At 37.8% G+C, this 56918-nt stretch overlaps 2 protein-coding genes across 7 annotated transcripts; both read left to right on the forward strand.

Moving 5' to 3' along the window:
* The first annotated feature begins 4469 nt into the window (after positions 1-4469).
* On the forward strand, positions 4470-6454 carry LOC148864405 (bidirectional sugar transporter SWEET4-like). 2 transcript variants are annotated; one of them, XM_088979090.1, is made up of 5 exons: positions 4470-4680; positions 4842-4878; positions 4987-5365; positions 5573-5692; positions 5781-6454. In XM_088979090.1, exons 1-5 carry the CDS (start codon positions 4638-4640, stop codon positions 5997-5999), a joined length of 798 nt encoding a protein of 265 aa, XP_088835216.1. In that variant the 5' UTR covers positions 4470-4637; the 3' UTR covers positions 6000-6454. The 2 variants fall into 2 exon arrangements, with proteins under 2 accessions (XP_088835216.1, XP_088835215.1); XM_088979089.1 differs by having other exon boundaries at positions 4513-4680; positions 5563-5692.
* Positions 6455-27147: 20693 nt separating this feature from the next.
* On the forward strand, positions 27148-54736 carry LOC148864406 (signal recognition particle 19 kDa protein, putative / SRP19). Of its 5 annotated transcripts, XM_088978800.1 has the most exons (6): positions 27162-27349; positions 27454-27515; positions 29802-29979; positions 30072-30250; positions 30467-30566; positions 54336-54736. In XM_088978800.1, the coding sequence occupies exons 4-6, from the start codon at positions 30074-30076 to the stop codon at positions 54461-54463; spliced, it is 405 nt and encodes a 134-aa protein (XP_088834926.1). In that variant the 5' UTR covers positions 27162-27349; positions 27454-27515; positions 29802-29979; positions 30072-30073; the 3' UTR covers positions 54464-54736. The 5 variants fall into 5 exon arrangements, with proteins under 5 accessions (XP_088834925.1, XP_088834926.1, XP_088834924.1 ...); XM_088978798.1 differs by lacking the exon at positions 29802-29979; XM_088978802.1 differs by lacking the exon at positions 27454-27515 and having other exon boundaries at positions 27177-27227.
* The last annotated feature ends 2182 nt before the right edge of the window (positions 54737-56918 follow it).

Below are 56918 nucleotides of genomic sequence, written 5' to 3' on the forward strand. Positions count from 1 at the left end.
GGTCGGTGCCTAGGCCAGGTTGTTAGGGCGGCACCTGCGTCAGTCGGCAGGTCGGTGTCTGGGCTAGGTTGTCAGGTCGGCGCTTGTGTCAGTCGGCGGATTAGTGTCAATTGAAAGTAAGGTTGGTAGAGCTACTTAGTCTGTTAGCTCCCTGCATAGTCTTTTGAGTTCATAAAAGATGTAAACTATACAGCGATAGCTTCGATTTCTAAAAAAGTGAGGCTTTAGCTTTCTGGGAGAAGAGGACTTAGCTTTTGTAAGATGAGAACTTAGCTTTTTGTAGCGTGTTCTCATAGATGGCGCCAATTGATGTAACCGTTTCTGGCCACGTACCAATATTTTGTGATGTAAAATTTTTTTGGCTAAGCACCTCGTTATTTGACCCGGTGGTGACGTGCCTTAGTGATGTTGGTGGCGAACTGCCTCGTGGCGAACTGCCTGGTGGATAAATACTTGGGGGCGAACTACCTGGTGGCAAACTACCTGGTGGCAAACTGTCTGGTGGCGAACTGCCTGGTGGCGAGCTCCCTAGTGGTGAACTGCCTGGTGGCGAGCTCCCTGGTGGTGAACTGCTTGGTGGAGAGCTACCTGGTGGCGAGCTCCCTACTAGGCAGTTTGTGACTTAGAGAATGGTGGAGCTCCCTGGTGGCGAACTGTCTGGTGGCGAATTGCCTAGTGGCGTGCTTCCTAGTGGCGAGCTCCCTGGTGGCGAACTGCCTGGTGGTGAGCTCCCTGGTGGCGAACTACCTGGTGGAGAGCTACCTGGTGGCGAACTCCCTACTAAGCGGCTTGTGACTTAGAGAATGGTGGAGCTCCCTGGTGCAGCGCAACCCGACTGCCCTCAGCATGAGGTGGTCTTCTTTCCTTTGTAGGCAGTGGGAGCTGAGGGACCTGCGAGAACTCCATCTTTTCCTCCTCTTTGTGGGTGGCGGGAGCAGAGGGACCTGCGAGAACTCCATCTTTTCCTCCTATTTGTAGGCGGCAGGAGTTGAGAGACCTGTGAGAACTGAATCAGAGGACCCGGAGGTATTTTCCCGATGGGGGCTCTCCGACACTTAAGTTAGCACTCTAATTGTAGAGAGCTTTGAAGATAATATTGGAGAAACGAGAGAGCTAGAGAGTAGTGATTACCTCCATTTTTTCCATCCCCCTCCCCTTTGGAGGGTGAGGTCTTTATATACCGGAGTCCTCGCGGGTTAGGTGGGTGAAAAGCCTCCAAACTGTAAGACTCGTCACATCCCATTAGAACCTAGGTACGGTGGTGAACCCCTCGAGGTCGTCAGGCTGGCGCTTGTGTCAGGCGGCCAAGTCGGCGCCTGGGCCAGGTTGTTAGGGCAGCGCCGCGTCAGTCGGCGGGTCGATGTCTAGGCCAGGTTGTCAAGTCGGTGCCTGTGTCAGTCGGCGAGTCAGTGTCTGGGCCAGGTCGTCAGGTCAGCGCCCATGTCAATCAGCGGGTCGGTGTCTAGGCCAGGTCATCAGGCAGGAGATCTTCTTGCGATATGCTAAACTACTCCTATACCGAGCTTCTCTACAAGTGACGAGCTGCCTGTGGCGAACTGCTTGTGGCAAGCTGCTTATGGCAAGCTGTGGTAGGTGCCTGTGGCGAGCTACCTGTGGCGAGCTGCCTATGGCGAGCTGCCAGTGGCAAACTGCTTATGGCAAGCTCTGGCTGCTGCCTATGGTGAGCTTCCTATGGCTAGATGCTAATGGCGAGCTGCCTGTGGCGAGCTGCCTATGGCGAGCTACCTGTGGCAAGCAGCTTATGACGAGTTGCCAAGAGGTCATACTTAGTTGGTATGAGGTGTCACGTGTCACAATTCCACTGGAGGGCCAAATCTGCCATCATCAAGTGGTTTTTAAGCACTCCATGATCCGACCATAGTTCTTATTTACAACAAATGTGTACGGGTAGAGATGATGTATTGATGCAGAGCTAAGATTCTATCAAAAGGTTATGATAAATGGTTACAACTTACAACAGAAGAGACACATTTGAATCTAGCCAGCATAGATAGTGAGTTGGTGATGACTCAGACTGTTTGTGCATATCGCTAGGTGGTTTTCTTTCTTTCTTGATTCTAGCAACTGAACCACCATCCGTTGGTAGTGGATGGTTTTCATGAAGCCTTGAAAAAATAAAAATGAAAATACATGCATGGTCCCACTATAGGGTTGTTGAAAATGATGTGTAGTTAATATAAATCATGCAACCACTTGGGGTGTTCAGAGTTCTTTTTTTTTTCTAATCAAAATCAACTGTCGCATCGATAGAAACAATATTATCCGTTTGAAATAAGTTGACTACATTCCATCTCAGAATTCTAAATTTAACTGACCTGTAATAATTAAAAATTATAAATACCTTCACCTGCAACACTCGTATACACCCGTAAATTAGCATCAATTCCGATCGAACACCTATCCCAATTATACGGTGGACCTAAGATTTTTGGAGTGGACTTTATTGGTTTTTACTTCTTTTGCTGACGTGATAATTGTTTTTGTTTTGACAAGAAAACCATATTCGTTTCGACAGCCCCTCAAATAACTTGCAGTGTGGTTGTGTTTGAACCGTGCAATCTAAAAGTATGTATTTCATACAGTTTTTTCTTTTTTGGGGTTGAAAATATGTGATTTTAAATTTTCGATTTTTATACGAGATTTTAGAGTGTTCAAAAAGTGAGGGGATTAATTTGTGGTTCTGAGCAAATTAAAAAGAGCATTTACTTTTTTTTTTTTTTTTGAGGGTAAAATTTACAATGCATTTACTGGAGTGAAACAAAAGACATCTTATCCAAAGTAAACTAAATTTGGATTTAAGAGTCAACCCACATTATTGAATGCATTATAGTAGATTTTTAGGATCTGTTTGGATGATAGGAATAGAGTTTAGAATTGGAATCAGAATAAATCAATTGTTTGATTGGCAGAGTTAGAATACCATTTAAGGGAATGACCATTTCCTCCCTTCTTATTGAAAATGAAATTTCATTCCAACTTATTCCAATTTAGTTTTCTATCTGCACAAACTATATAAATAGAACATTCCAATTCCAATTACTACTGAAAATCAAACGGGTCTTTTTTTTTAAACTAATTGAACTTTCATTTAAGAGCTATCAGTGCCTGTGTTGTGCTTGTGCATATGCCCGTGGGTTTTTCCGAGTTTCCGCGTGCTTTGTCTCAACAGTTTAAGGTAGTATTGCAGACGGATGATGGCAAATGCCTCGGCTTTCAACTAAAGAATGCAACTTCCCCTACTTCCCTGGTAAAAATGCCAAACTATTTCTCTGTCATATTTTCAGTCCTAAGTCAAATCTCATTTATTATTATTAATTAGCTTTTGACTTTTGCAATGGACTCAAGCTTCTTTTTGAGGAAGCACTAAGCACAGACAATAGTCTTTCTCAGGAAAAACAAAATTTGAAATGTATCACTTCCCTGGATAAAATGTTCCCTATTCACATTCCAATAATGCAAATATTACTATTAGAGATGATAACCGCGAGTCCATCACATAATCAATCCAATATTCCAAATGAAATGGAGAGAGAGAGATGTATGTGTTGTTGTCAGTAAAAAGTGTAGTGACCTCACGAACTGTACGTGCAGACACCCATTTCCTTGGCTGCATCGTCGAGTCCATGGTTAGATACAAATGGCATGAGTTGCAACCTCTAACGCATGCAAATGCAATGGATGCTTGCTTACAAACTACGCGCGCGCGCAGGAAGCAGCCGACTAGCCGAGCCATCCATTTCCGTGCAGCAGTATGACGAGACCAGGAATCACTCCTCTCCTTCCTGCTTACGCGTATCAAACAGTTCTAGGCACTTGGATCAATCTCATTCCACAATAGACTAATACTTCGTTCACGATTCAGCTCTTGAATCTTGATAAACACAAACACACACACAGAGATTGATGTTCATGTTGGTGAACTGATGTACAACACAAAATGCATGTCCCCTCACAGTGCAATAATCATGACCAACCTACATAGAGAGAGAGAGAGAGAGAGGATGAAGACGAAATTATAATCTTGAATCAAAGATCGATCAAATGCATTGATTAAGATGAACGGTCATCGGAACTTCACTGCAGCACGGCCTGGTGCATCGTTGTTACATATGCTTACTTCACCCAGTGTGGATATGGATAAGCTTAACTTAAATTCAGTTACTAACTGCTGCAGACTCTATAGGCTCTGGCTAAGCCTTCATTGAATGCAGTGTTTGGCAACGTCTGTTCCCTAAAATAACCATGGAAGAAGCAATCACCGCCCGAAACCTGTACGCTGGGATTTTGATAATCTTGAAGGCAGTGCCATGGTCTATTCAGCATATTAATTCCTTCTCTCCATGTGTTATACTTATTCACAATGAGCCAATACATGGCAAACAGGTGACCCACCAGGTCTTAAAGCTGTGGGTACAAGGCTTCTGAGCTTTACTGCCTACCCCCAACCTCACCACATTCTATATAACAGTTACTTCTGCTTCAGACTTCTTCAGACGGTGTCCTATAGTCAAACATACTTATCCGTGCCTTTGCCTTTGCCTCTGCCTTTGTTTTTCTGTTTTTCCTCCTTCGATCTCGCTTCACCACTTTCTATCACCTCCTTTCCTATTCCAACCATGGTTTCTGTAGATACCATTCGAACCGCCGTAGGGATTTTGGGTGGGTGTCTTAATTTGTTGTAATAGAGATTAATCTTAGTCTCTCTCTCTCTCTCTCTCTCTCTCTGAATTCTAGCTCTGTTAGTGTTAATCCTTGTATGTGGTGTCATATTCACATGGTTACCAATTGACAATTATGGGTTCTTTTCTTTTTCTTTGCAGGAAACATTATTGCACTGTGTTTGTTCTTGTCACCAGTGTAAGCAATTAAGCTTAATTTACGGTGAATTAATTAACGTACGTCATGTGAATTATTTGGAAACCATGGAATTAATTAACACGTTGTTTCTTTCATGAAATCCATCAGGCCAACTTTTGTTCAGATATGGAAGAAAGGATCGGTGGAGCAGTTCTCACCGGCGCCATATCTAGCAACCCTTCTGAACTGCCTGCTATGGCTGGTGTATGGGCTACCACTGGTGCATCCTCACAGCATGTTAGTCATAACCATAAACGGTTGCGGCACTTTCATCGAACTCACATACGTCATCCTCTTCATCCTCCATTCAGATGGAAGAAAGAGGCTCAGAGTAATACTACTGTTGATTGCGGAATTCGTATTCGTGGGTACTGTGGCTGTTCTGGTTCTGACGCTGGCTCACACCTATGACCGTCGCTCTCTCATCGTGGGAAGCATTTGTGTTTTCTTTGGGACTATGATGTACGTTGCTCCCTTATCGGTCATGGTTAGTGCTCGCGCGCTTTTCTCAATCAAAAGTTCAAAACCAAAACCATGTGCATGCATGCATCTCCTCTCGCCATTATTGTACCCTTTAATTAGCATTACTTACCTCAATTTTCTTTCTTCCTTAGTTTTCTACCAAAAAGAAAATTCCTTCTTTTTATCTTATATTATCTGCTTATATTAATGACGATGGTGAAGATGATTTCAGAAACTCGTAATTACAACGAAGAGCGTGGAATACATGCCGTTCACCCTGTCCTTGGCCTCCTTTGCCAACGGCATTTGCTGGACGACTTATGCTCTCATCCGCTTCGACCTTTTCATTACCGTAATTCACTAAACTTGCCTCTCTCTCTCTCTCTCTCTCATATATATAGTGATAACAGCTAACAAGGGATTTGTGGTAAATGTGGCAGATACCAAATGGTCTGGGCACATTGTTTGGGCTGGTTCAGCTGATACTGTACGCGGCCTACTACAAGTCCACCCAGAGGCTGAAGGAAGAAAGGATAGGCAAAGGCGAGATGAGCTTGGCTGAGGTGGTTGTGATGGGAGACCCCAAGAAGATGGGCAATAATGCACCACACAAGGCCCTCAACCTCAATGGCCACGCTTCTGAGATCCGTGAGATGTGACTTATCGCTCACCACTCACCACCGGCCGTCTCATCTACTACTTTATTATAGAGAGACGGAGACTGAGAAAGAGAGAGTTTCCTTTTTTTTTTTTTTTCTTTTGCCCATCAATCAAACTTGTATGCACCATGGTAACCAACATGGCGCGTTTCATCATCCTCTCACCTTTTTTACTGCAAGTGATGATGCCTCGTCCAAGGAATCAAGGACCAAGACCAAAGTCCCTTGACCCTTGTTTTTTCTTTTCTTTTTCTTTCAGTTCTTCCGTTTTTGCCCTTTTGGTAAGAAGAGAATCACCAGTTGTAGCTTCAAGTGTACGATGAGAAAGGCTTCTTGGGCTGCCTATTAAACATGCCAAAGCCCCAAGCTCAGTTCCGACCTATATCAAATGGTCTTTTAATATTAGGCCACAAGGCTGCATCCATCAAGTGACAATCATCCTTCGACCGACTAAAGACTGATTATTTAGCTTTGTTCTGATTGATTCAGCCCAAGTCCCAGTAATTGGGCTTCTTTTTTTTTTTTTGGTTGAAACGGCAGTTGGGGCTTTAAGCTTCGTTTATTTTGAGGTAATAAGGGTAGAAAACATTTTTTTCCTTCACCTTTCTATAATAATGATACGAGCATAAATGTCAAATTGGCTAGCATATATATAAAGTTTATGTTGGAAAATGGGGTCGCTATAATTTTGGAGGAGAAGTTCTGAGTCGCATCTGAAAATACTATCTTTAGAACGTTATTTGCCCCCACTCAGTTTTACTGAGTTTGCTATTGAGTTACAAGAAAATCCGTTCTCAGGATACAACAGAGCCTTGGGCGAGAATCTGCAACCAACAAAGTTAAAGAATCTCCAAAAAAACCTTCTATGATATTATAGCGGACCAGACTTAGAAAAAGAAAGAAAGTGGATTTCGAAAATGTATATTTTTGAAATCCGATTCATGCTGCTTAAATAGTTTATGAAGATGTATGAAGAAAATGTAGGTGCTGGTTCAGAGAATGCACATTGAATTAATGACCGTTAACTTTGAATTGTGCCTCTTAATCATACATTGTGATTGTTGATCTCATCAATAGTGATCAACAGTCAACACCGAACTAAAACTAAAGCCGCCCTTCGTGAGCCACGCGAGTGCGAGCAAAGTGCGCATCTAAAGCGCCTCATTGCGCCGCACACACACGCATGCACGGGTTGCACGATATCAAATCCCTATACTCTTCTCTACTATTTCTAAGGAGTGTAAATCAACTCCTATTAAAATACTGAAAACAAAACGTATAATTTTCCAATGTGGGACAAATTCAAAACTGGGTTTTGTAAGAGAAAAACTAATTTTTCAATCAAGCGTGCAGGTGCAATTTCTCATGTAATTGACCATTAAATCCAACGGTTTAAGCATGGATTTTTTTTAGTTTTTCTCATTTGATAGTATGGATTTTTTAGTTCTATAACAATTACTTATAAAATAAGGGCCTGTTTTGTTTGTAGTTGAAATCAGAATTAACTTTTTTTAGAATTGGAATCGGAATAGTCCATTCTTATAGTTTGCTTAGTTTAGGCTAGAATCAGAACCATTTATTCCCATAATCTATTTGCTTTAGATTTGAATCTGAATCAGAATTGAAATAATTTGGAATGGGATTTCATTCCCATGAAAGGGAGAGGGAATGAGATTGCAACTCTGTCCAACCAAATAGTTGGAATCGAAATGGTTCCAATTCAAAACCCCGAACCATACGGGCCCTAAGAGGTTCATAATGTGTTAAATGAAATAGGGGAATTATCAACTGTGTAAAATCTCCCTTACTGGACAGTCTGGACAACCCCCGGCCCTAAGAGGTTCATAATGATCTGTCAAAATTTTCACTCTCTATTTGTCTATTCTTCATATTTATACATCTTAATATACCCTAAATACCCCTACCCCTGGGTAATAGCTGTTTTACAAATGACCAAAACATTTCCAACCGATGAGGGACCCATGCAAATGTATGAGAGAGCAAGAGGACAGGTCAACATCAGGCATCTTTCATTAAATGGATATTGGCCATGATCATTGTTCTGATCTTTTTTTTTTTTATTGTTCTGTTCTTTGAAACTATATAAACGACTCAAATGTCTACATTTAAATCATTGTGCTTCCTAATTGTAGGAGCCTCTTTTTTTTTTCTCCCTCTAGTTTTAATTCATGTGAATTATAGTTCATTTTGATTAACTATGCTTCATATACAATATTCGGATTTGTTCATCACAGAATGCCCCTCACATCAAATTGCAGTTGTGCATTAGGAACATCTCTCCACAAATGACAACTTAGAAGTAGTAGGGAGATATTCTCAATGCGTGGCCCCAAGTGTGAGGAATAAATTTAGATTCACTTTTGAATAGTTTGCCTGGTTAAAATGAGAAATGTTGCTATAATAGGTAGGGTGTAGTTCATAAAACCTTAAATATAAGGCTATGTTTGGTTTGAAGGAAAAGGTAAGGAAAGGAAGGGAAAGGTAGAGAAATCTTTATAAATCTTATATAGAGTTTCCTACCTTTTCCTTCAAACCAAACATAGCCTAAGATTGAATGAGAAGTAATAGATTATAATGAACTGAAAAGTGGTATTAAGATTATATTTTTTGGGGTAAAAGATTTAAACATACCCTGAGACCTGAGTTTTCATAAATTGACTTAAAAGGCACCTTGAGTTTTTTAAAAAGATTAAATATACCTTGTGCCTTTTTTATCCTTTATTTTATTTCAAATTTTCAAAATGTACCCTGAATTTTTTAAACTCATGTGGATGTTGGGAATCTCAATAAAATATGCCAAAGCATAAGAGATCTCCACTCTCCAACAATAGGATGAAAAAAATACATAAATAAAGAAAGAAACATGAGAATGCTCACAAAAGGAGATAACGATTGAAATTTTGATCATTTCTATATGTGAAAATTCTTGTGCCATGGATTCCTGAAACCGTGGAAATGATCTCCACCTAGGATTTGAAGATGAAAGAACCAACTATTGGGTGTTAATATCTTGCTCTGCAAAACAAATTTCTTTTGGGAAGTGGGACTTTAAATTGGAACTTGAAACAATCCCCTCTCTCTTTTTTACCATTAAATCTAGAATTTCAAATGAAAAAAAAATATATCATAGAAGCTTTGATTCCTATAACCAAATATTTAGTATTTACTTTTCAATCTCTCTCTCCTATTTTTTTCAGCCATATTTAGTATTATATATTTTCTCTTCTCTCCTCTCACGTTCTTTCTTCTTCTTCTTCCAGCTCACTTCTCTTTCTTCTGTTTCTGTCCACAAGGGAAAAATAGGATTATGAAAGATGAATTTCATGTAATGTTTCATTGATGGAGGATATGCTTAAATCCAATGGAATCGGCCCACGAAATATATTAATATTTAAGTCTTTTTAAAAAATTTAAGGTATATTTAAGTCAAATTATGAAAATTCTAAGTATGGCAAGTCTCTTACCATTTTTCTATCCGCTTAATAGAGACCAAATTTAAAACAAGAAATGCATTTTAGTCAAGAAAAAGTCGAAAAAATATAAAACCACATTCCCAACTTTAATGGTGGTACAGATGGGCGGGGAAAAATCATGTTTATTATGCCAATTTAATGTTCTTACAATTGGAGGAATGCTACAACTCCCCTAAGATGTGGCACATTGGAAAATGAAAAAGCAAACCACTTGTTTTTTATTTTTTTATCTTGATTTGATTGCTACAAAAACTTTAATAAAAAGTATAGCACCTTGAATGCCTAGCCAGCACGTATCTGTGTCAAAAACATGTATTATAAAGAAGATTGAAGAATCGGACATTTTGCTGATTATGCTTGAATGCAAACAATGGATAAACACCAATATGCCAAACCCCATATAGGAAATCAGCATTGATTTCCCATTTCCTTTTTCTAAATATAGGTGCAGTGCTTACTTTAATTTATTGGTAAGTCTTTGCTGGATTTCAATTTTCAAGAGACTAAATCAGCCCCCACAACATCTTACAGTACATCTCCGCTATGTATTGAAGATATCTTCCGATGATAATCTCAGAAATGATGATGTCATTATTGGGAGATGCTCTTAATACACGGCGGAAATGTGCTGTGGGATGTTGTGGGGGGGCTGATTTGAACTCATTTTTTTCAAGTATTGTTGATCATCTTTATCTTGTTATATATATTCTATTCTGTCCTCTTGTTCATTTTATATCACCACTTTGTAATCTCCCACTATCCATATGTCATTGAGTTTGTTCCAAATTAGAATTCTTTGGCTACTTTTCTGGCTTTTATTTTGTTTTTTCTCCCTTGTGCTTGTATTCTTAATTAATTAACTGAAAAAATAATTATAAATAGATAGAGTAAAGTAATTCTAGGCAATTTAATTGTTTTTGGTATTTGATGATTTCTTAAAGTTCGTGGGGTGCAACACGAAGACTAATGGAATAACTGATAGGAGTGAGAACTAGTGGCATACGTTATTGGAGGAGACAAAGTTAATAGTGTGATTAATGAGAATATATATTTGGAGTTAATGGGAAATAGAAGATAAAGGTAATAGTGAGTTAATGAGTAGATATAATTGGAAAAGTCTTAAAAGTGATTGGTTATGTGAATTATTTTGTTTAGTTTTAAAAGTAATAAAAATTAAAATAGGAAAAACTAAAAAAATGAAGGATAAATATCCAAGGAAAAAGGAGATACCGCTAGACATGGAATAATAAATACCCAACATTATCCGGTCATGAGGAATAATAAGTTTGTTTTTCTGTCTCTTCATTTATTTTCCTATCTCTCTCTCCCTCGTATACACATGCTACTAAAGTATTATGTAATAAATAATCCCTACTTTATCAAAAGTGGGAATAGACCTTCAATGTTTTCATACTTTTCTTTGACTCAAAGATTCCTATTTTTTTGGCTTGTTCCCTTTTTATTGTGGGTGTGAAAAATCTAATTTGAGCTATTACTTTTTGGTTTATCCTGTTTCCTCTCATTAACTTTTATATTTAATTTATTAGTTCCCATTTTTACTCATTATTTCTTATATTTAAATTAATTGGCTCTCATGCATTTTTCTTCTCTCTCTTAACTCTTATATCCAAGGGCTTAAAAAAAATCTTACATATCAGGCAATTTTATTTCACATATTAAATCCCGTTAGTCAACTTTAATAGTCCCCATAATTTAAATGGAATAAATATTTTTAAATTTGACATATAAATGAAAATGTTTCTCGTTTGGGTGGGGGTTTGTAGTTGAATTGTTTTGATCAAATGGGTCAACCCATGACATGATAATCAAATAATAGAAATTAAAAAAAGATAAACAATATAAAAAATTATAAAATACAAAATCTTGTAAAAAAATTTGGGCACATCTCTAATATATTCATCATACTAAACAAAAATATGTGTGATAAATATGAATTATTTTTATCAATAATGGAAGTAAATTAAAAGATAAAAAAGAGAATCAATATATAAATTGTAACTCAACTGATCGGGTCCAATGGTTGGGTCACTAGGTTGTTGACTGAGTCAACAAATATTTTTTTCTAGGTAAACAATTTGGTGGTGAAATGGACCTGCAATCTTGATTGGATAATAGGTCAGCTGATTTTACTAGTTGATTTAACCATGGGTTAGAAAGCACTTTAAAAAACCAATATTTTTAATTTTGATTGGAACTACATTTTCCTTCTAGTGATGGATTAGTTGTTTACCCATCAAATATAAGTCACCATGTCATGCCATAGATTGAACAATAAAATAGAAAAAAAATATATATATATATAATAATTTATAAAATTTATACATAATTGTGCATGCTCCCATATTATTGTTATTAATTATGAAAATGGCCAAAAGTAAAAAAAAAAAAAAGAAAGAGAATTAATGTTTTAACTAATGATCCATTGGTCGGGTCAAATGGATCAGTAATAATTCGTCCAGTTAGGTCATTTTTTTTTTAATGTGGTCTGAGGTGACAGAAGTAAAAAAAAAAATCTGGTTGGGTGAAAGGTCAATCAACTAACCATCTAATGAGAGTTCAAACATAGGTTTAAATTATTATTATTATTATTATTGTTATGGTTGTTGTAATCTAAATTATTTGAAGCCATTTATTATCTAAAATTACCACGTGAATGCACGTGCACATTAACTACAAATAAGAAAACATAGAAGACATTACAAGAAAAGAGATCTATCACCTAGGTGCTAGGTTGGTTATTAAAAACCATTTTGGTGATGAAGGCCAATCTCTTACATTGTTATCCTTTTGGTTTTTTCCTTGTTTTTGTGATAGGCTTTCGTGGCAATAGGGCTGTCAATGGACCTATTGGTTCAACTCGACCTGGTCCAATATGAAGTCATTATAGATTGATCAGATCCAATTCAATTTGATGAATACTTGCATCATTCTGGACTGGTCCAATTCAATGTCTAGACTGTCCAATCTGTTCAAATTGATTTTAATTAATTTAGATTGGAATGTTCCATTGATATACTCTGATATTCTATCAATGGACCAGATATTGGTTCAACCTAACCAAGTCCAATATAAATCCATTAAGATGGACCAGGTCCAATCCAATCCAATAAATACTTTGGACCATTAGATCTAGACTGGTCCAAGTTGGATTTTAATTTCATCAGAGATTAAATCCAATGGGGTTTGATTGATCAATTACATAAAAAAAAAAAAAAAAAAAAAAACTGCACACGTCTTGCAAAATGGTTTTTTCTCTTACTAAACCCATTTTTCAAATTGTCCCACATTGGAAAATTACAAAACTTATTTTGAGTTTTTAAATAGGAGCTTATTTACACTCCTTAGAAATAAAGAAGAGAGTAAGGAGGCTTGCTATCATGTAATGCATGCAAATGGGTGTATGCATTGCAATGAGGCACTTTAAAGGTTCACTTTGCTCGCATTTTACCATGCAGGTGCGAAGCTAACTATTGGTATTTCAATGGTCATGATTCAATCAAGTGTGATCAAGAGGCACTATTCAAAATTAACAATCATTAACTATTAACTACATTTTTAATAGTCATAATGTTTGAAATTAGGGAAATTGTCAAAAAAACTCACCATCAATTTTCAACATTTCTCTTAAACTCACCATAGCTTTTCAAAATGTTTAAAAGTCACCATGTCACTAAGTTAACGTTAAAGAGATTAACGGCTATTAATATGTTACCATTTTAACCTTCATAGAAAAATATAAAATATATACATATATTTTAATATTTAGATATAAAAAAAGGAAAAAGTTCAAAAAATATTTTCAAAAATAAAATACATAAAAACACAAAAATTGCAAAAAATATAAAAAAATTATATAAATTGCACACAAAATAACAAATTATAGAAACTACAAAAATTGAAAAACAAAATCAGAAAATAAAAATTTTAGAAAAAACACCAAAAATTATAGAAAAATGCAGAAATTGCAAATAAATAACAAAAAATACAAGAAATCTTATAGATTGTAGAAAATAGAAAAATGTAAAAAAAAATAGAAATTATAACAAAACATTAGAAACTCTAACAAAACACTAAAATGTAAAAAAATGAAAAAAAAACCCTTGTCCTCTAACTGGCCATTCAAGGGTGATTTGGTCATAAAAATTGTTATTTATGCTGATGTGGACACCTTTGTTAAGAAACATTAACAGTGCACTAACGGAATGTGAGTTTTGGAAAATAAAAACTTAATGACATGGTGAGTTTTAGACGTTTTGAAAAGTTGTGGTGAGTTTAAGAGAAATGCCGAAAACTCATGGTGAGTTTTAGGCAATTTCCCTTATGACCGTTTAAAGAGCCTTTTTCTAAACTAGCACCTTCTTTTACTATATTACTTTTCAGAAAATTATTTAAGGAGTGTAAATAAATAAAATGCACATACAAGCTTTTCGAAAATCACTCTTGTATCTCTCTCTCTGTTTGATCTATTACTGTCTCGTAGAAGGTTTCTTTGGAGACTCTTCAACTTTATTGGTTGTAGACTCTCGCCCAAGGTTCTGTTGTATCCTAGGAATGGATTTACTTATAACCAAACAACAAACTTAGTAAATCAGAGTGAAGGCAAATAACGTTCTAAAGACAATGTCTTTAGGCACACCTAAGATTTTCTCCTCCAATTAAATTTTCATGACCCCATATTTCCAAGAGGTCTGCCGAACCCGTTCAAACTTATTTTGATCCCAAATCCCATTCATAGACTCCCCTACATGTAAGATGGTGGGGGTCCTCTCCCCCCGCCCAAACTTTTTGTTAAAACCATTATTTATATATTCTTATAAAGAAAAAAAATATTTATTTTTTCTTTAAAAATATATAATAAATTCAAACCTTCTCAGACCATTTTTCCCCAAATCCTCATTTTCTTTTTTAACTTCCCACCCCCAGATAATTCCAGTCACCGCCACTGTCTAGTGCCTACATGGCACCACCCATAATCACATGGGTCCAACCCAAACCTGATTTGGGTAGGTTAATTGGGGTTACCATTTTGAGACCATGCATGAATTAGGCTTGTGAGGTTATAGCATAGGAAAATGTAGAAAATATTACAGGAAAGAGTTCTCTTCAAGAGTTCAAGTTAGACCGTTTGTTTTCTTCTGCTTTTTCTTCTAACAGAGATGTAAGAGAAAAGAGAGCTCAGCTTCTTCCATATTGACAGCGTCGTGATATTTATTATTTAGATTGTATGAAGAAATAGACACATACAAATATAAAATTTGGAAGCAAACCCGCTACAGTTACTCGTTTGAACTTTGAACTACATGATTTACGAGTTTCTTTTCTGCTGAAAGACTGGTTGTTGCATGATTGAAATTGTTTTGTAAGTTGAGAAATCCACGAGACGTTTGTGCATAAATTGACAAAAAAAAAAGGCAACTTGGATGTTGTCATTCATGGAGAGATTTCTCCAATATGTTGTAGGTAGGGTGTAGGTGGGAAAAGGCTTGGCTGTTAATTGGAGCATATAGCCTGATCTATTTCTAGTCAGCGAGTCTGGATCACCTGCCAGAATACATTCCAACAATCTACCAACATGATCCGATACCACATATTTCATATATGATGGGTCCCAGTCTTACGGTGAAATGTGCGCTGTTAGATCAAGTTGGTAGGTCATTGGAACATGTTCTATTGGGAGGAAATCCCAACTCTACCTTAACATGATACCTTACCTTAGTTTTTTATTTATCCATTGTATTAAAAGAATGTTGATCGTAATTACTTTTTATTTGTCTTTTGAGTTAAATGAATACAAGGTGCTAACCAGCAGCTGGTTGGTCAGATCTCCTGTTGGTTATAGTGGAGATCAAGGTTCAAAGTATCAACATGTGTTGACCCATATCAGCTGATATGTATCATTCCGGCACCCCACCAATACACCCCTACACAGTGGGTGTATCGGTGGTCTGACTGGTTCAGGGTGTGGCGAAGGTCTAAATTAACTCCCCTGAACCAGTTGGCAAAAAATAAAATAAAATAAAACACCAAAAAGAATATCGATTTGCCTGATACACCCATACTGGCATATCAAATGTATTGATATTTTGAACCTTGGTGAAGACTTGGAATTGAATCTTATTGAAACTTGGGTTGGGGGATGAGCTATTTCCATTTTATAGTCCTTCAAAAGATAGCAGCTGCTCATCTTCCATGTATGTATGTTATCATTTATAGAAAGATGTTCCCAATACTCGTAAGGAATAGATCTGGTTTCCGTGCCATATTTGTCCACCTTTTAATTGGCTGCTTGTTATATATGCTTTTTTTTCTCCAGGTCCATGTACATATATAGATATTTTTAATTTAAGTGTATCGGTTATAGAGGGGACCAGTCCACTTTTATATGCTTACTAAAAATCAAAGGGACCACCCTTGGCACTTATTCATAGAATTATAACAGTAAACCTAGCATGTATGATGTATCTCTTTCTTCGGGGCGGCATACATTTATATATTGAATATTGGGGGCCATACCGACCACTTGACATCCGCAAAAAAAAAAAAAAGTTCATAGATTTGGCCAAAGTCTGCTTCGGATTTCCGTTTTCATAGAATCTTTTTCAACCCCACTTCACAGCATATTGCAGCAGCACAAGGGAATAAATGTATTCGATATTTGTTTGTTTTCATTCATGGGGAGATGTTTAATCCAAATATGAGATGGGAGAAAATCTAGATTCACTTTCAGCATTTCTAAAAATCAGAATGCAATTGTCCACTTGTTAATTCAATTTCTCTTTTTCCTCTCCTTTTTTTTTCAATCAAAGCTCTAAGTATTGAAAACATGGTGAAAAAATTAAGATATACATAAATATGATAAAAATGTTGACTAAAATCTCAAAAATATATCAATAGCATTAAAATTAAGGGTTAAAGAATTATAAATAAAATATGAATACATGAACACATATATACATACATACATACATATATATATTTCTATAATTTATGAAGTATGAATTACTAAGACACTCAGAAAATATTAAATTAGATCAATATTTAATAGAATGCTTTAGCTTAAAACCAAGTTCACATGGGTGCCCCACAGTGCCTCACATTACATCCCAACCATATATTGGAAAATGGAAACATCTCCCAATGACAAATAGGGAAGATATTTCCAATGCATGCTGAGATATGCATGTGGTGTGACTGTTGGGCGCACTCTGTGGGGCGCTGATGTAATCTGCTTAAAACCTAGCCATTATAATTAACATGCCATTGTTGCTTAATGGTGAGCGTTCCAACTAGTTACATGGGCATCAGCTGTGATGAAGTGGTCTTGGGATACAGAACTGAGGACCCCAATTGTGAATTTGGAGCCAATATAACTTGGCACTTGGCATATGCTCTCAAAAATCAATCAGAACCATACATTATGCAGGCCTCTTGTTAAGAAGTGTTTAACGGTTTAGACCAATGGTCTGATGACACTATAACAAAATCGGTCAAAGCCAGTGGTCAAAAGACCACCGCCTCAGAGGTCTATAAAATAACCGGTCAAAGCCAGCAGTTGAAAGACCTCAGAGGCAAGGCAGCAGTCATGAATCCGCCTCCAAATCACTACCGGCCCAGGTCAAGACCGCCGGTTTATATAAAAAAAGACTGTCAAACCGATCTGATATGGTTTAATCTTCTTAAACCGGCAGTATGTCAAAACTGCCTTTAAGCTCCGCACTTGGGAAGAGTGCAAATATAAATATATACAGTAATATAAGGTTTAGAAATACTGTTTACAAAATTTTGCATTATACATGTTTGTATTAATACTCTTTCCAACTGAGCCTTGGGGTCGTAAGAATATTAAAGGTTTTATCCGTTTGATTCATGCATTATTTGTTTTGTGCCGTGGAGAAAGAGGAGTTGTAATAGAAATTCGCCCACCGTCATGTTTAAACATTTGAAACAAACCGGTACCATATGCCATGCTGATTTTGATTTTGACATAGATAGTGGTATAAAATGGGCTGTACTGGCTGGCATGGCATGGCTAGTGTGTGGTCCATGCAAAGTGTAGGTCGGGCCATATTGGTTGTGGGCTGTGCCTCTCTTCTCTGGGGTATTTTGGGGGGTTGGCACAGTCCAAGTTTGTGTAGGCCTGTGTCAGGTTGGGCCGGCCTGGTTCGTAGACCGAGTCTTAGGCCAGATCGGATCGTGAATCAGGCTAAAGTTATTTATTTAAAAAACTGGAAAAAATTTAAAAATTTTTATTTTATATGAGTTTTGATGTATATAATTACTTATATATAATAATTAAATAAAATAGTATAATAAAATTGAAAATATTGTTTATTTTATTAATATATTATATACTATATTATTATAAAATTATAATTGATAGAATATGTTATATATTATATAAATATATATATGGGTTGTGTCGGGCCGTACTACAAGCTGGGCTGAGCTGCAGGCCATGGGTGGCACGGCATGACAATGCGGACTATGCCAATCCGACCTATTGACCTGAAATCCCAAACCCAACATGGCCCATAAATAATCAGACTGGACCAGGCCGGCTCAAAATCATGCTGGGCTGCAGACAATACGGCTCGATTTACACATCTATACTCAAATATTCTTCATCGTGGCTGTTGGAGAATGCTTCCACGCATTGTATTTAAACATGATCCGCATGCATGTTATGTATGTATATCAACTGAAATTGTGCATCCCAATGCATCCCAGTACTAGTTAAAAAAAGTGCATCTCATCTTATTGCAATGCATTGCATTCCCTAATTGGGACCCTTCCCATATGTAAATTAGACCAATGGCCTTTTTACATGTGAAACCTGTGGCTGTTAAGTGGGCAGAATTGTCTATGGGACTATTAGAAAAGAAATTTAGAATAGTACGAGGCAGATTTTACAATTTTCTAAATTTTGAATTGTCTATAGTGCTAATAGAAAGCAAATTTGGAACAGTACAAGGCATATTCTAAGTTTATAGATCTCTACAAGACCCGGTGTTGTATGTCCCCGAAAATCACTAGAATAGATATATAAGCTATCAAGGGAGGTCACAAGGATTAAGTGAAAGATAATCCCTAACACTGGCTTGAGTTTCGGGGCAAGTCAATCAGCAGCTTCGTTGGCCTCTCGATACGAGTTCAGTTCTGCGCCCCACAATGCCCCACAACACATTCAGACCTTGCACGATTTATAATTTATTATAATATATAATATAATATATATTTATAATATATTATATGTTATAATATATATAATTGAGTATATATTATTAAAATTCAGTTTTTTTTTTATTTTGATGATTTCAGTTTTAGTTTTTATTTTTTAATTCAGTTTTTAAATTTTTGATTTATTCGATTCGATTTTTAACTAAATAAACTGAATGTTCACCCCTAGGTTTTATTAAGCAATTATTAAAAATTAGTATTGATATGATAATTAAAATTAATAATAAAAAGTAACAAAACGTTTATAACTTAAGCTAACCCAATTAGATCTATAAATTTTTAGGTTCAAACAATTATTTTCTTTTGAGTTAGGTATAGGTGAGATATGCACCAAGCCAATACATTATCTACGATAATCAAATTCAAAGTCTAATTGGCTATCAAATTTTTGGAGTCCAATGATGGCTTTTGCGAATAGGGCCCAAGCTAAATAATTCCTAATAAGTTCAACTTGGAATTTATATACATATATGGTAAATACTATTATATAATATTTAGATAACAAATTTTATGTTAATATATATATATAAATGTTATATATATTTTTTTACAATACTAGAATTAAATAAAAATTTTAATTTGTAAAAAAAATCATAGTTTTATAATTAACACGGGCAATCGTGTAAGCCTATACAAATATTATTACACTTAAAGTGTGAGCTGGGCTACGTCAAGCAATCTTAAAAACTGCTAATACACTATTAAAATTTAGCCCAATTTTTTTAATTTTTTGGTTCATTGGGCTACACAATGTGGGTGGGCCATCTCTCATAGTTCCTTTGGCTTTAGTATTATCTAAAAATAGTTTAAAAAAACTAAAAGTAATGCATACATGGGTTGTACTTGGTTTGATGACTTTGGTCCAATCTAATTACGAATGTTACAATGCATGCAACTTGGGTCGGTTAGGTCAGGATGAGGATCAATCCAAGCATAATCCGAAGTCTTAAACCCTGAGTTTGTGCTTAGATTAATTTAATTAATGACTAAAAAAAGCTAACAATAGATTAATTTAATTATGACTATAGCTTAATTTTATAAATTTACTGATATTTAATTGTTTTAAATATTTAAGTTATATTTACAAAAAAATTAAAATATTTAATCATTAATAATGTAAAATAAATAAAATAGAACACTAACAAATAAAGTGGAAAAAATAATTATTTTATTAAGTAATTAGCAATAATTATTATTTTTTACTAAAAAATATTAATATAATTAATCCAAATTACTAAACTATTAATTAAAACATTTTTGTAATAAAATATATAAAATAAAGATTTAATTATTTTAAACAACATTGCATTCTTTCCTTAGTTTTAAGTATTGGTTATTTCACTTTCCTTGATAAATCCCGTGCATTGCACTAGTTTTTTCCAAATGACTTGTCAGTTTGTTCGTACAGGCCTGTCTTAGTTGGCGTGTGAGGCTAGCATTGATTGTTTTCATTGGTAATTCAGCCTGTCTAGCATCTAGTTTTGCAGATCCGAACATTAGTCCTCTCTGGAGCATTTGGGGGGTTAGATTTAGGTGGTGTTTGATAACCATTTTCAGACCTCACTGGAAACATTGCTTTTCAGATGCAGGTCTTATTTGGGTTTTCCTCTAATCAGTAGGCCATTTGATTCCTCGTTGGAATGAGAACGAAAGCTCCACACCCGTTGATCTCTCTTGCAGGTGACTTCGATTTTTTCACGATTTCTTCCACAAGTGTAATCCATTGCTAATATTTTTTTTTCTCCAATTTCTCGTTATCCAATATTCTTGTTTCGACTTCAATTTTCTCCAATCTCTTGCAGGTATGTCTCTATCGTCCTTTATTGTCATTGTTTCTTGTTCTATTTCATCCAACATTCTTGTAGTAGTTCACCTTGCCTAAACTGGCTCCTGGACAAGTAGTAGTTCACCTTCGAAGCTTTGATGCCAAAGGAATTAGTGATTATTATCCTAGCAATGGTTTAAAGGGGTTGTTGAACATTTTTTGTATGCCCTTAGCTTCAATCAGTTTTGATGTACTTTTGATATTTAGTGTAAATAAATGAAGTATATGTTTGATTCATGTTGTGTGGAATACTTTTGTTTAAGACCCTAAAACTGGACACTTAATGAGACTTGTGTTGGTTTTAAATGTTCACAGCCGTTGGATAAGTCCAGGGAGATTTATCGTACCAAGGCTGACACTGGTGTGTTGCCAACTGTTGGGGTGGCTTGTCTCAGCCGCCAGGGTGAGACTCAAGGCACATGCAGTGTAGGATTACTTGAACCCTTAAATCGGACCAAATTTCCAATATTGCCTCGGACCTTGGAGATTGATGGGCAAAACTGAAAAGTTACACCTGACCCCTAGACCTGATTATGGTACTGCACTAGGTGTCAGATTGGGCTGTCTTTGATATGCCAATCAGTGAGATCCTTAGCGGGGGTCAAAACCTGGGTATGTTGGGACAGTCTGAGAATTCATCTGAATGGGTGATCATAGTGACGAGATTAGCCCCTTTGTCGAACAAAGGTAATGATCGGGGATGCACTCTCTCTGATGGAAACCAAACTGGGGGCAGTTGATTTTAATTGTTGGAATTTTATTTTTGCAAAACTTATATATATGATATATACCTAAGTATGGTTTCAAAATATTTGCAAATGGTTTTAATTCTCGGGATCCATGTAAGTAGAGAGTGCAACACTGTTTCTTGTAGCCGAGGGAGAGGCCCTCTCTTGTCGGGCAGTGCTTGATCATTATGGGCTGAGAGGTTAAGTGTAAGGCCATTTGGGATGATACCTGATGGGTTGAGTTTTTATAAGATGGCTTGGCCCAAGGACCACTTAGTGTAAGTGTTGGGACCATAGGGTCCATGTGATGGGCTCAAGGGGTTCACTGGGCTCACCAATGAATTCGGCTGGGCCTTGTAACAGAGGTTGGGCCGAACCCATGCGGCTGGTGTGTAGATCAATGCTTGGGTCCCATGCCATACAAAGAAGCCCAACTAGGCAGCAGTTTGGAAGACTTTTGAGCACTTAATTCTTAATGGGCCTAAAGCCCATTTTGAACTGGGCTGATTTGATTAGTCATTATTAGAGGGCATATCTGAGATTAGGATGAGCCCAAAAGCTTACCTAATTTGCAGATAGGATTAAGAAGAGTCCTAATTGAAATACAGATTTGGATAAGGGCAACTCCTGATATAATCATGAGATCTTTTCTTAATCATTAAGCAACTGGAGGAAACCCTATTCGAATTACAAGAATTCGAACCCTAGGGAACACAACAACACACCCTGTAATTTTGAGATAGGATCTCATAAACCCTAGAGAAGAAAAGCAGTTCGCCATCTTCTTCTCTAGCTTCCTCCTGTTGCAGCCACCACCATCTACTACAGTTTGATTTCTCTATCAAAGAAAGATCAAGAAAGAGTTCTTGATATCAGTCTTTACTAAAAGGCTGATTCAGTTTGGTGCTCATTATCATCTAAAGGATTCTTGTGAAGGATTTAGTGTGTAGGACACACTCTGTTGGTTCTGTTCCATAGTTGTTGTGTCATTTTCAGCAAGAGCAGATCTTGGTGTCTTCCTTGGGCGTGAACACCAACTTTGGGAGATATTATTTCTTTGGATCAGGTATAATCACTCCCTTCTCTTTTGGTTCAGATCTGATTCGGTTTTGGTTCAAGTAGGATCCTTGAATCTTTATTCTAAAACAGGGAATGCGATTTCTATTTGGAAGGTAGGTAGAAAATTTTTGAAATTTGCCCACCCACTCCACAACCTTTTGGCGTTGGCGTCCATACGATGGATTCTACCATCCCTTTCATTATTATCCTAGCAGTGGTTTAAAGGGGTTGTTGGAGAAACTTGAATTGGAAAATATCTCCTCTTCTCCATCATTAAGCAAACTTTCCAGAATCAGAATCTGAAGCAAAAACAAAGAGGAGGAAGAATCGAATAAACTAAAGACATCCTATCAGGTCTAGGATTTTAAACGAAAATAAGATGACCGTGTTTTCTTTTTTCTTTGAAAGGATGCTCTTAAATTTTGCAAATAGAACAATTTCTATGGGAAGTCTTCCATTTAATTGGGATTGGGAACAAGAAAGACCCAATGGGGTTTGCAGAAAGTGGTCGTGGTTTTTAATGAAATTTAGGGAAAGCTTTGATTTTTAAGTGGTCGTGGTACTATCAAAAGGAGGAGTCCAAACTAGTATTGATCAGTTTATGAAGTTGGTTATCACAAATAGTTTAGAGTTTTCTGTGGAAGCAACACTGGTATTGCTTTGAATGATTTATTAGAAAGATGTGTAGGCCTCTCATCTTAGGTCAGGGACATGCTCATTTTCTATAAGGCTCAATAAGAGTTGAGTACCACTGCCAATCTTAGGAAGGTTTAGAGAATAAACGAAAAAGAAGACATAAATGAGGGGATATTTTCTGTAAAGCTCAAGGAGAGCTGAGTGCCAACATTAGTGCCAACATTCAGAAAGCACTAATAATTTAAGAAAAATGCATGCATCAACAAAATGAAACTCATCAGTCATTAGATAGCAAGTTAGACTAAGAAAAGATCACTTGTCATCATTGCCAACAATACCCTTGCATCTCACAGGTGTAGTTAGTTTGACAACCATGGTTTTTAAAAATGACATGGAGACCAAACTGGTAAGGAGTCTGGTTACTGGGTCGAACGGTACGACCGTTCAAACCGAACGATCGGCCCATTTTGACAAAAAAATGAAAAACGGTCAAAACCGTTTGAACAGTTCAAACGGTCCGAACTATTAATCGCCTGGATCAATGGTTTACTAACCAAAATCAACGCTTTTGGGCAAATTTCCAATTTTGGGGAAATCCAAAACCAATCACCTAACTGGTTCCTGCTTTTCCGATCTGATTTTGAAAACCATATTAACAACATTACCCTATCCATCCAAGACTGTGTGTTCCTTTAAATATAGGCGTTAGGTAGCCTCTAATACCTAAGGATATAAAAGAATTGGTTCTCATAAAAAAAAGATTAATCAGATGATGATAAAAATAGAATCAATATCAAATAATATAAACATTCCTTCCTAAGAAAAAAACATTGAACATAGATGGTGACATCAATTTCTATCAAAAGTATATTATGGGAAAAATACGTGAATCATGCCTTTCTGCCCCACTTATGTGAAATACTCTAACCCATTCCTTAATTGCAAACCATCTACCCAAGAACTTTTGCAATTAGACATTAAAACAACACACACTACTACAAATAATCAAGCTTACAAACCAAAGCTACTACAATGAGAAAATAAAAACAATTATGGCCATGGTAAGATTCAAGCTACTACAATAAGCAAACATTAACCTCTGTAATCAATTATTTTATTGCCATGGCAAGATTATAAAGTCTAGGAACACCAACTTCTTAATAAGCTCTATTGCCTTACAAATCATTATTAGCATATGTAGCCTGTTCACTTTCAGCCAATTGGGAGTCACCAAATGCATCAACAACCACAACTTAACCTTGTGAATTTGCTCTGAATTTGAGCCATTGTATGTATCTATTTTGGATAGGGGTGGTCACAAGCCGAGTTTTTCATGAGTTATTCAAGCTCGTCTCAGCTCGGATTAAATGAAGCTCGACCCTGATATATATAAACTCATTTGCTAACGCTGAGCTCGAGCCCAGTGAAGCTCGGCTTGTGAGGCTCACAAGCCTAATATAATAAATAAATAATTTTTTATTACATACATACATACATACATACATATACATATAAATATATAATAAATAATTTTTATTATATAATAATATTTTATATATAATATTTTTATTTTTTTATATATAATGGTAAATAATTTTTATAATTTTTTTCTATGTAAAATAAAAACATTATTTATATGTATATTTTTTATTTTTATATGTATAATAATAAATGATTTTTATAATTCTTAATTTTTTATATGTAAAATAAAAAATATATTTTTATATGTATAATTTTATTTTTTTAGAAAAAAACTTGGCTTGTAGTTGAGTTCGGCTTGGCTCGAGCTCAAACTTGTGAGCTTTGAACCGAGCTGAGCTCGAGCTCAAATCTCTAGCTCGAATCAAGCTTGAGCCTAACATAGTTTCAGCGAGCCAAGCTTGAATAGCCAAACATTCAGCTCAGCTCAATTCAAATCCACCCCTAGTTTTGGAAATAGCCCTAGTTTCATGAATCACATCTCTTTAGATGCAGCAGTGTGTGCAGATTAGATAATGTGTTCGGGTTTTTTCTTCTTTGTTGGAAAACAATGTGCTTGGTATAGAAGTATTAGGATGCTTGTTTGATGGGTTGGAGCCTTGAAGTTGTTTTGTAAAGTTTTAGTTAATGCTCTGGCTTTGTAGACTTTTCCCCTGCTATCCAATTCTTTGGGCAATAGGAATATGAGTGAATAAAATTACTTCTGTAATCTATAAAAAAAAGTCGCTGAAAGATTTGAATCAAACATGGGAAATGGTTTCATTAATGTAAATGATTGTAGCTCTTTAATTATTTCCACTCCAATGGATTGGAGTGACAGAGAGATAACTGTGCAATTGCAATTTTTAGCGTTCAGTGCTTTCTTTGCTCGGTCCACTTCTGTAATAATCTTAGCTCTCTATCCGCTTAAAGTTAGTGATAAAGTCAACAGATGACCAATTTGTTTGATAATAGAATTCCAGTTTCCCTCCCTAGACCCTGACATATATTCCACACAAAAATTAGTATATTGAAGTTCGGATTATTTGAGGGCTGTTTAAGCAATAATATTTTATTGTTTCAGCCATGTACATACCCCACAATCATTTCAGTCTCTTACTTTGGCTAAACTTGGGGCATTATTATTGGTTAAACACCCTTTAACACAGCCATCTAGTGTAATTTGTATGAATTTCGAATTAATCATACTTCTTTGGGGTGTTATTGATATTGGGATCCATCTACAATGTTATCTCCTTTTTAATTTGATTGGTATCATGGATTGTAGTGACAATATGTGGTCTCAATTGAATCATTGTTATTAGGAACGGTCCAAGTGAGTTTGGATTATCTATTATTTCTTATTGCTTTGAGATTTTTCTTTTTGTGATAATTCTAAATTCTTTGAGATTGGGTTTTCTACTTTGACATGGGTTATATTTTATCATTTATAGGGGGTTAGGAATGGCTACTAGAAATAATTTTGATAAAGCCACTTGGAAGGACCCAGCCTTACAAAAACTATTGTTGGACCTATACATTGATGAGGTGTCCACCCATGGGAGACAAGGTGGTTCACTAAAGAAAGAATCTTGGACACGGATTCAGACAAAGTTAATGGAAAAAATCCAAAAGAATTTCTTATAGAAACAACTAAAGAATGGATTTGATTATTTGAAGAGAAAATATCAACTATCGGTGACACTTATCAATAGGACTGAAAATGGGTATAATTATTTGATTTTTAATATATATATTTTTGATTTTTCAAATTTGTATACATTTTATTTAAAGTAATTATTAATTATCTAATTTTTTGTTAATTACTAAATATTTTAATATTATCTTGAATTGAATAAATTATTTTTTATCAATCATTAATGATGTTAATATTTTTTATTATTGCTTAATTATTTTAATAATTTTACTTGTGTTACTTATTACTTATTAATTAGTAATTTTTAATTGTTTTATTATTTTTTAAAAATTATTTTAATTTTTTCAAGTATTAATTATTTTAACATTTTTTATTATTCAGTAATTAATTTAACATTTTTATTAATCATTAATTATTTTTATTAATTTTACTTGTTTTATTTATTAATTATTTTATTAATTTTTAAAGATTATTTTAGTTTTTATTTATGTAAATTATGAACTATTAATATTTTTATTAATTATTTTAATTTTATTAAGTATTACTTATTTTAATATTTTTATTATTCACTAGTTATTTTAATAATTTTTATTAGTCATTAATTATTTTTGTTAATTTTACTTGTTAGTTATTTTTAATTATTTTATTATTTTGTAGAAATTATTTTAGTTTTTATTAGTATAAATTGTTAATTATGAATTATTTTTATTAATTATTAGTAATTAATTATTTTAATCTTTTTAAGTATTAATTATTTTAATATTTTTCTTAGTCATTAATTATTTTTAATAATTTTAATTGTGATATTTATTAATTATTTTTTTATTCATATTATTTCAATATTATTTTGAAGTTGATAACAGTTTTTTATGAGATAATGCAAATTAAACACAAAATTATCAAATATTATTCACTAGTTATTGATTAGGAAACTGGATTCAGCGGATGTACGGTCCAGTCCGTTCGGACAATCTTTATAGCCTTGCATTGGGAATATCTCTTTAAGAAATAAACACAAAAGTATGGAGATGTTCCCAATACAAGGCTGTTCGAAGCCAATCTCGACCCTTCTAAAAACTTAGAAAAGCACCGATGTTTCTTTTCCGATTTTAGGTACAAATAATATCTTTTTTAGCTTTTCAGATTTCAATTTATCAAACGCTACAACTACTCGCAACTCGCTCCACAATAGATTTTTAGACCGAGAATCGGCCTGGTTGAGAATCAGCTTGAAGGTTGTTTCACATTTTTTTAGCCGATTTACAAAATTTGAAGTCTTTCGGATTGTGGGGTGGTTTTTTTTTTTTTTCTCGACTTTAATTCTCATCTGTTATGCTAGGTTCATAACTAGAACGATTCGCTGCAAGGGAGGGGTTTCGCTACTATCTTTTCCTATTATAGGTCTCTCTCTCTTTCTCTCTCTCTGAGTTCAAAACCCCTTTTGTCTCTTTCTTTTGCCTCGAGGGATTGTTGTTTTTTTGAATAATTCAATGCTGAAATAGCATAATAAGTTGTTGAATGATTATAATGTTGCCGGAAAACTTTTTTATATTCTTTCTGAAATTCTTCAATTAGTTCAATACTGATTAGATTTTTGCCGGAAAACTTTTTGCTAGCGATTGACGAAATTCAGATCTTTGTAGCATTTCCTTTATCTTTTTAGAATTACTAATATTTGGTAATCCCACTAAGCCTGTTTTGATGTGCTTCTCGTTTTGTTTTGGATAATGTATTGACATGCAATTGGTAACGTTCATGAGTTAGAAGTGTGTCTTGATTATAATATTACTTTTCTAGATTTTAGGTATCCAATTATTGGTTGGAATTTATAAGGTTCATGAGCACAACTTAGATGATATTTGTATTGTCGTTTGATCAGCACGACTTCTTCACAAGGTTGTGAGCTTCAACCTTCAACTTACTCATTAGCAATTTTTTACTGCACAAGGTCACAAACAAGAAGAGAGGAAGAAAGACAAGGCTATGAATTCTGGTCTCAGGGACCATTACTTGGTTTGATGATAAAATGTCTGATAAGCATGAGAATGTGGATTTGAGTCTAGGTCAACATCTAGTTCACCCTTCCCAAGATCCAGGATAGCATGCACTGGCATTTTGGCCTTATGTTGTATTCTGTTCTTTCTAGCAACTACTTTGTTGCCTTATATGCTGCTTAAACTAACTAGATATTTATATTATAAAGGTATAACAAATTAACAACCTAAGAAGATTATTGCCATTATCTGTAGGGAGCTTTTCTCAATTAATTCTGAGGTATCCAGTATTTTGAATATCCCACTCCCCTCAACAATCTTGCCTAAGTGTGCTTTAATAATATCTTTCTTCTTCAGCTTAAGGGACTTTTTAAACAGAAAAGAGAAGTCCACTTAGTGTGAAGCTTCTTTGTACTTTACCTTTCCTTACGTTATGGCTGTGTTTACTTGTGTTTTCTTTCTTAGCTTCTCTTGAACAATCTTTAATTTTTTTACTTGACACAAAATAGGCAAATAAAGGTAGAAATGGGGTGGATAATTTCTTTAAATTTCAATATTTATTCCCTTGTGTTTTCTCACTTTCTACCAAAATGCTCTATGATCTGCTATATATCCATAGGTCTAGGAGTGCAACTTGATTGGTCCTATTGTTGAGCATTTGTTGAATTTTCAAGGGGCCTTGTCCTAGAACCCGGTCCCCAATGCAATAGAAATTACAGAATTCTTCAAACCAGGTACTCAATTTGCACCTCTCCATAGGTCTTTTTCTATATCATTTAATAAGCACTTCCATCTATTTGTATAGGTGAAATAGAGTCTAATCCTGCCCCAGCTTATCTGCTAGTCCATGCTTGTCCAATTTCCCTATACCACTGATGATTGGATTGACAATTTCTACTGGAACCCTTAGCAAATCTAGCTCTTTGGTTTTACTCTGTTTTTTTCTAGTTGTTTTGGCTTTAACATTGTTAGAGCCGATCTCTTTTTTTGTTTTGTTTGGAAAGGAGAAAAAAACAAATTTTCATTAATAAAGAAAAGAGAACAAGGGAGAGGTTCCCTTCTACAAAGACTTCAAACACCACAACCAGAAACTAAAACAACAAACGAATTGCAAAGAAAAGCCAACCAACATTGTTAGAACCAATCTTATGTTAGTTTTAACCTCTATTTGTCTTGGAGTGTAGTTTGGCTTAGCTCTCACTTTTTCTGCAACATTTTTAAGGTTTAGTATAGTAACTATAGTTCATGCAAAACAAAGGCTACTCCTGAATGGGTACATGCAAGTGGAATCCCATACTTAAATAATGTCTATGAGGACTACTTATTTAGGTGACAAAAAGTAGGTAATAGTGTTGGTGCTTTCAATATCTATCTTCTAGTGATCTATTTGAACTCAACTCAAATACCTTATCCAGCATTCCAGCTCCATAATAATGGAAAACTATATCCATTATTATTTTTCTCAATAATAATGGATATAGTTTTCCATGCAACTCAACTCAATTACCTTATCCAGCTCCAGCTGTATGAGATTGGTTACATTAATCCTATTTCCTGCTCAACTCTATCAAGGGAAAGATCCTAAGTTAAATATTGAGTTGAGTCCTCACATAATTTTTCATCACCTGAACCCATATCCTTTATTTAATTTTTTATCAGCAAAAAACCAATCCCCTTTTCATCCTTTCATTAGGTCTTTTAGATCCACCAACTTGCGTAATTGCATTAGATCACTCCCAATTGATGAAGAATGAGCCATCTACTTGGGCTTTTTTAGCCCCAAATGCATCTACATTGCAAACTTACAGTTTATTAACAGTTTGGGGAAGGGATTTCTGAGCCCTAAGTGGTTTAGGACTTGGTCCATACTGGTAAGTTCATGATTGATGAGCAATCTTGTTATGTTTATGCATTTTTTCTTTAATTCTTTACTTATTGTGACTGTCCGATATTTGTGTAGCAGACATGGATGGGGAACTATCCAATGTAAAGAAATGGGTTGTGCTTTATCCTGTGTATATAAATTCAAAGAAAACAATAGCTGAGGGGCGGCGTATTAGTACAAGCAAAGCATGTGAAAATCCTACTTGTGCTGAGATTGGTGATTGCTGCAATTATCTTAAGGTCCCATGTGTAATTGAGGTCTGTTTTCTTTTGTTTCTTTTTTGTTGGGATTGGATATACATCTATGCTCTAGCAGCTCTGTGTTATTCACTTCATTTATACACACTTTAGTTGAATTGCCTTTCTCAACAGAAAATGATCTTATGTCATCATCATCATCCAAGTTTTATCTCAACTACACGGGATCAGCAATTAAAGCCACATACTTTTGGATAAAATTCTTTTTTTTGGCAGATTGATAAGGCATATCCACGTGATTTCATGCAAAGAGGGAGAGTTAGGGTATTGCTGAAAAAGGAAGATGGTACTTTGTATAATCCTGCTATTCCATCTAGTAAGTATTACCATTTCTTAAATTTTTTATATTTTCATTGTATCTTATTTGTTTTTTTTTTATCAGTAAAAGAGATTTCATATCTTATTTGTTGTTACTCTCATTTTTATGCATGATTGGAGAGATTAGTTTTGTTGACTGATCCAATTTTAGCAACTTTGGATTGATTCCTCAAATATCGTTTAATTGATTTATTTTTTAAAAGATAAGAATGTTCTTCTCATACAACTAGATTGGTTTACGACCAAATACCATGATACATGGAAAAAAAAGACGTTCGAAGGCCTTAAATCATGCATATATGGTAACAAGGTACTTGGTTTCATATGGTATGCTTTCCATGTTCATTCATCCTTGGAATGCAACATGAATTAACTCATTTTCATTAAGCAATTGTGGTAATATTCTTAAATCACACTAATGGGTTAAGTCTTTTGGTATACTGATTGTTTCTTATATTCTAAAATGCCATATTTCCCTCCAGGTTAAGACTCCGGTCCAAGTAAATATAAGTAATAGTAGATAAACAGAGTGAAGGTTTAGGATGATCTTGAGGTCAAGGGATTAGGGTTTATAATGAATATCCAATGGCAAATAGGGCTGGTCCTCTAGGAAGGAAGTTTTGCAGAGGCTGTTTTATGGTAGAAAGGTACTTTTGTCAAAGGAGTCCATTTTTATTTGCTCTTCGATTCAAGAAAATTGCTGAGGGAAATGAAAAGCTGGTTGTTAGGGGAATGGATGGTGGTATTTTCCAAGAGGATATGTTGTATGATAACAGTGCCAGACAATGCCTGGGCAATAAACTGCATCCAAACAAAGTTAAGAAAGAAAAAATATTTCTGTGCTGTGTTCAGTTGGGGTTCTTCTATCTGGAACTGCTTCCTTGACTGTTTTGCTGTCTCTTTTGCTTTTGTGTGTCTAATATAGTGGAGCTATAGGGTCCAATTTTTTTATTGATGTCAGATCAATATAATTTTGGGGTAAACTGGCGATTTTTGGATTTTTTTTTAGAGAAGATAAAGTATAGAATTTCATTCAAAGGCAAATAGAGCCCCTGTACAGAAAGTGGATGTATAAAGCGAAGTTACAAAAAATCTCCCCATCACCATACCAACACTTTCCCTATTTGTGTTTTCAAGATAACCCCCAACCTGTATAACTGCACATACCCCTGTTTCTTTACAAAAAGAGAATCAAAAACAAAAATGGAACTATAACTACTTTATAATATTTATGCACGAATAACTACAAGTGTATTTTTCTTTTGATAATTGAAAGAAATTTATTAATCAACAATGATAAATAGTACAAATGTACAATGTCCCCAAGGAGAGGCATGAGATGTAACCTCTCCAAGCTAGTTAATTACAACTTTCCAATATACTAGAGCGAGTTACATTGTAGCACAAAAAAGACCCTCCCTAGAAATCCCCTGTTTGGCCAAAGAATCAGCCGTAGTATTAGCTGACCTGCTTACCCATTTTACCTCAACTCTTATATTACTAGTTAACCACTTTACTTTTTTGATGAGGTCTTTGTAGCTACAAATGGTAGCATCCGGGTTTAGAAACCACCTTGTTACCACTTGAGAGTCCCCTTCAACTAGGAGATGTTCCACCCCAAGCTGGTTAGCGATCTGAATTCTTTGTACAGCAACTAGTATTTCTGCCCTTGTAGAATCCCCCCACTCCCACCGGTCCTGAGAATAAGGAGATGATGTTGCTATCTTTATTCCTCAGGACACCCCCTATACCTGAAGGCCTAGGGTTACCTTGGCTGCTCCCATCAAAATTTAACTTGATGACACCTTCTGAAGGCGGATTCCATTCTGACAAACTTCTATTCTTTTTTGTAGAAGTATTAGCTATTACTGACCAATTACTCCACAGGTCATCAAAAGAGAAATCAGCAAATATATCCAAGGTTTTCAGCTAATGTATTGCTCTTGTTAGAATACAGTCCTTCACTTCATCCAAGTTTCTGTCCTTCTCTAAGAAGACTCTTGCATTCCTTTCCTCCTAGAGAGTCCATAAGGTGGCTGCCCTGATACATTTCCACATGAACTTGCCTCTTCTAGTATGCCATACAAAAATAGATGGGTTAAATAACAAACTCACATCAGATGGCGGAGACCACCTACCTCCAAATAAACTAAGGCTCCAACTCCATAAGGCTGTAGCAAAGGAGCAAGAGATCAACAAATGGAAGCAGTCCTCATTCTGGGCCTTACACAAGGAACACCAGTTTGGGGAAAAACAAAGAAAGGGTCTCTTTTTCTGCAAGCTTTCCAAAGTATTGATTTTTCCATAGTAGACTTCCTAGCAAAATACAACAATTTTTGGAGGAATAGGTCGTGCCCAAACTTCTTTAAAGGGGAACACTCAGGAATTGGGGTTGGAGCTGAGGGATTTTAGAAAAGAAGCACAAGTAAAGGTACCTTTTGGAAGAGGATCCCAAACTCTTTGATCAAACGATGTGGGGTCCAAACAAACTGACTCAAGTAAATGAAGTAGCTTAGTGACACAAATCAACTCACCATCCCTTAATCCCCAACAAAGTCCAAAGCCTCAGTTTAAAGACATGGGAACAAACGGGTTCAAAAGAAAATTTACTTGTGCTTCTTTTCTAAAATCCCTCAACTCACCATCCCTTAATCCCCTACAAAATCCAAAGTCCTAGTTTAAAGACATGGGAACAAACGGGTTCAAAAGAAAATTTGCAATTAGCTCATTTTTGTTAAGGGAGAGAGAGAGAGTAAAGCAAGGGGAACTGATCTTTGAGGGGTTGTACCCACTCAAACATCCTCCAAGAATCGAATAGAATCACTAGAGCAAGCACCATACCTGATAAACCTGAGGAAGTGAGGGAGAATACCATGTATAGCCTTCCAAGGTGTTGTGAGGGTAACTCGACAAGATATCTCGACATCCCAACCATTTACTGAGCAGCCATGAATACTTGACACCACCTCATGCAATAATCTCTCTCTCTCTCTCTCTCTCTCTCTCTCTTTCTCTCTCTCCCAAGGCCATCTGCATAACCACTTACCTAGGAGGGCTTCATTCTTCTGCACTATGTTCCCTATCCCTAAGCCCCCTTCTTCCTTAGGTTTATTAACTATCTTCCATCTAACTCGATGGTCCTTTTTCACCTCTCCTGGTTCTCACAGAAAGTCCCTCATCACCTTCTCCAGTTTCTTAGCCTCCCTTGGGGGAATCCTGAAAACTGAAAGGAAGTAGGTTGGAAGGTTAGCAAGTGTGGCCCTAATCAAAGTCACCCTACTCCCTATTGAGATGTAATTCTTTTTCTAGGCCACCAAGAATTTATCAAATTTCTCCACAATAGGGGCCCAGTCCTAAGGGGAGACACCTAAGTAGGTCAAAGGCCAAGAAGAGGTGGTGCAACCTAAACACCCTGCAATGGATTCTATCTCCCAATCCTCCATATTTACTCCGCCCTCCTCATCTACTTTGGAGCATAGTTGTCAAGGCGCCTAGGCGAGCCTAGGCAACCACAGGGCGCTCAGTTGCCTAGGCGATGGAATTTGAAAGTATGAAATATGTATCCCTACTCCTCTAAAGCTATGTTATTGGTTTTTTATACTAACAAACATACCTGTATTCTAGCTATTAGCAATAAAATCATTCAAATAAAACATAAAATGCCATAGCTAGCATCCAGGCCAAAAAAGGGGGGATTGCAGATAAGAAAAGAGTGAAAAATAAGGGGGCGGAGCCCCTGTTTCGTTCACAACATAAGTTGTCCAAGAGGACAATGTGGATTGTGTTTAAGGGGGTGGAGACCTTGTTTCAGGCTAAAAAAAATGGAGGAGGATTATTAAGAAGAAGAAGAAGGAGGAGGAGGCAAAGCCCCTGTTTCATCCCAAAAGAAGAAGAAGAAGAAGAAGGAGCAGGAAACGGAGCCCCTGTTTCATCCCAAAAGAAGAAGACGAAGAAGGAGCAGGAAGTGGAGCCCTTGTTTCATCCTAAAAGAAGAAGAAGAAAAATGTACCGGGAGGTCTTCTTGTGAGCCAATTGACTTTCCTCAATAAATCTCTATATCGCCACATAGCTGGTGCTGGCTTTGTCAGCCATCCCACAACAATTTTAGAGTCTCCTTTCAACTATCAAGTGTTGAACTCCTAACTGTTCAGCAATCTGGATGCCTTGTACAGCCGCCACACTTCTATCCATTTAACACCCCTCAATTCCTCACTCCACCATTCCCCAACCTTTACAAAATCCGGGCGCATCAACCACATGTTCTCAAATCTAAAAGGCCTAGGCCCACCACCTAACCGTTCCTGTCCTAACAAAATAGGGCAGTGACCAAAGGTGACTCTAGGTAAGACTTTTGTCACCAAACCCCTCCAAAGGTTCTCCCACACTGCATTAAAGAGAAAACGGTCCAGCTTTGAGCAGGTTGGGTTTTTGTGAAAGTTGGTCCATGTAAAGATGGCTTGAAGTAATGGGAATTCCTTTAACTCACAAAGATTGACTAAGTCATTGAACTTCCTCATACTGGTTTTAATAGTTTGTTGGGGGTTATTTGATTCCTCCATAAATCTAATTACATTAAAATCCCCACATAAGCACCAAGGGCTCTCAAGAATGGGAAATGTATTTTTAAAAATGAATTCTGAGAAGTTGCAACTGTCACAATTTAATTTTGATGTGGAATGATAAATATCCTGGAAAAGGAACTCAATGGAGGGCGAGAGAGGTTTCAGAGCAGTAGGAAGATTGAGGTCTGAGGTGTCAATTGAAGCCAAGACATTCAAGTTTGAAGAGGAAAGGACCAAAGGCAAGGTTGTACTGAAAATCAGAGAATAACGGGGCGACAGTGTTGGTGTCAAAGGAGGTTATAGCATGGATGAAAGGTTTCGTAGATGGGGCTATCAACTCTGGTAAGGTGAATGGTTGGAAAAACTCCATGTCAGTTCCTGGCAAGAGATATGTAACAGAACTGAATAGAAACAAGAAGGGGTGGTTTGTCTCTGTGGTGGAGTTTTTTGGAACAAATGGGAAACAAATGCTTTGTGTGCCGGAAGGGAGATTGCAGAAAGGGTGGATGGCTTTTGTGCAGGTGCTGCAGTCTTACCTTGTAGCTTCGGAAGAGAAGGGAGTGGATGGAGGGAAGGCAACTGGCCAAAAGCTTGAAGACCAGAGTCAAAAAACTCAGGAGGAGGCAGCATCGATTGATACCTCTGGGAGTGTAGAAGTGCAAGGCCATTTGAGTCCTGAAATGGTGGTTGCTTGCTCTTCTGTTCATCGAAGAATATTGGTAGGAGTGGGGAAGGAGGAATGGAAGAAAAGAATGGTCTTAGTGGCTGATAAAGGGGTGACAGATTGGAAGAAGGTTCTGAGTACAGTGCAGGAGAGATAGGTGCTGGGAATGAAGCAATGCTGCTCCCTTTTGTGGAGACGAAAGCCGTGCTTGATGTAGGCAACCAGGAACTAAGCTTCAAAGCAGTTGTGGTGGATGGAGGTCTGATACCGGTTCAGAACTGGAGCCCAATCTGCAATGAAGTCGAAGTTAAGATGGGTGTGTTTGGCTGAAGCTAATAGGCCTTCCATTTCACCTATGACGGGACCCTGTTCTTGAGTATATAGTGTAGAGCCTGGGAGGTGTTTTAGTGAATGCTGATAGACGTAACCAGAGTGCAGTGGAGTTACAGGTTGCTGGTGTTGGACACGAGAACTTGCCGAGGTTCTTTGATATCTGTTCGGATGAAGCCTGGTACAAGGTGTGGGTGGCTTCAGAAGTCGAACGGTCGTGGTGGGAAGGAGGTCCTAAGGTTGAAGATGATGAGATGGCAGGGTGGTGGACACGTGGAGGGAAGAGGGAGGGCAGTGAAAAGGTGGAGCAGATAAAGGTTAAATCTGGGGTTACTGTGTCGGCTGGGGAAAACCAAACGATAGGCAACCTATTTAAGGAAATTAATTCAAATGGGTTTGAATTAAACAAAATTAGGGCGGGCTCTTCATCTTATGCTGACGGACAAAGAAGCAAATTGCTTCTGGGAGCAAAATGGCTTGGTCCGCCGATGAAGGTGGTGGGTTGGTCGGGCGGGCTGAAGATTAAACCAGGACAAATTTGGAAGGAGCCACGTGACAAATTAAAAAGTCACGTGGGTGGGTTGGGCGGGTCAAGCAGGCCTAATATCGAACACAGGTCTTTTTCGAATGACCAGTCACGAGGTAAGGAGACACGACATAGACCATTACTACACAGTGAACTTGGTCTATCTTTGTCCCAAATGGCGAGAATGGACAGGGGACGTTCGCAACAACGGAAGTTGGAGAAGGGGAACTTTCAGTGGGTCCCCCGCCGGAACTGTGAGGAGGTTAGCTCCTTGCGACGCTCCTCAGACAGGCTGAATCCAAGATATGCAAGGGAAAGAGCAGAAGAGAGGGAAGAGGCGGATGAAGGTTGGGTGCAATGCAATGAGGAAGATGAAGATTTGGACGAAAGCTCAGATGATGGTACCGGTGTGGGCAGTGTAAACGATGAAGGTGGCTATGCCGGAGGTGACATGGATGGGTGGAATATTGCAAGCTTATTTCAAGGTGAAGGTTGTAACGAGACTAATTCATTCCAAGACTCCAGAGTGTGCAAGGTACAACAGAAGGGGCAAATTGGGAGAACCTGAAGCAGAGTAGGAACACATCTCCTAGGGGTGATTCAGGGGTAGAGAGGAGAGATCACCAGAGTGACCAAAGGACAGAAGTACTTTCCAACCAACTCAGGGAGATAGACGTTTACCAACCTCTGGAACAAGAGAGGGAGGCCAGGAACAGTCCTTTTCCAACATTTCTATCAATCCCAGGTAACAAAGTGAATTCATTTTGTGCTACTAATGTGTCTCTTGTGTCTTTGGTTCCAAATTCCGTCTCGGCGCCATGTACTATAGCCCATGAATATGCAACCAAGCTAGATGGTGAGTTGTCCGAGGTAGTGGAGAAGGAAGTGAAGGACTGTGGGGAGGAGTAGGAAGGGAGGTATAGGAACAAAAAAGTGTGGGAAATCATTGAAAGAGTGTTTATTGAAGTTGAAGGAATTCTGACTTGGAGGAGGGGTGGTGAGGAAGGAAGAGGGGAGGAGTCAGTGGAGAGGAAGGAAAGGAAGGAGGGTAGAGTGGGAGAGGAATGTGGGGAGAGAACATGGCTGGAGGCAGGTAACAGGAGAGGGGGGATGGTTGGAGAGGAGAGAAGAGGGGTGGGACCAGAGGCGAGGAGGGAAGGGCAGGGGGGCAGAGTTGGAGGGGAAAGTGCAGGAAGGATAGGGGTGAAGGATTTGGTGAAAGAGGACATGATGGCAGAATTTGTGGGGAAGATGGGGTATAGGCTAGAAGATCTGAATGTGCTGAAAGAAGGTCTACAGAAGAGGAAGAAGGAGATAAAAACAAAGAAGAGGAAGATGAGTGAAGTAGAGAGACTGAAAAGAGATGTAGAAGGGGATAAGAAGTTCGGGGCAATAAGGGATAGAAGAAAAGGGGGAAAGTAGTGGGTAGGTAGAGAGGGAGTCAAGAAAGAAGTGGAAATGAAGATACTTAGTTTGAACGTGAGGGGAATAGAGAGTGCAAGAAAAAGAGCAACAATAAAAGAGGTGATAAGGAGGTACAACCCAGATATTGTTTTGTTACAGGAGTCCAAGAGAATGGAGTTTAATAATAGTTGGGTGAGGAGTGTATGGAAAGCCAGGGGGATCAGCTGGGTGGTTGCTCCTTCGTGGGGTGCTTCGGGGGGGGGGGGGATTGTAACAATGTGGAAGAGGGATGCGGTTGAAGGCCTGGAGGAGCTGATTGGGAAGTATTCGGTTTCCATGAAGTTAAGCAGCAAGAGGATAGTTATGTATGGGTGCTCACAAATGTATATGGACCAAATGACTACAGAGAGAGAAAGGAGTTATGGTAGGATTGGCTGATGTTAGAGGACTGTGGGATGGGCCATGGTGTGTGGGTGGGGACTTTAATGTGATTAGCTACTCGGAGGAAACCAATAAGATTAATCAGAGGGTGACAAAAAGCATGCAAAAGTTTAACAAGCTTGTGGATGCCTTTGAGCTTAAAGAGATTCCTTTAGCCCACAAAACATTTACATGGTCAAATCTCCAATCTAGTCCCATCTGCTCTAAGTTGGATAGATTCCTATTCTCTTTCGAATGGGAAGAACATTGGAGAAATTTGGCTTCGAGAGCTCTCCCAAGGGTGACCTCAGACCATTGGCCCATAGTGATTTGTAAGGGGGAAAGGAGTGGAGGACCCGCCCCATTTAGATTTGAAAACGTGTGGTTACGCCACCATGGGTTTACCAATTAAGTAAGGGAGTGGTGGTATGACTGTAACCCAATGGTGGATTGGGAGGGGATAAGATTCCATAAGAAACTACAATTTGTGAAAGCAAAGGTCAAGGAGTGGAATCTTTTGGAGTTTGGGAGGTTAGAAGAAAGAAAGAAAGCGTTGATGGACCAACTTGAAAACATTGACTCTAAAGAAGAAATGGGAGAATTTGGAGAGGAAGATAAGGAACTCAGGAGAGGCTTGAGAAGACAGTTAGAGGACTGCCTACATAAGGATGAAATAAGCTGGAGGCAAAAATCTCGGTGTAAATGGTTGTAGGGGGGAGACAGAAACACTAGGTATTTTCACTCTTTGGCGGATGGAAGGAGGAGGAACTTTATTTCCAAATTGGTAGTAGGTAGAGTTGAGTTAACACAACAAGAGGAGATAGCTGGGGCTTGTGTGGAGCACTTTAAATCCATCTTAAAAAGGCCAATAAGTAGAAGGGTGTGGGTAGATGGTTTGGATTGGCTAGATGTAGGGGTGAAGAACAGGAGAAGGTTGGAAAGAATATTTGATTTGGAAGAGATTAAGGAGGCTGTGTTTTCTATGGATAGAACAAAAGCTCCAGGGCCGGATGGGTTCACAATGGCTTTTTATCAGGACTGTTGGGATATTTTGAAAGATGATCTTTGCTGGTGTTTGAGGAGTTTTTCAGTTGAGGAATTATCAATCCGGGTGTGAATTCTACATTTATAGCTCTGATTCCAAAAGAGAAAGATGCCTCCCACCCGAAGGACTTTAGGCCAATTAGCTTGGTTAAAAGCCTGTACAAGATCATTGCTAAGGTGTTGTCATTGAGATTGAATGAGGTTTTGCCAGACATCATCGCACAAAATCAAGGAGCTTTTGTGAGTGGAAGACAAATAACTGATCAAATCTTAATTGCTAATGAGAGTGTGGAGAACTTTAAGAAGGCTAAAAAGAAGGGAGTGGTCTATAAGTTGGACTTGGAAAAGGCTTATGACTTGGTGGACTGGGAATTCTTGAGGAAAGTTTTGATCAAATTTGGGTTTGGTGGTAGATGGTGCAATTGGATCATGGGCTGTGTTCGGAATTGTCATTATTCAGTGCTAGTGAATGGGACATGTTGACAGGTGTTATTGTACACAGGTTTAGTACCACAAGGGTATTGCTGTAATTTTCCCATCTTTATGTTGTATGACTAGACTAGTATAAATAATATCCACTACACACGCTTGCAGTATTCTTTGGGGCTTTCAGTCCTCTCTCCTCTCCTCTCCTCTCTTCCTCTCTTCCTCCTCTCCTCTCTTCTCTTGCTCTTGCTCAACATGGTATCAGAGCAAGTCCTCCAGGCCTGAAGGGTGGTGTCAAGCAAAGCTGTTGTGGTCAATGTCGAGTAGATAGTCTCTTCATCTCCCAGTGCTGTGTATCCATTGAACTGCTAATGTGTTGTGTTCAGTTTGACCTTATGCAAGAAGATGCTTGCTTGATTTTTTCATCTTCCAACGCAGAAAAAGGGTTCTAGTTATAGAGACTTTTCGTAGAGGAAGTTCTGGTTTACAGAGAGGCTATCATCTGATGTTCAAAGAGTTGTTGTTGTATTGATCTCTTTGAGTGATTGTTCGGCTACCCTGTTGATTGACTGTTCGGCTACCAAGTCTACCGATTAGGTGTGTGGTGAACTTCACCTTGTATTTTCTTCATTCTGTTGGGGGGTCATTTGACCTCTGTAAAATCGTAGGTCATACAGTCCTAGTTATGTATTGCAACTGCAGTGTTGGTTTTTTGGATTCCTACTAAATCGTAGGTCATACATACCTGTTCAAGTATTGCAACAGCAGTGTTCAGTCTTTGCTCCTAGTGAAACCGTAGGTCAGAAGGACCTGTTGTTGTGCTGAGATAACAAGTGTTCTTTCTTTTGTGGACTGAAGGTCATGAGGACTTGTTTTTGTAATAGCCCTGTACAACAATACTTCTTTGATTGCTGTTGTTTTTTTTTTTCTTAAACCCAAAATCATGGGTAGTGAAGATTCAACCACATCTGGAGTTTCCTCAATGCTGAATGGAATGGGTGGGGGTGACCTATCCTTTCTTATGGCTGTTGTCCCTCTTGATGGTTTAAATTACGTAGAGTGGTCAAGAGGGATCAAGTTATACATCACTGCAAGGGGGAAGATAGGCTATATTAATGGGAGAATCAAAGAACCACCCTCTGGGAGTGCTGAATATGATAGATGGAATCGAGAGAACAATATGGTTATGTCTTGGCTCTTGGTCTCCATGCAACCTCAAATAAGGAAGAATTTCATGTGGGCTGAAACTGCAAATGAGATCTGGGAACAAGCAAAATCTACGTATTCGGAATTGCGACACTATGCCAAGATTTATCAACTGTAGGCAGCATCATCTACTTGTAGACAGGGGGAGAGTTGTTTATCAGTATATTACTCTGACTTGACTTCTGTCTGGAAGGAGTTGGATCATTACCAGAATGTGGATTGGAAGTGTGATGAGGATGCCAAAATGTACAAGAAACTTGTCTCCCAGCAAAGATTGTTTGCCTTCTTACATGGTCTTAATCCTATGAATTTATCTAAGTATAGATTCTCAGCTCTAAGGATCTCTCATCAGTTCAGGAAGTCTATGCTCTTGTACAATCTGAAGAGAGAATAATGAATTTGATGAACGGCCCTGGTGGGGATGTAGTTGTTTTGGCAACAAAATGGGGTTTCTCTACTAGTGTAGGATTTTCTTCCAGGAAAGGAGATCTCCAAAAAAAAATAGAAGATAAGGACAAATTATGGTGCACTCATTGCCAGAAACCCCGACACACCAAAGATACTTGTTGGGATCTTCATGGGAAACCAAAATGGGCTCAAGATCTGACTAAGAAGCAAGGTTCAGATGTGAATAAGAGGCCCGGACAGCAAGGTACAAAGAAACACTACATGGCCAACATGGTTACTCGGGAGAATCAACCCCCCATTTCTAATGTGACTCAGACACATCTCACTGGATTTGACCCGAGGGAGGATATTATGAATTCCTTCTGTGACCATTTAGAGCTCTACGGTAGAGCAATTCGTCAGATGGATGATCCTCCCTCAACCTCAAAAGCATCTACGTCAGGTAACCCTGCCACAACTTTCCATGTTGCTTCTCACACCCCTGACTCTCCATGGATCATTGATTCTAGAGCGTTAAAACACATGACTGGTACGCCCTCTTACTTCCAAACCTATCACCTTCTTTCTGGAAGAGACAAGGTGAGACTAGCCGATGGATCATACACTTCCATAGCTGGTCAAGGAACCCTCTCTCTTCCTCTTGGTCTTACCCTTTCTGATGTCCTTCATGTTCAAAGTTTCCCATTAATTTGTTCTCTGTTAGTAGTGTTAATAATTCCTTAAATTGCTCCGTGACCTTTTTCCCTTCTCATTGTGTGATTCAGGATCTGGCCTTAGGGAGGACGATTGGTAGGAGACGTATGGTTGATGGACTTTACATGCTGGAGAATAGGGCTGGTCTTCATGTTACGGAGTCTATGAGTCAGTCCTGTAGGAGTAAAGTTTATTTATGGTATTGTCGTTTTGGTCATTTGTCTTTTGAGTCTTTGAAAGTTGTATTCGCAAAGCTGTTTAAGTCAATGTTTGTTTTTTATTTTTCTTGTCAAACATGTCAGTTAAGTAAACATTGTAGAACTCATTTTCTTCAGAAAAATAGTAAATCTAAATCTCCTTTTCACATTGTTCATTCTGATATATGGGGCCCTTTTACTTTACCATCTGAGAGTGGCTACAAGTATTTCATTACCCTCATTGATGATTATTCTAGATATACTTGGGTGTATCTGATGCGAACCAGGGAGGAAGTACCAAAAATCATTCAAGATTTCCAGCGGATAGTCTTCACTCAATTTTAGACTGAAATCCAAAATTTTCAGTCAGACAATGCAAAAGAATTTTTTCATAGTGATCTCACTGAATTCTTTGCTTCGCGTGGTTCACTTCACCGGAGCTCTTGTGCCCGCACACCACAACAAAATGGTGTGGCCGAACGGAAGAACCGACATCTCCTTGAAGTGGCTTGGGGTTTACTACTTCATATGAATGTCCCCCAAACGTTTTTGGCTTCAAGTTGTTCTTTGTTCTACTTACCTCATAAACCGTATGCCCTCTTGTTGGTTAGAGTACAAAGCCCCACATCAGCTTCTCTTTCCTAAGGCTCCCCTTCTTTCTATTCCTCCTCCTATATTTGGTTGTCGGTGTTTTGTCCAAAATCTGTCTCCCACCTGTGGGAAATTGGATTCTCGTGCTATCCTTGCATATTTCTTGGTTACTCCTTCACTCAACGTTGTTTTGATCCTGTTTCTCGGAAATTCTATGTCTCCATGGATGTTTCTTTCTTTGAAGATGAGCCTTTTTATCTTGTTTCTCCTTACGGGGAGTGTAGGCATGAGGAGAAACTGGTTCAGATCCCTTCTCTTCCTGATCCTCTGTTTTTTCGTGTTTTTTCTCGTCGTCGCAAATGCCAACCAAATTCAAGAGCTGTGGAGAATCCGGAAGTTGTACCTCCAGTGCCACCAAACTCCTCGGGGAGGATGATACTCACTTAGGTAACTTGGCTCCCAATGATGTTCCTGATTCTATTGAAAATGATTCCTTTACTGCTAATGACCTTGACCTTCCTATTGCTCACAGGAAAGATGTTAGATTGTGCACCACTAAACATCCCATTTCTAACTTTGTTTCCTATGAGAACATTTCACCCTCATTTTGTGCTTTCCTTACCTCTATTGACAGTGTCCCTGTCCCCAAGAATGTGGCAGAATCTCTTTCAGTTCCTGAATGGACAAATGCAATGAAGGAAGAAATTAATGCCCTTCATAAAAATGACACATGGGAACTTGTTGATCTTCCTAAGGGAAAGGTTCCAGTTGGATGTAAATGGGTGTTCACTGTCAAGCATAGGGCTGATGGAACGGTGGAGAGGTATAAAGCTCGCTTAGTGGCAAAGGGGTTTACTCAAGTGTACGGAGTTGATTATGCAGAAACTTTTGCCCCTGTTGCCAAGATGAACTCCATTAGAGTTCTTTTCTCTCTTGCTGCTAATCTGGATTGGGATCTACATTAGCTTGACATCAAGAATATATTCTTGAATGGTGACTTTGAAGAGGAAGTTTACATGATTCAACCCCCTGGTTTTCTGGCTCAAGGAAATGAACAGAATGTATGGAAGTTGAAGAAGCCTTTATACGGGCTAAAACAATCACCAAGAGCTTGGTTCAGTAGATTCCATGTTGCGGTTCAGCAGAAAGGGTACAAGCAATGTCAATCAGATCACACACTCTTTGTGAAAATAGAAGGTAAAATTGCTGCCTTAATTGTATATGTGGATGACATAATTGTTATTGGTGATTGGAAGGATGAAATGCAGAGGTTGAAGTTTTTTTTTTGCCACTCAATTTGAAGTGAAGGATCTAAGACCTGCCAGATACTTCATTGGAATTGAAGTTGCCCGATCAAAGAGGGGTATCTTCATTTCTCAAAGGAAATATGTCCTAGATTTACTTCAGGACACTGGAAAGATGGGGGTGTAGCCAGTTGACTCTCCCGTTGACCCCAACCATAAATTAGGTGACAGCCAAGGTGAACCTCTCAAGGATATGAAATAGTTTCAGAGGCTTGTAGGGAGATTGTTATATCTTTCTATGACTCGTCCAGACATTGCATATGTTGTTGGTGTCCTCAGCCAGTTCATGCATGCACTTAGGTTCATGCATGCACCTAGATCTCAAAGTGACAGAAAGTCTACTAGTGGCTACTGCACCTTTATAGGAGGGAACCTTGTTACATGGAGGAGTAAAAAGCAAAATGTGGTGGCTAGATCCAGTGCTGAAGCTGAATATCGTGTTATGGCCCACGGGTTAGCTGAAGGCATGTGGATAAAGAATCTGTTGAGTGAGTTGGGTTTCCTAGTGGACAAACCTATGACTCTATTCTGTGATAACAAAGCAGCTATAAGCATTGCTACCAATCCAGTGCTACATGATAGAACCAAACACATCGAAGTTGACAAGCATTTTATCAGAGAAAAAGTCATTACAAGCGAAGTGTGTACTCCCTATGTCAGCTCTGAGAACCAATTTGCAGACATCTTTACAAAGGGGCTAAGCCATTCCAGACATCATGATCTTTGTGACAAGTTGGGCATGATTGATATCTATGCTCCAATTTGAGGGGGAGTGTTGACAGGTGTTATTGTACACAGGTTTAGTACCGCAAGGGTACTGTTATAATTTCCCCATCTTTATGTTGTACGACTAGACTAGTATAAATAATATCTACTGCACACGCCTGCAGTATTCTTTGGGGCTTTCAGTCCTCTCGCCTCTCCTCTCCTCTCTTCTCTTCCTCTCTTCCTCTCATCTCTTCTCTTGCTCTTGCTCAACAGGACAATGGTAGAGTTCTTTCTAGCCTTTAGGTGTATAAGACAAGGAGACCCTCTCTCTTCTTTTTTGTTCATACTAATTGCGGAGGTCTTGGGGAAATTGATTCACAAAGCAGACTCGAGGGGTCTCATTAGAGGTTGGAGAGTCGAGAGGACGGAAACCCCCCTCACTCACTTATAGTTTGTTGATGACACGATTCTATTCTGTGAAGGTTGCAATGTGAGCTTTATTAGGAACTTGAAGTTGGTGATACAACTGTTTGAGCAAATGTCTAACTTGAAGGTGAACTTTGGGAAAAGTTGTGTAGCATGGGTGAATATGGAGGAGGGAGAGATCAAGGAGAGTGCAGAAGTGTTGGGGTGTGAAGTGTTAGGGTGGCCATTGAATTACTTAGGGTTACCATTAGGTGACAACCCTACGAGGGAGAGCTTTTGGAATCTGGTGGTGGAAAGGTTTGAAAAAAGATTGGTCTTTTGGAAAAAGAATTACCTCTCTCTTGGTGGAAGAGTTACACTGATTAAGGCCACACTTGCTAATTTAGCCATCTACTTCCTGTTTGTGTTCAAAATTCTAGTGAAGGTATCTAACAGGTTGGAGAAGTTGATGAGAGACTTCTTGTGGGAGTCGGGAGAGGAGAAGAGGGATCATAGAGTCAACTGGGAGGTAGTGTCCAGGAGTAAAATTTGTGGTGGTTTGGGGCTCGGGAATGTTTGGAGAAGGAATATGGCTCTTCTTGGGAAGTGGTTGTGGAGGTTCCCCTTGGAGAAGAAGCTATGGGCTAGAATAATGGCAAGTATACATGGGCTGGAGCACAATGGTTGGGATGCTGGAATCAAAGCTAGGACCACAAGCTTTTCTCCCTGGAATGCCATTCACGATCTGCTTCCAGTATTCTCCCCCAATATCAGGTATGATCTGAATTCCGGTAACTCCATAAAATTCTAGGAACAAACTTGGGTGGGGAATGCCCCTCTAAAGGATCAGTTTCCTTCTTTGTATGCTCTATCTGATCTTAAAAATGAGCCAGTTTCATCCTTCATTACCCCGTCCTCTTCCAATACTGGGCTTGGGTGGAATTTGGGTCTTAGAAGGGCCTTGAGGGATTCTGACTTTGCTAATATTTCGAGCTTTCTTGAACTTCTTAATAATGTTGTCTTAGACCCCACAAGGGTGGACTCTAGAATTTGGACCCCTACCCCCACTGGCTTCTTTTCTTGTGCTTCCTTTTTCAAAGTCCTAAGCCAGTCCACCAGTCTGTAACCCCCCTTTCCCTGTTGATGAGGTTTGGTGCAGAGCAATCCCTCCTAGAGTTGGTAGTTTTTTGTTGGGAAGCCTATCTGGAAAGATTCAACACTGGTGATCTACTCCAAAAGAAGCGACCCAATACTTGCTTGTCACCCCATTGGTGTGTTCTTTGTAAAGCGGATGGGGAGATTGGTTTTCACCTACTGGTGTCTTGCCATTTTGCGAGGTCAATTTGGGAATGGGCTTTTCCCCCCTTTGGGTGTAGATGGAACCCTCCATCAGATCTGTAGGGCCTTTTTTCCCCTTCTGTCTTCAGGTGGCGTAGGAAAAGGGGAAGGACTATGTGGAGAGGTTTGAGGGTTGTAGTATGTTGGACAATATGGGAAGAAAGAAACTTCAGGATATTCTCAGCGGCTGAGAGAGGGGTGGAAGAACTAAAGGCTATCATTCATTTCAGGATTGTACAGTGGCTGAAATCTTTGGAACTATTCACAGGTTACACAGTGGATGAAATGTTGAGGAAGTGGGGTGAAATAGCAAAGTGCACATAGACCAAGTTAGTAATGAGTGTGTCTTGGACACCTCCACCTGTTGGGCTCATGAAATTAAATTTTGATGGGAGTAGTAGGGGGAGCCCTGGACAATCAGGGATTGGGGGTGTCTTTAGGGATGAGAATGGGGTCATTTTTGCCTTGTTCTTAGGCCCAATTGGAGTGGGTGACTCCCTTAGAGCTGAGATCTTTGCAGTTATGGAAGGAGTCCAGAAAGCCAAGGAGATGAACATCAGAAAACTCTTAATTGAAGGGGATTCGGAGGTGGTGATAGGGTGGCTGAATGCAGACAGCAATGGTTTATGAAGGTACAGTAATCAGAGAAGGAAATTTGAGTGGCTGTTGCGTGAGATGGAAGTTAAAATGTGCTGGGTCAAAAGATCAACCAATTCTCTAACTGATGGTTTAGATAAACAAGGGGCAGAAAGGGATTCAATGTTTTGGGCTAAGTTGTAATTTTTTGTCTCTACCTATTCTTTTATTTTCTTGATTGTACTTGGAAGGTAAGTGTGTTTGTCTTCCTTATGTAACCTCCTTGGTGAATTAATGAAATTGTTATTGATCAAAAAAAAAAAAAAGCACCAAGGTCTCTCCCATAATCCTTTAATTGCATAGAGCTCATCCCAGAACTCATTTCTCTCTCTATAGTTGTTGGGCCCGTACACATTTCTCTCTCTATTAATTCGTCAAGAGCTTTCACCACATCCTCTTTCCAAAAAGTGACTAGTCTCCCCGAGGCACCCCAAGAGGGTGCATAAGTCCACCTCACTCCTCTAATCTTCCAAACACTTCTTGTTGCCCACCTTCTATCTAACTTTGGTAACTTAGTTTCCTGAAGCATTACAATGTCAGGTTTTTCTCTTCTCAGCAAATCCTTTATTTGCCTTCTTTTGCTAGCACTTCCAAGCCCCCTCACATTCCATCTAACTATTTTCATTGGCAACACATATAGAAAACCCACTTCAGTTACTCTCCCCCATTACTTGGAACCCTTTTCTCTCCCCCCTCCCCCTAAATTCAATGTCCCCCTCAATATCCGAAATTAAGCGCTCCACTTCTGATCTTTTTGTTTTTGTTTTTTTTCTTTCCCTTCTTTCCTTTCATTGTCCTCAAGGACTCATCACCTGCTGCTATCTTCTCACCCCCTTTGTCAAAGCAAGAAGGAATCAATCTCTCTATATTTGCATCCACAAATTCTTCTTTTTGTTTATATTCCTCCAACAACATACAAATTTGGTCCCAAATCCTTTCTAGCTCCTCTTCCTTTCTCCTTTTTAGATCTAGTTCTCTCTCACCTTCTCCCAATTGGAGACCTTCACCCCAGTGATTTAAAAGGCGTGCCTAGGCGCACAGGTGGGGCGCATTTTGGGGTATACGCCTCGCCCAAGTCCTAGGCACACCCTTTTCAAAAGGCACACGCCTGATGTGCCTCAGCCCAAGCATGCGCCTTTCTAAAATTTTGTGCTTTTTGCTTTTTTTTTGAGTCTAATAGCTTGGCCGAGGGTTTCGCTCTGGACCCCCGACCACGCCCCTCGAGGCAATCCCGAACAAGTCTATGTTAGGGTCTGAAATTCTTATTCCTCACATAAAAAATAATGATTTTATAACATTCATTGCCTTTTAAGAAGATATGTTATTGCAATGAATGAATGAACAACATTAGCAAATGGGGGGTTTTCGAAGCTTCGGTGAACGAGTGAAGCAAGCAAACAACATTGCTAATGTTGTTCATTCATTCATTGCAATAAAATATCTTCTTAAAAGGCAATGAGTGTTATACAATCATTATTTTTTATGTGAGAAATAAGAATTTCAGAACCTAACATATACTTGTTTGGGCTTGCCTCGAGGGGCATGGTACAAAGGTGACTCGTAGAATCAAGAATGCAATTTGTTCTACATCACATTAGCTACTTGAAGCAATGCAATTAAGGAAAAAAAGAGATTGTGGGTTTTACATGTTTGAAAATGCTTTGTATGTTTGCTTTTATTTTTAAATTTTCATTTGAATACGCTTTACATGTTATGTTTATGTATTTTAATTTTAGATAATAGGTTTTTTAAAACTTTTATTTTAAAATTTAAGCTTATATTTTTTATTAACATTATGTTTAATATTTTTTTATTTTTTTGCATTTTTTTTAATTTTGACTTTTTTGAGATTTCTAACATTTCTTTTATTTTTTAGCTTTTGTTTTTTTGTAATTTTGCACCTTGTGCCTCAGGCGCAAATTGGCTCTTGCACTTTTTTTGCACCTTGTGCTTTTAAAACACTGCTTCACCCCTTCCACTATTGGCTGTTCTTTCTAGTTGGAAAGTCAGAGCACATGTTTCAGGCAAAGAACCCAAGTTAGTATCTAATGAATGGACATGCATACTTGGTTCCATGAGAGCTGATGGGAAGAGGTCAGAAGGTGAAGTTCCAATATTGTGAGTATAGGCGGAATCCTTTCCCTATGTTTGAATGAGCTGTGGAGGTGTTCTATGTTCCTAGCTGGAGTCTCTGTGCAAAACTGCGAAGTATGGCCCTGCCCCTCAATATCGATAGTCGTTTCTAACTAAACTCTACTAGGGGACTTGTTTGCAGGAAGAGAGGGAGCATGTGTGGTCTCCAAGTTTATTGGCCACATTTCCTCTTCCCTGTCGGCCAAGAAAGGGGATGAAAAGCTTTCCATTTGAACATGATTCGAAATAGTCACTCCCAATTGGCTTTCACCCACAATCAACTGTGATTTGCTAATCCCATCACCAGTGGAATCACACATCTCCTCTTCCAAGAAGAGTTGTTCAGTATTTAAACTTCCCTCCTCAAGAGGATCCTTGGGAGCCTACAACCCCACATTGCCGATGTTTGCTGTGTCATCGGATTCTATCTTGTAGTTAGAATCCTCCCAATGATTTAAAAGGCGCGCCTAGGTGCACAGGCGAGCGCATTTTGGGGTATGCGCCCTGCCCAGGTCCTAGGCGCACGTCTAGTGTGCCTAGGCCATGCGCCTGATGCGCCTCAGCCCGGGCGTGCGCCTTTTTAAAATTTTACGCTTTTTGCTTTTTTTTTTAGTCCAACGGCTATGTTAGGGTTTAAAATTCTTATTTCTCAAATAAAAAATAACGATTTTATAACTTTCATTGCCTTTTAAGAAGATATTTTGTTGCAATGAATGAATGAGCAACATTAGCAAATAGGGAGTTCTCGGAGCTTTGAATTTTTTTGAAATTATGTTTTATTAATATTTTTTTTATTTTTTTTATTTTTTGCATTTTTTTTTGCATTTTCTATGAGTTTTCTCTTTTTTTTTTTTATTTTTTAGCTTTTTTTGGTAATTTTGTGCCTTTCTTAAAAAGGCGCGCTCCTCGCCTTGCACCTTAGGCGCAAATTGGCCCTTGCGCTTTTAAAACACTGAATCCTCCTCTTCTGAATCTATTTGATCTCGCATCTCTGGTTCATTACTTCACAAGCATCTAGGGTTTCGTTTCTCAGGTGACGAGCAAACAGACTTCTCCACTGGTACCCACTTCATCGAGCTGTTAACAGAGCAGCCACTAGAATCAACAGCAGCAACCTGCATTGAGGAAGACGAAGGTAGACCTTTACCTTCGTCTAGAAGAGGTCCTGCCCCGGTCACATGCATGTTTAGAGGGGCACATGCTTCTTTATTAAACTGTAATGGGCCAGACATAAGAGGCCCACTACTGCCCATTAACGACAGGAGAACATTAGGCCCAAAAGAGGTTTCAGGCCTAACAGAACTCACATGACAAGTCATGTGAGATTTTAACAGGGACTTCCCCTCCAACCGGTTCACAGGTTCAGCCTGCGGTTCAACATCTCCTATTCTTGACAGAGAGCCCTTAGTTGCTCCTTGTCCTTTTCCTTTTAGAGAAACAAAATTAAAATTAAAAGGGCCTGATCTTTTAGCACCTGAAACAACTACTTAAGCAAAAGAGCAGCCCTTCTTCAGACCTGAAACTTGTGTCTCACAGCTTTGACTCTCCGGCCTGCCCACACCTTTTTTCATGCTTCCCCACTTGTCTATTTTCATGAAAAGTTCAGAAGCTTTTTGGGTCACCAATTCTGAGTTGCCAGCTAAAGCCCTGATCTCCACCAGCTCATCTTCTTCCTGGTGAGCTTCCTTCCACAGATTAGCTTAAATGGAGGAAGCCTGCCATACTGGAATGAATAAACCTTCAACCCTAACCAACACTTTTCTTGGAATGTCTCCACTCAGAAGGATGGCAGCTGATCTAAGATCATCTGAGAACTCCCCTGCCAACCGAGCTCCACATAAGGCTGCAATAGAATCTGCTACTTCATGGTTCCATAGATGGAATTGCAGCCCAACCAGACGTACAATTACTCCATCCTCAATGGAGAAAGATTTTGAATTAGAAGTTGGTGTCCATTTGAATATTATAAAAGACCCCAGACTGTCGTGAATATTTACAGCTGCGATTTCCATCTTGTTATCACAGAAATCAATCACAGCCTTGCAACTGTTAAAAGGGGTTAATAAAAGCAGCTTCTTCAGATTGAACTTATGTATCAGTAGAGCTGCTACCTTCTTCCAATCTGTAATAGTTTTTCTGCAACCAACACCCATTTACTGGCCCAGAGTTCCTTTTTGGCATTTATCCACACCGTTGGGTTGCTGATATTCTGTGCCATTGTCACGATCTCCTGCTCCACATTGGTATTACTGAACTCTATCTTGAAAGACTCCTCACCCTTCTTTGTCCTTCCAGGATTTTCCTCAACATTTGCTTCTTTGCAATCCAGAAAAGCCTGAAAATCTCCAGTCACATCCTTCCACCCTTGAAAGCATACTAGTTGTTTTCTGTTCTTTGCAAAAAAATTTGATAGGGCTATGGAGGAGCCCTTGGCATTCTTCCTACATTCTATCACATACCTTCTACCAGTCTCTGTAACCTTCTCTGTCCAGTAAAGCTGTTTGCCTTTCGAAGCTGCTTCAGAAATAAAATCTTTGACCCATTCTATTATGTCTAAACCTTCCAGAAAATATCTATGGAGGTTTGTAGAGCAAAATGGGGTTCTATGGAGGAGGGTTATCCAAGCCAAATATGGATCTTGAAATATGGGTTAGGAGTTGGGTGAGACTAGGCAAAATTATAGATGCTCAATGCAATGATTTAAAAGGCATGCCTAGGTGCACAAGCAAGGCATATTTTAAGGTATGTGCTTTGCACAGGCCCCAAGCGCAGCACTTTCAAAAGGTGTGCACTGGGTGCACCTTGCACTTAAGCCTAGGTGTGCACCTTTTCAAAGTTTGTGCATTTTTCTTGTTTTTAAGCCTAGTGGCTAGGCCGGGGGCTCCATTTGAGAACCCCCCTTATTTTGCTAATATTGTTCATTCATTTATCCTAATAAAAGATATTTTTAAAAGACAATTAAAATTATAAAATCATTTTTTGTAGGCAAGAATAACGTAAGACCCTAACATGGACTTATTTGGTTTTGCCTCAAGGGGTTTGGTACAAAGACGGCTCATAGAATCAGGAATACAAAATGTTTAACATGACATTAGATTTTTGAAATAATGCAATTGGGAAAAAAATATAGAGATTGAAAGTTTTACATGGTTGATTATATGTTATGTTTGACTTTAGGGCAAATTATTGATTCCCCACCTGTAGGAGAATCTAACACAATACAAGGGGGGTGATAGGTGGGGTGAACAGAAATTTGTGAGGTAAAGGTTTTATTTTTAAATTTTCATTTTGAATATGTTTTACATGTTATGTTTATGTACTTTAATTTGAGATAATATGTTTTTTTAATTTATTTTAAAACAAGTTTGTATTTTAAATAATATTATGTTTAATACTTTATTTTTTATTTTTTGCACCTTTTTTTGAATTTTTAGTTTTTTTGCATTTTATACGTTGCTTCAAAAAGATGTGTCTCACCTTGCACTTTGGGTGCAAAATGCCCCTTACACTTTTAAACATTGGCTTAGTGTGGAGAGGGATTGAAAAACTTCTTAACAACCTAAGACAGGGTGTAAGTTTGTAAGATTTCAAGTAGGAAATGACCAAAAGGTCAAATTTTGGAAGGATTGCTGGTGTGATTGCAGACCTTTTATTGGCAGCTTTCCTACCTCTGATTGCTTGCTGGTGTGATTGCAAACCTTACATGGTAGATTGCTTCAAATCACTAAATGGAAGCTTCATTTGGAGCTCTTAGTTTTGTAGAGATTTTGAGAAATCTCCATTATGATTGAGCTATTGCAGAAGCTGTATAATGTTCAGATGGGCATAAATAGAGATGATAAAGAGTCTGGACATGGGGATATTCAGGTTCTTTTATGGTTAGGCCCTTCTACAATCATCTAGCTGTACTAACAGGAAGGGTGTTCCATTACAGAAAAGTTTGGGGTGTTGCAGTTCCACCCATGATAGCAATTTTTTGTCTGTACTGCAACTTGGGACAAGATTCTTAAAGGGACAACTTAATCAGAAGAGAAATGGTTGTGGATAATGTCAAGTATGTGCTCTTTCGTTTTGGATTGTTTGAAGAGCTGGAGGCTAAATGATTATCTAAAAAAATTAAGTTTAGCTGATGAAGTAGCTAAAAAAAGTGGTGGGAACGATATGGACTCATGGTTGGCAAATCATGATTTGTTGATGTATTCTTGGCTTTTTACATCCCTATGTATAGCCCCTAGTTGTACATGATTTCTTTGGAGTAATGCAGTACTTCATCTTTTCTCAAAATCAGATCAAGAGAATTTATTAAAAGATGATAAAAGAGTAGTGTATAGTCCCTATGTTGAAAGGAACCCTCAATTTTTTTGATCAATTATATAATTCATAGTGGCAATGAGTAGTGCATAGAACGGGATTAGGAATCAGTGGAACAGCATAATTTTTTATGGCTCTTGGGGTGTTTGTGTTACTATCAATTATATGAAGTGTATAATTGATAAAAAATAATTATATAGTGTATACCTTAGAGGGTTCCTCACCCTCTTGATAGCTAATACCTTTACTACTTTATATATAAAAAAGGTTATTCTCTGAACCCTGATGAGGTTAAGAAATGTCACCAATGAACCAATATGCTAGATGTCTGCATCAAAACCAATATTTTCTATTTCCTTTGGTTTTTCGATACACTTAATTTCTCTCCTCCCCCCCCCCCCCCCCTCCGGAACTACATCCATCCTAGTATTTTTAACCATCTTCTGGAAATTATATGGTAGGGAAGCAACTTATGCTCCATGTCGCCGAATTGGTCCCAAAGCACCATGGGAGGACAAAGAAACAAGAACCAGCAACTTCAACAGCAGGACCGTCCAAGTCTGGAAAGGGTGGAAAGAAGAAGAAATAACTGAAGTTTATGCAATGAAATTTTTTCTCGTTTCTGGTCAAGTCATCAGTACTTTTTTTTGTCATAAGATGGTTCCTTTTGTCATCAAATTTCTTAATTTATTGGTATTTCTCTTTCATCCTCTAGGCTGTTTCTATTGGTTGCTTTCTATCATTTTCTTGAGGATACAATGATGTTAATTCGTAAATGAAGGGTTTAACCACTTAATATGAGGTTATGAATCTTGGAATTAATGGATTATTATGTTAAAGACGTGGAAGCAAGTTCAAGATCGATTCGATCTCTTTTTCTTTCCCTCGTCTTTATACAAGAACAATGTTACCATTTGGCTAGTATATTACTTTAGTAGCCAACACCTCTTGCATAAGAGAACAATCATCTATTCCCTGGATAGGCAGGATTTTAGCGACTGTAGAGCTAGCTTATTTACCTAGGTAGATGCATTTATCTGGTAAGTTTTATATGAGATTGTGTTGTCTTAGGCCATGTTTGGGAGTGCTTAAAAATAAGTGCTTATTCAATGAATGCTATGTTTGGCATTCCCTATTTTAAGGACTTTATCTCTGTTTTGAACTTGAAATGTTCCTATGAACACCGAGTTTTTAACTACAATAAGGAGATAAGTCCTTAAAAGTGCTTATTTTATAAATAAGCCCGAAAAAAGTGCTTATTTTATAACAGTACTTTTATAGAATGCCAATTGCAACCTAAGCACTTATTGGTATTTGGGAAATAAGCCCAAAATAAGTGATTATTTTATAAATAAGGGCTTATTTTTTAAGCCCAAATTTTGAGGTTTTTTAAGTGTATACAATAATCACTTATTCAATTTTTTTTTTCAAAATTATCCCTAGTTGAATTCTATAAAAGTACTGTTATGAAAGCATTTTTATAAAAGTAATATTATGAAAGCATTTTTACAAAAACACTTTTATAGTATTCTTATGAAATCACTTTTATGAAAGTACTTTTATAAAAATATTATTATGAAAGTACTTTTATAAAAGCACTATTATGAAAGTATTTTTATGAATGCATTTTCATAAAAGTACTTTTGTGAGCATTTTTACAAAAGTACTTTTATAAAAGTGCTTTCATAAGGGTACTTTTTTAAAAGCGCTTTCATAAAGTAATTTTACAAAAGTGCCTTCATAAAAGGACTTTTATAAAAGTGCCTTCATAGAAGTTTTTTTATAAAAGTACTTTCATAAAAGTGTTTTTATAAAAGTAATTTAATAAAAGTTCTTTCTAAGGGTATATTTTGAAAATTTGAAAGAAAATGAAGGACCAAATAGTCATGAATGCTTATTTAAGTGCTTATTAGAGAAAAGACTACCAAACGCCCAATATAAAATATTGAAAAAGTTGGGTGCCAAATGCAAATAAGTGCTTCTTCGATTAAGCACTTGTTTTTAACTTAAGCACACTCAAACAAGGTTCAAAATATCGATATGCTGGTAGGGGCGTATCGGATGATGTCGATACTTGTTTTTTTCAAAACCAGTTCGGAGGGGTCAGTTTAGGGGGGGTCAATTTAAGGCTCTTCCACCCCCTGAACCTGTCAGAACCCTGATACACCCATTGTAGGGGCATATTGGGGAGGTCTTGAAACAATACGTATCAGCCGATACGTGTCGATACTTTGAATTGCTCTCAAACATGGCCTTATTTGTATTTTGCAAAGATATGTTAGTTAGATTAGTGAGAATTTTCTAAAAGGCCTTTAACTTGTATGTCTTGATAGGCACATTTTAGTCTCACATAATTTGATTATTTTTTTCCCTCCAAGTGATTCACTAAGAAGATGGATAAGTTTTTTTTGGAGAAGTTGCCAAAAAAATTACTAGGAAGTTTGTTTGTTGTGGGACTCGCCAAAAATTGGCCAACTTCTCCCTTAAACTTACCATCAAAGGAACAGGGCCTAATAGGGTCCCATTTATATCCCTTGCCATAGCTCAATTGTCCTTTCTATTCTGAGACTAGACATTCTAGAAAGTTTTCCATTATTGTAGTGATTATTGATTATCTATCTATTTATTTAATTTTAAGGGAAATTTATAAAAATTTTACCCTAATTCCCAATGCATAACAAATATCAAAATGATGAAATGACCTTTCATCAACATCATCATCATCCAAGCCTTGTCTCAATCATATGGGTCAGCATATGAAAACGGCCATTCTAAAGCACAAATCATTCTCAAAGCATTGATAAGCCAATCACTATGTGTTAGCTCTATGTGTGTCTCTTTGAATAGGTACCTTTTACATTGTTCTAGAGAGACATAACAAAATACTATAAATAGAGTGTTCATCAACCTTATCCAGTGACAGAACAGAATACAACACACAACACTTAATTCTCTATCTATTATCTATCAAATATCTAAGCATCTTCCATTAGTGATTCATGGAGGTCTGGTAAGCAAGTTCACAACTATTAGAAGCTTGTAGG

This window comes from Nelumbo lutea, chromosome 3 (assembly GCF_056320005.1).
Source record: "Nelumbo lutea isolate HS-2025 chromosome 3, American lotus-T2T, whole genome shotgun sequence".
NCBI lineage: Eukaryota > Viridiplantae > Streptophyta > Magnoliopsida > Proteales > Nelumbonaceae > Nelumbo > Nelumbo lutea.

What these genes read in the sequence shown, in the direction of transcription:
- LOC148864405 (XM_088979090.1), top strand. Translation starts at nt 4,638, where the DNA reads ATGGTTTCTGTAGATACCATTCGAACCGCCGTAGGGATTTTGG. An exon ending in TTGCTCCCTTATCGGTCATG is followed by an intron (nt 5,366 to 5,572) that starts GTTAGTGCTCGC and finishes AGATGATTTCAG; the next exon opens with AAACTCGTAATTACAACGAA. An exon ending in GCTTCGACCTTTTCATTACC is followed by an intron (nt 5,693 to 5,780) that starts GTAATTCACTAA and finishes TAAATGTGGCAG; the next exon opens with ATACCAAATGGTCTGGGCAC.
- LOC148864406 (XM_088978799.1), top strand. Translation starts at nt 30,074, where the DNA reads ATGGATGGGGAACTATCCAATGTAAAGAAATGGGTTGTGCTTTATCCT. An exon ending in AGGTCCCATGTGTAATTGAG is followed by an intron (nt 30,251 to 30,466) that starts GTCTGTTTTCTT and finishes TTTTTTTGGCAG; the next exon opens with ATTGATAAGGCATATCCACG. An exon ending in TAATCCTGCTATTCCATCTA is followed by an intron (nt 30,567 to 54,335) that starts GTAAGTATTACC and finishes ATTATATGGTAG; the next exon opens with GGAAGCAACTTATGCTCCAT.